A 72089-nucleotide genomic window follows, 5' to 3' on the forward strand; every position below is an offset into this window, starting at 1 on the left:
GTTCTATTCTCCCATCAATTATTTTAATTAGATCATGTCCAAAAACGGATCATTGCGTCTGAATAAATGATTGATATGATTAAAGGAGATGATGTGAATATTAAATCATTAGAATTTTAGGGTTTTGGTTTGTGCATGTGTTGTAGGCTCCTTAGGGACAAAATTCGGATTTAGATCGTCCCAAAATCGGATTAAATTTGGGAGATCGAAAGTCAGAATTTCAGACTTAGATGTAGTCAGAAACTAGGGAGGTCGCTTAGGGCGCTTGCCCAACCAACCACCCCAAGCGATCGGCTGGGTCACAGAACCCCATTCAGTTCAAGTGTTGCTCTGTTTTGACTCTTATCTTTAATGTAACTTTGTAACCCTATTTTAGGTAGTCTTTGAGGTCTTTGGACATTCTAATTATAAGGATCAACTACAATTACAGTAGTTTCTCCGACAGGTAAGGACACATTCTTATATATATGATCTATGATGAACTGTCTGATTAGTTGCATGCATCATTAATCTTATAACTTGTTGTAATAGTATGATGAAATGATTCTTACTTAAATATATATTGTGGTTCATGTTTGGATTTATTTCAATTACTTTATGTTGTTGAATGATTGATTATGTAATGATGAGTTATGATGTGTTGTAACTGCGATGGAGGGTATCTTGTTGGGTATCCATTACTTGGAATATCAGGGGTTGTGGTATGGGACACTGCCTACTGATGCCCCCAACATTATCATGGTTGTTGGATGACATACCTAGGAAGTCTAGAATGCATGGCTAAGTACCCATACATGCTACTACCCTTTCGGTAGGGGAATTGAAACCGAATGACCTGTGATGACGGTGATGTGACTCTGTCTCATCTTACAATAGTAGCTAGTTCATACGGAGATTCATTCGTCCACTGTTGATCATGCATACCATATGTTAGGGTTGGGCTCATGAACATCTATGGAGTGGCTGGGAGTCATGAGGGGTCATGACTCATGAGAGCATTCGCCACAACAAAATGTGGATGACCATAGGATTAGGGAATGGAATCCAACAAAGGTAGTCAGTCCATGAGGATTCTCATTCCTAGGTAGGGAAGGATACTGAACCGAGTTGGTTGGTGCTATAGGGGAAGTATATGGACTACATGTAGTATGTCACCGTATGACCTTGCATTGGATTATGAACCCCGACATGCGCCAGTACTCATGCCAATTGTCGTGGTGAGAGAGTGTGGACCTAAACCCAAGCCATGGTTGATTGACGAGGACTGAACCCCTTGCCCAGGATCCCAACAAAGGTAACCAATCCATGAGGGATCAGAATGACTAGACCTACCCAGAGGAGGGCTGGTGTTATAAAGCATGTCTGCCATTTAGAGACTTACATAATTAAATTCATAGCTGCATCCATATACTTGCATATCATTCTTTATATATGTGCTTACCTATGAGATGTGTTTCCTTACTGAGTTTGTCAGAACTCATTCCTGTTTGTATGTTGCATTATATTAAACAGATAGGTATATTGGATCAGGAGAAGTTCCATGTGACTGGATTGAGTCCTTTGAAGAGATTATGGAGGCTCCAATGGGAAATGGAGATGTATGTCATGAAGTGACTTGCAGATGCCTGGAGTGCACTTATAGCACCCATTGATGGCAGAAGGAAACAGGTAGCTTGGCACTGCTAGAAGTTAGTGGAGGAGAGTTGGATGACTCCCTTCATTGCTAAATTAAAAGAAAAAACCTTTGCCCTCGAGAGAACTAAAAGAATTAAACCAAGTTAGTTTTAACTTCTCTTCCACTAAACTCTACAAATTTTGGAACATGATTACTTTATTTCTTTTCTTTGATTCATCTTTTGAGTATTTGGACTCTTGTAATCCCCTCAATTTAATTAGTTGAATTTATTCTTGCTCTTGATTATTATTGCGTGCATTTATTATCATTGATGGTAAACCATGGATCTTGTGATGGATCGCACCCACAGGTTGGTGGGCAGGATTGATACCAACGGGTGGGGTATGACATCTTTGCTCCCTTCTTTTGTAGAATATTGTTGAGCTCCAATTATATAGATACTTTAGTTGTGTAAATAGCATAAATATGTTTATGTTTCTAGTATGCTTCCACTATATAGATATCATTTTCATTTTTGCTGGTTGTTTCCATTGATCTTTATTATACCAATCGAATTTGGTAAGTGCCCGTAGCAATAGGATCCTTGTTTGGTAGGAGTTTCCATGTGAGGATCTCAGTGTTGCATCCTATCTGGGGAGTCTGGATGGGGGTGTGACAATTAGTGGTATCAAAGCTAGGTTGCTCTAAACTATTCCAATGCACCCTATTTTTGATTTACTACTAGTACAATTAGTGGTTAGTTGGCAAGAGGAAGCAATAGGCTAGTGGTATAGTGGTATAGATAAGCAGAGAAGAGTTAGAAAAGTTTTTCATTAATGTACAATAGTAAGTACATCTGTAGTAGAGATAACAATAATTGTGTTCCCATGGCTCATTATAGGCTTCCCCAAACCTTAAAGTGAATCTCAGGTCTCTATCTAACACAATACTTACTGGCAACTGATGCAGTCTTACTATATAATCTATGTCTAACCTTGCCAGTTTATCCATTGAGTAGGTTATCTTCATGGGGATGAAATGCGTTGTCTTGGTGAGTCTGTGCATGGTTACCCAAATTTGTTTCATACTCCTACTGGTGTGGGACATCCATATGACAAAGTCCATGGTGATGACCTCCCATTTCTAGTTAGGTATTGGCAGTGGCTGAAATAGCCCTTGGGATGGTTGTCTGATGGCTTTGATCTACACACTTACTTTACTCCAGGCCATAAAGTTCTCCATCTTGTTCTTCATTCCACCCCACCAAGAGTGTTCTCTCAAGTCCTGGTACATTTTTGTGCACCCTGGGGTGTATTGAGAACTTTGTTTGGTGAGCCTCCTCCAAGATGTCCTTCTTTATATCCTCCAAACTCAATACATATAACCTACCTTTGAACCCCTTCCAAATTAGGGTATATTTTGAGGCCTTTGGGTCTTGTGAAGAGGTCTTAGCTATTTTGTATTGCAGTACAGGGTTTGACTTACGAAGGTCAATTACCCTAGTCCTAATGGTTGGTTGCACACTCAAAGCTAGTAGTATCTATCACACCCCGCCCACAAGTATCAATCCCACCTGACAACCAATGTGTGCCATCCGTCATAAGATCCACGGTTTTATTATCAATAATAATAAATGCAAGTAATAATATTCATAAGCAAGAATATATTCAAATAATCAAATTAAAAGTATTACAAGAGTCCAAATACTCCAAGGAGAAGAATCAAAGAAAAAGGAAATAAAGTAATCATGTTCCAAAATTTATCAAGTTCAGCAGAAGCAAAAATAAACTAGCTCAGTTTTATTCTTTTAGCTCGCTCCTGGGTGAGTGCTTTCTCTTCTAACTTAACAACGAGGGGAGCCATCCAACTCTCCTCCACTGACTTCTCGAAATGTCGAGCTATATGTCCCATTCTGCCATCAATGGGTGCTATAAGCGCACTCCAAGATTCCGCAAGAGGCTTTATGACATACGACTCCGTCTCCCACTGACGCCGCCACAACCTCTTCATAGGAGTCACTTCAATCATATGAAACTTCTCTTGATTCAGTAATCCCATCTGTATAATATAATTTAACACACAAAAAGGAATGAGCTCTGATGAACTCAGTAACGAAACACATCTCACATACATATTGACAGTGTATTAGCTAAGCACATACATGTAAGAATGATATGCAAGTATATGGATACAGCTAGGATCTAACTATGAAAGTCTCTAAATGGCGGGCATGCTTTAAGATATAACACCACCCCTCCTCTGGGAAGGTCTAGTCACTCTGATCCCTCACGGACTGGTTACCTCTATTGGGATCCCGACAAGGGGTTCAGTCCTTATCAATCAACCATGGCTGGGGTTTAGGTCCACACTCTCTTACCATGACTATTGGCATGAGTACTGGCGCATGTCGGGGTTTCTAATCCAATGCGAGGTCATATGGTGACACACTACATGTAGTCCATATACTTCCCATATGGCACCAACCAACTCAGTTCAGTATCCTTCCCTACCTAGGAATGAGAATCCTCACGAAGTAGTTACCACTGTTGGACTCCATTCCCTAACCCTATGGTCATCCACGTATTGTTGAGGCAGATGCTCTCATGACCCCTCACGACTCCCAACCGCTCCTTGGATGTCCGTGAGCCCAAACTCTGACATATGCAAGCCTACCAATGCATGATCAATAGTGCATCACTGAATTTCCGCACAGACTGGCTACAACTGTAGGATGAAATAGAGTCACGTCACTATTATCAAGGGTCATTTGGCTTCTATTCCCTTGCCAAAAGGGTAGTAGCATGTATGGGTACCTAGCCATGCAATCTAGACTCCCTAGGTATGTCATCTAGCAACTATGATAGTGTTGGGGGCATCAGTAAGTAGTGTCCATACCACAACCCTTGATATCCCAAGCAATGGATACCCAGTATGGATACCCTCCACCATAGTTACAACACATCATAACTCATCATTGCATAATTAGTCATTCAACATCATAAAGTAATTGAAATACATCTAAACATGATCCAAAGTATATATTTAACTATCAATCATTAAATCATACTATTACGACAAATTATAAGAACAATGATGCATGTAAAGATTTCATAGTTCATTATAAATCGTAACATAGCATATATATATAAGAGTGTGTCCTTACCTATAGAAGCATATAAACTACAGTAAATACAATTGAACCTCACAATTTGAAAGTCCAGAGAACCTCAGAGATTATGTAGAATAGAGTTGTAAAAATACATTGAAGACATGAGTCAAAACAGAGCAACAACCAACTTGATCTAGCTTCTGTGAACCAGCCAGTTGCTTGGGGCAGGTGGTTGGCCAAGCGACCACCTCAAATGACCGCCTTGTTCCAGACTACTTCTAAGTCCAAAATTTTGACTTTTGATATCCCAATTTTAACCCGATTCTTGGATGATCTAAATCCGAATTTTTGTCCTACAACACAAGCACAACCACCCAAGAATTCTAATAATTCAATATTCCCATCATCTCCTTCAATCATTTTTTCTTTATATGGTTGCAAGGATCCGTTCTTGGACATGATCTCATCAATATCATTAATGGAGAATAGAACCAACACAATTAACTCGCCACCAAAACAAGGAGGGTGGATCCACACCATTCAAAGAGATGAGGAAAGAATTTAGAGAGTGTGAGATCGACTTATCTCCAATTGATTAGCAAAACTAACGAGGGATTGGATCTACTTCACAAACCACGCTTCTCTCACCTTTCAGCACGTGTTCTCTACCTCCAAACCATCCTCCGCTGAAATTCCGAATATAATAATGAGTAAAAAGGTCGAGATTGGCTATATATAAAAGACTGGGCAAATTAGGGTTTAAACTCAGCAAGCAAACTTAGGTGGTCACTTAGGGCGGTTGATTGGCCAATCATTTGCCTTAAGCAACTACCCCCTAGTATTTTTCAATACTCAGGTGCTTTGCTCAAGGGTTGATCCCCAACTCAAACCTAACCCTTTACAACATGTCGGGGTATTCTTACCTTGATTTTGTAAATCTTCAAATGCATTATGACTCCGATTGATGATCCACTTTCCCAGTCCGTCAAGGTTTCTATGGGTTCTTCTTTGAATTCCTAGTAAAGCATGTTCTTCATCAACAGAATCCAGATCCATGGAATCAAGGTATGGATCATGGACTTCAATCCGGATACTCCACAACTTATTCTGGCTGGACATTCGGGTTATCAGACCTGCAATACGAATCCCAAGTTAGAATTATGGGGGTTGTTACAATATCCCTTACGAGTTCTTATGCACTTTCTCCAATCTCACCTCCAATACTGCATTTAGTAGGAGTTTGCTCATTGTAGAGAAGTCACTCATCCCTTAATGTCCCTTCCGATTGACTGCATTAGCTACCACATTTGCTTTGTTGGGTTGATACTATATGTCACAATCATGTCCTATCATTAAAACCCATGATAGGAGCAAGAAACTTATCATTAAAACCAAACCCACCAAGGAGACGCTTTAAGAAGTCCCACTCAACTCAGTCTTTCGCCCGTTTCATGTCCACCTTTATGATCATCAGTCTTTGTTGACCTTTCTTCCTTGCCTTGGTGTAATGGAAGAGCTCATGTGCAGTGAAAACATTCTTTGTTATGGTTCTTCTAGGTCCATAAACCAGATTGGGCAAGGTCAATAATTTCCAGCAATGGCTTCTTCAAACGAGTTGCAAGAATCTTGGTAACCACTTTAACTGAGACTCCACCTAGAATTATCGGTCTGTATTGATCACTCCAGGCAGGAGTTTTTGGGGATGAGTGAAAATTTTGATGAAGTTGGTAGTCTACCTGATTTAAAAAATCAATAACAAAATTTATTAGAACATCCTTAATTAACTTCCAATAGGTTTGGAAAATAGAGCAGGAAATCCATCCACCCCCGGAGCCTTTAGAGCTCCCCTAGCAAATAATGCCCCCTTCACTTCTTTCTCATCTGGGATTTAATGCAACAGTGAGTTGTCTTCTTCTGTGGCCTTCAATTGGATGACTTGGAGTACCTCCATTAGCACCTCATTGTCACATCCTCCAGAGGTGAAAGGTCTTTATAGCATTCCTCAAACTCATAAATTATGCTTTCCACCTGTTTCCACTCTCCATCTTTGAGTTTGATGGTACCCGATTCATTTGTCTCCTTTGTATCAGTTGCATAGCTCATGCATCAATTTGAAGTCTGGTGGACATCCTCCCCCCCTGGGTGAATCATGCTAGGAGAGGAAAAGGGAGTTTCCTGTGTACGGATTGTTTCTGCTTATCCCATCTTGCAATAGAATTTTCTGCTAAAACAACCTCTGAGAAATGACCTAGCTTTTCAAGTTTATCCCTATTATTGAATTGATACCAACCAAGCATGTTCTTCGAATCATTTTCAACTATTTTTACCAGCCACCCATTGGACTTAGCAATCTAAGGCCTTGAATTTAGGGCCTTATTTTGATGTGTAGGACCTTAAACCATGTGTTTGCTTCTACATTTAGCTTATCATGTTTAAAACCTTCTTGTGATATCCTTCTTGAGAAAAAAAACAGCTCTCCCTAAGTAAAAAGAGCATTGATTTGGCTGGTCTCTTTATTTGACTAGCTTGTTTAAACCCACATGATCAAATGAGATGCATTGAGGATGAGGTACCTCCCAGTTAATTTTGCTCAATCTATCTAGTATTTAGATTATAGACAGTGATTCACTGTTCTATTTGAAATTTTCCCATCACAACTTCTGGTCATTTCTATTAATATATTTTAATGACCACTGGGATGGAAGAGATACATGAACATCTTAAAAAATAAAAGCTAAGTTAGACCAGCTACAAGATGCAATTTATTTTTCGGCGGAGAGGAATCAAGATGTCGATCCAAACCTACAAAAAATCCCACACCCCACCTTGCCGGATCCGGTTATACCAGAATACCCATGGGGGTGATACACCACAAGACCTAGGTTAAGTGACAATTACATACAATGTCACATCCCGCCCAAATACACCAAGCCTATACCTTATCTGGGTTACCCAGGGGAGTGATCCACAGCCCAAAAGATCAAGTTTAGGAACGATCATATCCATTTAGCACAATAACATAATCAAAAGCAAGAACAAATCATTGTATTCTAATAAGTTAATAATAAAAGTCAAGAAAGGATCACAGAAGGATCACTAAAGAATATTAGAGTGCAGAATAACAAGATACCAAATCAAAAGACAACTGTAGAGTATAGAGGAAATATACCCCACAACATATGCGGAAGGTAGATCGAAATCTAAAGCAAGCTCTAAGCTAATACAAGTAAAATAAAAGTCTAGAAGAAACAAGAGAATTTAATCCACATCTTCAGTCGGATCTTCTTCTTCAGTCTTCATCTTCTTCACTTTAGGGTCATGCTCTTGAAGCTTCAGATCAGCATCTAGCGCACGATCCCATCGGCGAATAAGACGATGCCGGCTGCCATCAATAGGAGCCATCAATGCAGTCCAAATCCGAGTGTTGGCTGCCTCGCTGTTCATTACCTTGTCCAAGGACATCCGGAGCTGTACCATATAAGGAAAGCTTCTCCGTGCTGATGCACGGGTTCTCTTTCGTACCTGCAATGTCATCTAAAAACAAGTCCCCCGAAGGGTAAGCTCAAAAGAACTTAGCAAGTAAACCAAACACAATAAGCATCTTCACATGTATTCACAAGCAAACATATATGCAATGATATGAAACAATGTATGCAAATATGCTTCTAACTCTATGTATGTATGCTGGTCTCTATTGGCAGACATGCTTTAAGTCATTGCACCATACTTCTTTGGGAAGGTCTCAATCACAGATCATCGGTTGGCAAAGGGTCCTTCATCCATCTTGGACAATCCATGGCTGGGGGTTAAGTCACCGCTCTCTCACATAACCGTTTGACCTAAGTATTGGCGCATGTCAGGGTAAAGCCTAGCCCAATGCAAGTCTTCTACTTAGTCATATCAACTCAGATCCAGATACGTTCATTCCTCGCCCCTGGCGATCCTTTCCGGTATCCTTCACACTAGAGTCAGCGTATCCTATGGCTACAGCCAACTCGGACTACGGACTCATCAACCCTATAGGTCATCCACATATAGTAAACGGGAAGTTCTCATGTCTTCTCACGGGTTGGTTACCGGTCTTGAACGCCCATGAGCCCAAGTCTATCCATATGTAACCATACCCATAAATGGCCCCCACAATGTGATTCATGTCCCCTCACGGGTTGGTTACCAGTCTTGAGCGCCCATGAATCCCCATTGCTACCACGGGTCGTTCGATCTCAATACCCTTCCGAATCGGGTCTGATATAACAGGGAATATCCTAGCCAAACACTGCTAGACAAGTCCTAGGTATGACAACCAATAATCCGGGAAAGTGTCAAAGGGCAACATTGGAAATATCCCATACTATCCCCAATGATGTCCAAGGACTGAAATGTCAAAAGGACATTCCCTAATCCCAAATCATACCTAAACAATCACAATCACAATTCAGTCATATCATCCACGACAGATATCTCATCAAATAGAAGAGTATAATAAGACAAGATTAAAATGAATAAGAAACATACATGAATAAGTATTCATTCATGATCAAGTAAATAAGGAAATAAGATCCTACTGTACTTACAGCATTCATATCATAATGGAAACTAACATATCAGTAGCTAAATCATGCATTCATGTCATAATACATAAAGACATGTAAATAGGCATATTGTGAGTTGGAATACTCACCTCGAAATCCGAACTTATAGTCTTCAAATAAGAAATCAGAGAACAGATCCAAAATCACCTAAACAAGCTTGACAAAACATGTATAGGTCATAAGAAGTGATTCCAAAAGATTGGAGTCGAAACGGATCAAAAACAGAGTTGCTGACACTGCGGGTTGATTGGCTGGGTTGAGTGCTCCAGTCGACCCAGGCAATCTGCCCAAGAGCAAATCCGAAAATTAAAAGAGAATCTTGATCTGAAACCTATGCTACACAAACCAGAATGCGACGAAACTTGGAGAGATTGTCTAACACAATAGTCTAAGACTAAAAAGCATAAATTAGACATCAAACCACCATTAAAACCATTACTTACTAATTTAGAATCATAGTTTCTATTTTGGAAAACAAGACTTTCTAAGTTGGAAAACAACATGGTTTTCATTGAAAACAAGCTATGAATGAAAGAGATGAACTAGAGATGATGAGACCTCATTCTAGTATATGAACACAGTAAATCAAGAGTAAGAATGATCATAGAGATGCATCTAATATGCTAGAAGAAATCGAAATAAGAACATGATCATAGTTTAAGTAGAAATCATGAAAATCATGTAGAGAATGAATATGAAATCATAGCATATAGAATGAGAAGAGATTGTAGAAGATATGATTGCAGAGATGCAATATCTTCCTCATAATCTCAGATCAGAGAAGAGAATGATCCTAGTAAGAATGAATCAATAGCATAATAGATTGAATACTAACCTTTGATTGAAGAACAAGAGAGAGAAAGCTTGAGAGTTGAATGTAGATCTTCTTCTACACCAAAGGAGGCTTGGAGATGAGTTTCCTTCGTTCTCTAGGTGTTTTGGAGGCTAGGGATACTAAAAACACGAAGTTATGAGGTATATATAGCAATAAGGACCTAAACAGAAGATTCTGCTAGAATTCTATTTCTGCGAGTTAATTGGCTGGGTTGAATGGCCCACTCGACCCAGCCAGTCGACCCAGGCTGACAACAAAGCCTAAAACAGGGATTTGAGGGCCTTTCTCTTATCGGAATCAAACGAAACTTTCTACACAACAACTATAACTTACCTAGCATAGGAAAATGGCTTTAAATAATATCTAACCATGCTCTAAGGTCATCAACCAATCTTCTCTTCATCAAGGTGCATTATCTTTTCTAAATCAACCAAGCTCTTCAAGTAGGGAATTCCATCATCAATTTTCTATGGGTTTTCGAATCTACACTAAGGGAGAGGTCCGACTTGACTTCCTAGGACCTTCTAAACATATCAACACCATACTCAAGGTCCAACTTCAAGGTCAAACATCAAACAAGTTCTTCTTCATCCACAACAAATAGGGTGTCTAATTTAGGTTTTGGACTGGATTTCACATTCTCCCCCCCTTAAAATAATTTCGTCCTCGAAATTGGGAGAGTACTAGGCTTCTAAAGAGATGGTGGTACTTCGCTTCTAACTGGACTTCCTTCTCTCAAAATCTACGGAAACAAATAACGATAAGACTTTTGTAAGAAAACAGGGGAGTAAATCTAACATGCTTTGAAATCAAATCGAAAGTATGATCATGGCTTCATGAAGATTTCACAAGGATCATGGCGAAGATCAATATGAAGATAATAAAACCTTAAGAATGAAATGAGATTGTAGAAGAGATGGTTGTAAGGATGCAGCATTTTCTTCGTAATCTTAATCACAAAGAATAAATCATAGCAAGAGTAGATCAATACAACACAAGAGAGATTACTAATCTTTGATCGAAGAATAGGAGATGAAAAGTTTGAAGTCTTAAAACAATTAAAAGGAATAACAATTCATGGAGATCACATTTGATTCTCTTCGAAATCATCATGTGGAGAATTCACAAGGTTATAGAGTGTATGGAGGTCCACTCTAGAACAGAAGGGATAGAAGGATCAGTCATGGGAATGATTTAAGATCACCCTCCTATCAAAGGGAATGGGAGGCACAAGGAGAAATCGTAGAGGAAATAGATCAGCTTTGGGGTAAATTTCTACCAAACGAAACTAGGCAACTCATACGAAAGAGAATAAATTGAACAATGCATATGGTATGTATACATTCGGTACAACAGCAAGGTTAGGATTAGGTGGGTTTTCACGTACAACATGTGATATAGTAAAATTAAATGGACAAGAATAGATCGAGTTTCAAATATAAAGTGTCAATTTTAAAATAATGATTACACGCATCCATTACCTCAAATCAAAAGATAAACATCATAATTCTAAGAAAGAAAGAATGTTTAAAAATGCAGTGGAAAATCATCTAAGGAAACTCTAAGGAAAAGAAATTCCATAAGAGCAGTCCTGGCATGAACATGAAACATCATGAGCTGCCACTTCTTCTTCGACTACGCCCTCCTAGTAGCCCTTCATCAAAGGATCCTCAATGAAAGAGGGATCCTCATAACCTGTAGAACAGTCTAAAGAAAAAACAAAATAAAGGAATGAGTTCAGAACTTAGTGAGATAACTAACATTCATGTCAATACATTCATCCATATTCCATATCATAATTCATAAAACAATAATGTATTTAATAATATAAACAAACAAATGCATGGTGATGATATAAGATTCCTAATTCTATAATGTAGTCTCTAAAGTAAACATGCATTAAGTCATACACCAGTCTCCTTTGGGCGGTCTCATCATTTTTTCCTCACGGTACTAAAGCGCGTCTGTTGGGTTCTCCGCGGTTGGGTCAAGTCACATCAATCCATGGCTAGGGTATAAGTCACCACTCTCTCTCACATCACCGTTTGGCATGAGAACTGGCGCGTGTCAAGGATTACTCTAAGTCCAATGCAAATCATACGGTCTCATACTACATATGGTCTGAATACTTCCCTTATGGCTTATGGCACCAACCAATTCGGTTTAGTATCTTTTCCCACCTAGAGTCATCGTATCCTATGGCACCAATCAACGCGGACTACGTTGACCCCTAACCCTATGGTCATCCATATATAATAGACAGGATGCTCTCCATGTCCTCTCACGGGTTGGTTACTTGTCTTGAGCGCCTATGAGCCCTTATCTATTATATGCAACCCTACCATCTCATGATGGCAGTGAGCCTGCTTGATGCTCACAAGACCCAGCCACTGACATCACGGGTTAACCAGTTTCAATACTCCTACCGGAAGGGTAGTAGTACTCATGAGGTCACCTAGCCAAACGCTTCTAGACATGCCCTAGGTATATCAACCAGTAATCAGGGAAATTGCCAAGGGCACCATAGGAATGCATCCCATATCGCCTCCTCTGGTATCCTATGACAGAAATGCAAAAAGGGCATTCCCCATTCCCTAATCACAACCTAATCAATCTCATAGGTCACTAGGGCAATGGGTGAACCCACAACCCTAGTAGAAAATACAGAGAATAATATCGTTCCTCCTCTTTCATCTCATACATTGATATACCATATTCATATCAATAATATTGGATTCAACAACAAAGAGAAATACTCAAACAATAAATCTTATATTCCATTCGTGCAAAGTCACACACATGCATATATCATGGTAGATAGAAATTTACAGCAATTTATATTAATAAAAGAAATTAAAACAACAACAATTAATTATGTATAACATGGTTAGTTATTCCTCACCTTTCACTTTAATCCTTTCTCCAAAGTCCAAAATTCACTCTCACAAATTGGTGACTAAAGATATATAAACCTATTCATGCAAGATAATTAATAATCACAAATTAGAGTCAATTTGGGTTTCAAAGCATATCCCAAAATCTTCCCACAAAAACATAATCATGACCGCTAGTTTTAAAAATGGTAGTTCTCAACCTCATTAGTGAATGGTCTCTAATTCACCACCGATTCGAAGTCTAATTTGAAACCAAACTTTGGAAAAGTCTAATCAGCAACAAAAGGATCCTACGGGTACCTTCAATTTGATCCAATTTAATCTAGATAAAAAAAATCCCCAAATTGGCTCTCCTAAATCACCACATGGGCGATTTGGAGAATCAAAATGCAAAATCTTTCGCAAGGGGACGAACCACTACTCTCATACTAGAAAGGAAATATTAATACAAGAAAACAAATGCATCCAAAGAATCTAAAATGCTTCCCTTTAAGATCTCTCAAAAGAAGAGAAGAAAAAATAATCACAAAACTGTGTCTAAGAGAAGGATTAGAGAAATCTAACATTTTTTAATGTTTTCGCAAAGATCCAAATCACAAAACACCTTCGGAAGGATGGGAACTGCTCTTCTCCTTGGTTTCTCCTCTTTCTGCAGCCTCAGCCTCGTTCTAGCATAAAGAAATGCGGTTACGGGTGAGTTAAAACATAAAATAGCGCTTAAAAACCCGGAATTTTGTTTTTGCCCCGAAACAGAAAATGGGGTGGGGGGTTGGTTCACCTAACCAGCCCAACCGACTAGTCCATCCCCAAACGGACTCAAATTCCTGTGATTTTTGGCTTGTTGGAAAGGTCTTTCAACAATCTTCGATTTGCTACCTTATTTGCATCAATTGGATTCTCCATCGCCGATATATGGTCGTTCCAATATCACCTTTTTTACACCATCGTGATTAATCTTCTCTCTTCACTTAAACTCTAGGAGAGTTGATGAGTCATCACAAGGGTCATCCACCAACATTGGTTCCATTTCCAAACCTTCAGGCTCGACTTGAATGGCCCACTGTTGTCACCGACTTGAGTCCCGGCTGGGCCCCAAACTCCGGGGGAAGGGGGGGGAACCGGGGGGGAGAAAAAAAGGGGGGGGGGGGGGGGGGCCGCCCCCTTTAAAATTTCTACTTTTTTGGGGGGGGGGGGGGGGGGGGGGGGGGGGGGGGGGGGGGGTGGGGGGGGGGGGGGGGCTGTGCGCCAATTTGTGTTGTTTCTTTTTTTTTTGGGGGAAGAAAAAAAAAAGAGGAAGAGGAGGGGGGGAGGGGGGGCGGAGGGGGCGGGCGGGAGGGGGGTGTGGGGGACGGGGCTACCCCACCAAGGGCTTTTGCCACGGAAAATTACCGTGGCAAAAGACTAGATACCGTGGCAAATACATATACCCGACGGCAACTTTCCGTTGGGTTTCCGTCAGTTGGAAAGCCGTCGTAAGCATTTACGACGGAAATTGGTGGGGGTCGGTTCTGTTAGTATTTGCCACGGTAATTAGTTACTGTGGCAAATACTCAAGTATATGCGACGGTATTTACTTACCGTGGCAACTAGCTCAATATACGCTTTCGAACCTCAAATATCAAATAGTGGGTTGTCTTTTTTGCTACGGAAATTTACTACCGTCGCAAATACCTCTCTCTCTCTCTCTCTTTTTATTTTTTTTTATTTTTCTTTTTATTAATATAGTATTCTCATTTTCACATCCCCTCTCTCCCTACTCTATACCTAGTAAGATGAATAAATTAGCATTTTGATTTGAACAAACTTATAGTAACCAAATATCAGGATGTAAAAGGAATGATGAGAATTAATGTTATTTTGTATAAAGAATATTACATCATTGAATCCTCTGGGTTGTGCAGAATATTCAAACCAGTGGCACCATAAAAAACTAAAAGGATCTGTGGCAATATAGTGAATCCAAGACTAACAGTAACTTCCCGAGAGCAAGGTTTAAACTCTAAAAAGCACATTGTGATAACATGAAACAAGAAAAATTTGGAGCTACAAAACATAAAGCACCCTGAGAGAATCAGCGTTATACTTGAGCAGTTGAGCTACACAGCCTACCCAATTCTGTAATCCTCACGAACTTCAAGAACAGCAAGCAGATGTACATATGTGTTAACATCATCCTGTAACTGACCCTGTGCCTCGGCAGTTTAGCTTTGGTCCGTAGTAAATCTCCCTTATCCAACTCTCCAGTTTCATTCAAACCAGTATCTATGGCCGCTTCAGCATCCGTGTATCTCTTTTGAACAGAGAATAGTCGAGCCAATAAGATCCATCCTTTGATGTTAGAATTAGCTTCCAAATCCCGAAACTGCATTGCATAGAGAACAGCAGTATTGACCCTCCTCTGCTCAGCATTTACAAGGCTGAGGTGAAAAATAACTTTGGGATCTCTCTCTAGATCTGCTGTTGAGAAGAGATATATACAAAGGTAAGAAGAACCTGAATTGGTTACTTACAAGTATATTAGAGTGAAGAAGAACTTCCCTCGTTCATTACCTGTGTTGCTGTCTATATGTTAAACCTCTTTGTATTCTGATTATGGTCATTGTTGAGCTGACTATGCTGATGGAACCACAGTATCATGAATTGGCGGCCGAAGCCTTCTACTTGATGGCCATCGTCTTCGACAAACTTGGACAATTAGATGAAAGAGAAAATGCTGCTGCCTCCTTCAAAAATCACGTGGTTGCTCTTGAAATTCCGGATGCTGAAGATTCATTATTGAATGAGAAGTAAGGATGGATTCCATAACCCAGTGAACACATGAGTCAGCCCACTTGTGACCACAATAAAGAAAGGAAATGATAACTCTGCTTAATTCAAGACAGCTAATTGGCTTCGAGAATTCACAGGATCAAGGCCAAACATCTAATGCAGGTGATGACATGAAACCACATACTGAACCAAACCAACCACTCCTACCAACAAAAGACTTTTTTTTTTTTAATACACGCCCCTGTTCAAGAATGCTCAGGTATCATTCTTAGTTGATGTATCATAGAACCCACTCCTTTCTGAGGTTCTGCTTTATCAAAAACTACCACCCCAATGCAATGCAATTAAAGTTGCCTGCTCCATGGCCTCTGTTAAAATAAATAAAGTATTTTACAACTACTTAACCATTACAGTAACATTGCAAGTACACTCCAGTCCCAGATTTCTTTGCCAAGAAATTTGCAATTACAGTACAGCCTCAAATGAATGGTACCAATACCAACCTTAGCAGCAACTAAATAAATTTTACTGAGGAATCCCCCCTCCTTCAGACAAGATGATAGTCACTTCAGTACAAAAGAAAGATTTGCTTCCTGAATCCAAAGGGTTCCAGCTAATCTGGCTAAAATTTCTAATGAAATTTGGAAATTTCTAACCTAACATTTTCATGTTGAATAACTTGTCACCTTAAACAAGTTGGTAGGAAGGCAGGCAGTTAAACAAAGTACAACCCTCTGAATGGCAACAGAATGAGAAACATATTCGATTCCATAGATCTCTCAGGTGTATTGAACAGAGAGTACAAGAAAGAGGTCTCCAATTTGGATAGTTACTGGACCATGTCAATAGGGCAACACTACAACCAATAGTCAGAATCTCTAACTGATTGATGAAAATTAGAAATAAAGACAGAACATGCTATAACACTATTCAAACCCAGAATTGAAATCAATATAACAGAGAAGCATACCTTTGAATCTAACAAAGCCTTGCAATAATCAATATACGGAGTTCTTCAATCGCCTTCCCTCGAGCCGGCCCTCTTCCAAATTTCTTGCCACCTGAAAATATTCAATTCTAGTGAGATACACATATTAACTATTAGTTAAACAAACATAAATTTGCTAAAGATGTTTAGTCTCTTACATGTAGACCCTGAACTCGAAGATGGAGGAGAGAACTCATTGTCACTCATGTTTGGCAACAACCTGCATGAGGTGACTCTTGCTCTTATCAAACAGGGTAGGAAGTTCATCTCCTAGTCTATGACCAACATGGACTGACTGGAATGCCTTCACGAGGTCATTGACAGCAATTAATCTGTAAAGTTCATCTTTAGATATCCAGTACTTTTGTTGATCTTTCCTTGATGTAACCTATGATTCAAATCATCAAACTAATACAGTCCCAACCTCTCATGCTTACTCATTTAAGCAATAAAAACAAACAAACAAACAAACGACAAGGGAAGGCTTTGAAGGCTGGATGATAGAGACAAACTGACCTCTTCGTTCTTCTTAGCGGTTGCTTTTGATGACTTCTTATATCTCAATTTCTTGTCTCCAACACCAAGACCTTCAAGGATAAGGAAATAGAATGCAGCAGGGGATTTTGACACTAATGGGGTTGAAACTTGAAACCACATCTTCCAAAAACCTCAGCTTGATAATTCAATTTACTAGTTGCATTCTCAGCTCTAAATGGCACCAAGCAGTAGGAGAAACAGTTTCATGCCTCACACAAGAGAAGACCTCCCAATTACAGATTCAAGAGCACTGAAGCAATATTAGAAAAACACAGCAGCAGAGAAGCCACAAACTACAAATTAGAAAAACAAAATCAAATTCTCTGGGAGGGAAAATGAGACTCCAAGTTCTTTAGATTAGTTTCTGTTGACAAAAGAATAAAGCAACAAGCTAGTCAGATATATTAAAGACAGAGGAGCATATTGACCGACATTAACAGAAGGGGTTTTCCTCTTGAAGTACCTACAGCTAGCTTAGTCGATCTCTGTAACAGAGTAGATATACTCCTGCACGGCCAAAGAAATATATCACATTTGAGGTTCAAGTTAAGTTACTGGTGCAAGTATCACTGCAGTTTCTAATCAATAACCTAGTTCAACAAATAAAAGACAACAATCTAAATTAGCCTCCAAAAACGTCAACCAGAATCCCAACACCCATAAGCCAGTGTGACTTCATGAATAGATCGAGCACTAAGTTCAGATTGAGTTGAGTTTCAGATCGATCATAAATAATTAGAAATATTTCTGCACTTAGGCGCATAATTTCAGTTGCAAGCAAACCGAAAACGAAAAGCATTTCTAGAAGATTTCTGCACTTGACGCATACCTTGATGATCTCAAAAAATAGTTACAGATGAGAACAACAGAAAATATGGAGCAGAAAATTGATCAGATAAGAGAAATGACGAATGAGAGAGAGAGAGAGAGGCTTTCTTACCTAGTGATTTCTTCTCTTTGGGGTTTTGCAAAATTGCAGCAGACGAACTGAAGGAGAGAAAAACGATGTGAATCCTCGGATTAAAAACGCAAACCTAGCTTGGTTTTCTTCATCACTGACGCAATCACCGATGGAAGACGACAAGCTTCTCAGATCTGCAATCAGTTATACTCAGCTTCGCGCGCTTCTCAGAGATTGAAGGTCTTATCAGCTTTCGCGCAAGACTAAGTGGAAGGCGCGAAAAATACTTACAGTATATCTATTTGCCACGGTAAAAATATACCGTAGCGTATAATCTATGAGATTACCATTTACCCAATCTATTTGCTACGGTAATTATCGTAGCATTTACCGTATTTATTGCTATGGTCTTCTGTACCCGCAGAATATATCTTATTTTGCCACGGTTATTACTTACCGTGGCATATACTCTAATAAACAGAAGAGTTAGGCTAGTGCATACGTGCTTCAAACTATTGCTATGGGAAGTACCTACCGTGGCTTCCATTAATATAAATGGTAAATGCTAAATGCTAAATGCTTATTTGTGAAATTAAATCTGACTATTTGCCACGGTAACTTACTACCGTGGCAAAAAGACTAAGCGCATTTAGTCCTGAATCTATTCTACTAAACGGTTCGATTTAGTTAATCTCTTTTGCCACAGTACACGGTACTAAATTACCGAGGCAAATGGTCTGTGTATTATCAAAGCACTTTAGAAATGTCTTTACTTTTATGAAGGAAATGTCGATTTACCACGGCATTAAATTACCGTGGCAAATGGTTTAGGTATTCTACTCGCCCAGCAGGATTTTGAAATTGTCTATTTGCTACGGTTAATACCGTAGTATTTAATTGATCTATTATTACGTCGTATATTTCACGTTGTTGCCACGGTAGGGTTTACCGTGGCAAATAGTATAATTGATATGAACACTTGTGATGTATAATGAACGTTTGCCACGGAAATTTGTTTCCGTGGCATATAATCCCTTAAATATTACGGGGATTTTGAATGGGTGGTATATAATGAACTTTTGCCACGGAAATTTGTTTCCGTGGCCTATAATCCCTTAAATATTACGGTCGTCCTATTACTGTGGCAATAGATGGCCTTTTGCCACGGTTTATTTTTTCCGTGGCAATTGCCACTTTTTTTTGTGGGGCCCCTGGAATTCAAAATTTGGGGTGGTTAGTGGGGAGGGGGTTGGGGCCCAAAAGGGGTTGTTTTTTTTTTTTTTAAAACACCCCTTTCTTTTTTTTTTTTTTTTCCATTTTGAAGGATGAGCCTGGGAGGGCTATACAGTATATGAATTCAGTGACCACTTTGGGATCATTCCTCCAGATGGTCCTGTTCAGGTCAGAAACAAGAAAGAAGTTATCGTTATCTTGGCCATGAGAATTTTCACCAGGGCACTAATTCAAAGCTTGGTTAGTCACAGGTGGTTTTGTGAGGGCTAAATGATAATTAGCTATATACATGGTGTTGCTTACTTGCTTTCATCCAGTGTTGAAGAGATGGTTTTTGGAATGGAGGAATTCTTAAGTGAATGCTTTTGTGCTCAATGGCTTGGGTAATGTGGATTTTTAACTCGTGTCTAGGATTTGTCTCAGTGTACTGAGTCTTAAAGTGAAGTACTCCATTCATATCTCACAAGAAAAATAGTTGTGTTGTGTTTTATGGTTATGGGGCTTCGTGCAATGTTTTGGCTCTAATGGGGCTCAATTTGAAAACTGTTCTACTTGGTTTTTTACTATTCCTTAAATAAATTTTAAGAGGAGCTATGGAGGAAAGTAGGAAATCTTTCTTTATTTGAAAGGGAAAAATGTTGTCAAGAAAGTAACAATGGGGATTTGATCAAAGAAAGGACTTGACAGTGACAACGTTTATTTTTTCCCCCTGGGTAGACTGAAATATATCCAATAAGTGAAATTACTTTCTTGCGGTGTTTATGGGGAAACAAGAATTGAAATTGGACCAAATTTGATCGCAATGTCTGATGATAGGGTCCTCCTAGTAAAGGCACCAGCTTATATATGTAGCTTCTCTAGATGTATTTAAAAGAAACAAATTCATCAAGATAAGAAAAAGATGATTAACGAGAAAAAGAAAAGACAATGAAAATGATGCAAAGAAAAACAGAGAAGGCAGAGACAATGACGTGGCGAAATTTTTTACTATTTTGAAGATTGATATTTTTTAAGTCTTCATGACATAGGATTGGACTCTTTAGCCTGCCCTCTCGCTATAGTGAAAAGCTATGGTTTACGTGCTTGTCGTTAACTTCTTCATCTTTTATATATCACTAATTTCTATTTCATGTATTTGTTTAGGGTACAAGTTTGGTTTGACCAGGTTAAATGAGATTGAGTAGGGTTGGTTGAGAAATCTTAACCTAGTTTATGGTTGAAAGTTATGATCTTGAATTAGGGTCAGGCTTGGTTAGGGCATAGCTAGTTTGACCAAGTCTTGATGTTCCTATTCTTCTTCCCATTTTCTTCTTATAATTCCTAGCTTAGCCCCTCTGTCTCCTTTCTCCTCCCCATTGTTAGCGCCAGCTAGGGTCAGCCAAGTTTGGCCCTAAGAGCAGCTTATCTTGATCCTGGTTAAGGGCAAGCCTAGCCTTGGTTCAAGCAGACTTAGGGTTGGATGAGGTTTTGAAAAGCTTGGTCCAACTTGACCTAGTTACAACTTAGCACAAATGAATGTCACTTTTCCACTAGAAGTGTTTCACAAGGGTATGCTTTAATAACAAAATTTGTAGGAGAAGAAAATGCCCAATTATGTTGTATGAGGTGGAATATTGGTATTTAAAAAAAATATTATGTAGATAAAGTAAAATGTAATGGAATAAGGCTGGTGAGATTCATGTGTAGAAAAAACTAGTATAATGAAATAAAGAATGATTACATTAGAGTTAATGTAATGAAAGTTAAACTCTATGAAAATTATTTGAATTTTGAAGTGCATGGCCATATCCAACCAATAGCTTGGATACTAATACATTAATCACGTGTCTAAGAGGGGATCTATTTTTAGACCACTTTATTAATGCTTAGAAGTGGGTTGTTTTCCTCAATATGTAGTGGAGGTCCGGAAGAGCGTGTGGAGCACAGTTCCCAATCCACAAAGGCAAAGGATTCGGACTCAAGAGAAATTTAGGTGATGTACAAAAAAATAAAATTTTAAGTTTTTTGTTCGTGAATACAAAACGAATATATGAATATATTAATGTTTTTGGGGTAGAATATATGAATATATAATAATTTTGGGAAATGAATATGTGATTTATTGTTAATCAATTTGAGACTTTCCCGCTTTTTGCAGTTTTCCTTTCTCATATCAAGTTTCGACTTTCGAGTATTTCGACTTAGTAGTAGGTGAGTGTCACAACCTCTCATGCAAGTAAGGTGAATTGGGGCAGCTGGCACAAATGAGGCTCATGCTAGAACAGCAAGACACCGACTTCCGCCTGGGTAGTTGAGTGATTATATCACTTAAGGGAACATTCTAGACCGCACTACACTTATCTAGCATCTATTGTAATTAGTCTTATATACAAATAGAATAGTCTATTGTAACCATCTACTAACTCTAGCATCCTCTCTTCTCTCATCTCTGCATCTTCCCACCTAAAATTATGGATCTAAATCTACCGTCTCAAAGCCGTGACATTGGTTCGACCTGCCAGATGGCTGATGGAACTCGTTTGAATGTGATGGATGAAAATCCGAAACAACTTAACACAATCACTTTAGAGCACGAGGAGATTCTCACAACCCTGCAACTAGCAATGGAGGCACAAAAGGGGCATACGGATCAGCAAAAAGAAACAATGGCTCAATTGGTCACGCAAGTGATGGCACTGAGTGGGCAAATAGCACAAGTGCTAAGAGCTCCCATGAGTTAGGCACGACCACCTGCAATTACAGACCCTTCCTCTGCTTCAGGAAACTCATGGTCGTTTGGATCGAATTTTCCTTCAGCAATTCAAGCCAAGGGGGTTCGACTCGATTTTCCTCGCTTCAGTGGCCACAACCCTACCAGATGGATTTTTAAGGCTAAGAGGTTTTTTTTATTACCACTCGATTCAAGATGAGCAACGATTACTGGTTTCTTCCTTTCATATGGACAATATTGCTCTCGATTGGTTTCAGTGGATGTACAAAGACCAACGGTTACCCAGCTAAGAGATGTTCATTCGAGCGTTAGAGAAACGCTTTGGTCCATCGGCTTATGAAGATCATCAGGCAGCCCTATTCAAAATGACGCAAATAACTACTGTGGCCAATTATCAGAGTTGGTTTGAGTCGTTATCCAATCGCATAACTGGATTCCCTGCAACTGCATTGCTAAGTTGTTTCGTCTCTATCTTGCGATTGGACATTAAGAAAGAAATGTTGGCATTTCGTTCAAATTAAATGTACGAGCCAATTGATCTAGCCAAACTCCAGGAGGCTAAATTAGCAGAGAATTGAATTCCAGAATTAAAATGGAGTTACCTACGACCATTCCCATTTCCTCCAAACCTCCATTACTCCCTTGTCCACCATCACCTGCAACGAGTACCCTTCCCATAAAATGATTAACTCCAACTGAGATGCAACAAAGAAGGGAAAAGGGGGTTATGCTTTAACTGTGATGAGCGTTTGTTCTAGGACACAAATGCAAGGTGAAACAACTGCTACTATTGGAATGCGACGATGACAGCGATCCTCCACCAGAATCTGAGGATGAAAATGGTGAAAACGATGGTGAAAAAGTGGTGGAACTATCCTACCACTCTATGAATTGAATTCCAACACCAACAACAATTCATTTCATTGGGTATATTCAAGGGAAGCCTATCTAGATTTTAGTGGATGGAGGAGCCTCACACAGTTTTATCCAAAGCCGAGTAGCACAACGTTTGGAGTCAGTTGTAGAGGCTATTTCTCACACCACTGTCATCATCGGCAGCGGGAGCAGATTGACTTGTGAAGGTCTGGTAAGATAATTACCCTTACAAATTCAATAAGTTCAATGTGAGGTTGATGCTTATGTCCTTCTTATATTTGGGGTGGACCTAAATCTAGGGGTTCAGTGGATGGCCCATCTAGGGCCAGTCTTCTTTGATTATCAAAATCTCACTATCAGTTCCATCATATGGGGCAATGAGTGAAACTACAAAGGGAACCCCGAAACACTGCAACCCAAATCATGTATCATGGGCTAAGAACATTTGTTACAACCCAAACAGGAGTTTTTATTTTTTAAATTGGAATTGGACGAACCCACCAGACCACAAATGGAGCACATGGGCCTTGAATTGCAAGAGTTATTAAAGGCCCACTCCACGGTGTTTGATGAGCCCAAGGGACTTCCCTCACCTCAAGAACACGATCATGGTATTCACCTACAATCAAGTTCAGGCCCAATGAGCATACGACCATACCGCTATCCTCATTTTTAAAAAAATGAGATTGAGAAACATGTCACAGACATGTTGGCTTCGGGTATCATACGCCCAAGGACCAGTCCTTATTCATCCCGGTTCTTTTGGTAAAAAAAAAGATGGGACATGGCGATTTTGTGTCGACTATCGAGCATTAAATGCCGTGACGGTACCTTATCAATATCCTATTCCAACAATAGATGAGTTATTTGATAAGCTCCATGGGGCATGTTATTTCTCTAAATTGGATCTACGGTCCGGCTACCATCAAATTTGGGTACGGGTGGAAGACATTCCAAAAACTGCCTTTAGGACCCATGATGGGCACTACGAATTTCTAGTAAGGCCTTTCGGGCTTACTAACACCCTGGCTACATTCCAAGCCATGATGAATGAAATATTCCTGCCTTTTTTATGAAAATATGTTCTAAGATTCTTTGATGATTTATTAGTTTACAACACCACAAGGGTGGAACACATGCTACATTTGAAATCAGTATTGGAGATATTACAGGCCAATCAGTTGTATGCCTAACATTCAAAGTGTTCATTTGCACAGACGTTCACAGCATATCTGGGTCACATAATTTCGCCTCATGGACTCGCGGTGGATCCAACTAAATTAGACGCAATCAACGGCTGGCCTACTCCAAAAGGACTTCGAGATGTGCGGGTTTCTTGAGCCTTACAGGATATTACAGAAAATTTATACAAGGCTATGCCCACATTGCAAGCCCACTAACAGATTTACTCAAGAAAGGAGCTTACAAATGGTCCAGTTCAGCCCATGATGCTTTTTGCAAATTAAAAAAATGTTTTGTCCAAGCATCAATCCTAGCCCTACCAGATTTCACTAAACCATTCATTTTTGGAGACTAACGCCTCGGGGGTTGGAATTGGAGCAGTACTAACCTAGTTAGGCCACCCCATCGCCTTCTTCAACAAGAAGTTATTGGTGAGATTGCAGGTGGAATCCACCTATGTGCGGGAAATGCTCTCCATCACTCAGGTTGTGTGCAAATGGCATCAATATCTAATGGGAAGCAAGTTCTACTTCAGGACCAATCACCATAGCCTTAAGGAGTTAACCCCCCAAGTAATTCGGACACCGGAACAACAGTTTTGGATGGCCAAACTCATGGGATACAGTTTTGAAATAACCTACCAGCCAGGTAAGGAGAACTCTGCCGCAAACGCCTTATCACGAGTGCCTGAGTTCATGGCTATAATTCTAGCAGCACTAGCCTTTTTGGACTACATACAAGCTGTCGTTCATCAATATGATGAATTACAGAAAATTTGCAGTGGTTTACAACAAACTACTGACCTCTATATAGGTTATGTATGGCGAGATGGACTCTTGTACTTCAATCAACGAATTGTGTTGCCATCCGAATCGGACTTGCACACTCAGTTCATCCAAGAGTACCATTCCACGCCCAATGGTGGTCATGCTAGATATCACCGCACTTATAAACGATTGGCCAAGAACTTGCATTGGAAAGGGATGCGCAACGACACATGAAAATTTGTAGCATAGTTTCTTATATGTCAACAAGTTAAGACAATACAATCATCTCCAGCAGGACTCCTTCAACCTCTGCCAATTCCCCAGCGAGTCTAGGAAGAAATATCTATGGATTTTATAACAGGCCTACCACCGGCAATGGAGAAGACAACCATTATGGTCGTCATCAATTGTTTGACAAAATATGCACATTTTTCTGCCTTACCCTCCAATTTCACTAGCTTCAGAGTAGCAGAAACATTCATGATTGATGTTGTTAAGCTCCACGGTATTCCCCGTTCCTTGTCAGTGACAGAGACTCCTTGTTTCTAAGCAATTTTTGGCAAAATCTCTTCAAGCTACAGGGCACAACCCTCTCCATGAGCTCGGTGTACCATCCACAAAGTGACTGACAAACTGAAGCTCTGAATCGATGTCTCGAAAATTACCTTCGTTGTTTTGTGCATGAAGAACCACTAAAATGACCGAAACATCTCGCTTGGGCTGAAATTCTTACAATACATCCTGTCACTCTTCTCTACAGAGCACACCATATCAGGCTCTCTACGGACAACCCCCACCTACCTTGGTCAGGTACATCCCAAGTTCTTCCCAAAACGTAGTTGTAGATACTGCACTACAGACCAGAGATCAATTGCTTCAGACCTTAAAGGGAATCTTTGTTGTGCACAGAATCAAATTAAGTCCCAAGCTGATCGGAAAGGTGTCGATAGAGAATTCAAACCAGGGGACAGGGTCTTCATTAAGTTACATCCATACTGAATCACTGTTGCTCGCCGTTTGAATCATAAATTATCCAAGCACTAGTTTGGGCCTTACTTGGTTTTGCATCGAATTGGCAACGGTGCTTATGAATTATAGCTTCCACTTGACTCTCGCATCCATCCTGTTTTTCATATCTCCTTGTTGAATCCATGTCTTAGAGAATACACGACTCAAATAGCCATCCCTGAGGATCCTCTGATGCCTCTGCAATCCCTTGCACTGTTCAACAATTGCTTGGTTCACCGAGGCAAAAACACTATCTCTAAAGTCTTGATCCACTAGCAGGGGCCACTGCCTGAAGACGCAACTTGGGAAGATGCACAGAATGTGCGTGCACAATTTCTAGCTTTTAACCTCGTGGATGAGGTTAGTCTCCTTGGGAAAGGCAATGTCACAACCTCTCATGCAAGTAAGGTGAATTGGCTTCTTCAGTTCTTCTCTTCCACTAATGCAAAAAAGAAAAACTTTTGCCCCTTAGTCTCGCAGGAAGAAAGTATTGGAGGTACTGTTTTGAAAAAAAAGGTGTTTTTCGACCTTGCACTAGGGTTTTGAAAGGCTCTTTAGTGAGCAGTTTTATGTCTGCAACTTTCACCGGAAAGTATTGGAGGTACTGTTTCATCAGGAAAATTGACTGTTTTCCAGCGGTACTCAAGTAGGATCTCTTGGTTTTTTGTTTATGGCCAGATACCAATGAGATTTTCCCTCCCAGGAGGGGTGTTTTTAGACTTGCTTCTCAACCTCCTACCCCATCTTCCTTATTGTTCATTTACTCTTTTTTCTGATTTTTCTATGTATATCAGTAAGCTTTTCTTCTTAGTTTATTGTTACATTTACTTTCACAGTAGGACAAACTCCTCCATCTAGAACTTTGTCTCTTTTTCTTTCTATAACATGGATATTAGCAGGCGGTGGTGGTCTCCCTTAGTTTTTATTACTTGTTTATAGTTCTTCTCTCTTTCTTTGTTTATACTCTGCCATTTGCCTTTATTTTTGTTCTTTTCCGCTATCTCTGTGTATCCTTTTGGTTTTTGTGCAGGTTTCTACAGATTTCTTTACTTTCGTAAATGGCTTCTTCTTCTGCGGGACCATTAATGGACCCAGGTTCTCCTAATGAGATTTTTCTGGTTACTTTCCCATCAACAGCTGATTTTCAACAGTCCACTACAACTTTTCACTGGGAAACTATTGTAATCGGGAAAACTATCACCACTAAGAATATCACCGCTGCCTCTGTAGCACTTTCTCTTGCTTCAGTGTGGAAATTAGCTCGTGTCCTGGATGTTCAACAAATTGGAAGCCATTTATTTCTCATCCAACTCCTTGATGAAGATGAAATTACCATAGCAACTGAAGGAGGTCCCTGGTTAGTCAAAAATCATTTGATTGTTCTCCGGCCATGGAACCCTGACATACTGATAGAGGACATCGATTTCACCCAACTCAGCATATGGGTTCAAGCAAGCAACCTCCCTGCAAGCCATAAAAAAAGAGAAATCGTTGAAGCTATAGGAAATCGCTTGGGATCTTTCCAAAAGGTGAAGTTACCTCATTGTCTCAGAGACCTGGGTCGTCCATTGGCCATCCAAATTACTCGTAGTACTCAAATGCCTTTCAGACCAAGACTATGTTTTCTTCGTTTGGACAACAACCCTCTTTGGGTGGACTTATCCTATGACAAGATGCCGTCAATATGCTTCTATTGCGGTTTATTGGACCACAACTCTGGAAGGTGCTCCATTAGATTACAGATTGAGAGGCATGGTCCTCCCAGGTATTTAGGGGTTTCAGACCAAGCAATCCAACAAATGTGTGTTATACAATTTGGGGATTGGCTCCGCTTGGGAAGTGGACATGTCCGACCTCCATTCGGGGAAGTCCAGAGACTACAGGGGAAGGCGATGATGATTGGATTGAACCTGCTCCATCCAGTTCCTGCTGGGCAAAATCCAATTACCCTACATCCACATTTGTTGAGAAACTCATTGAATTAAAAGATCCCCCCCAAATCGAGCATCCATTCCTCTCCCAGCGCCCAATGGCCATGACCGGCAACTCTCGACACCAAGGTGCTAGTTCCAGTGGTACTGTTCTTGGGCAAGCCACGTCAGTCCTACCTGTTTCAAATGCTAACCTGCCATGCATCTCATCTTGCCAGGTCAGATCAAGACCTTCCCATGAATTTTCATCTTTTGAAGCAATTATTGGACCCTTACCTAGCCCGATTAGGATCCAACCTAAAGGCCATGGACTTGGTAAAGGCCCACTATCTATACCTGGCCCTTCCTCTATTACTACTTCTCCTTCACAGCACCCTGAAGCCCATTCTCTGATTCAATGCTTGATTACAATCTCAATCCAAGACCAATTCCCTGATTTGCCTCTTTCCAATCCACCTTCTAACCTCAATTCTCCAGATCATTCTAGCAATGCTCAACCCAATTTTCAGGATTCTCCAAAACCTGATACAACCTCCATTGCGATTCTACTAGCAAACCCAATTGTCATAACCATAGTTGATCCTGCTCTAAGTCCTTCTAATCTGTCTCGTGTCCAAATCATTGATATTACTCCATCAACAGAAGCACCTTTGTCTCATACAAATAACCAATTCAAAAGAAAGGCTTCCTCACCTTACCAAGTTACCCTAAAATTGAAGAAGCTACGATTAGCTGATGATACTCCATCTACATGTCCAATACAACCATCTAGGGTACAATTTGGTAGAGGTATAACTGCTGCAGCACATAGAGCTGGTGCTCGATCAACAAGACATTTTAGACAGATCACGAGAGCAAGAGGAGCTCCACTTTCTTTTACTCCAGATAGGGTGAGGCATGCTGCCCTGGACCAGCCTCCCCAATCACCATGAATCTTCTTTTCTGGAACTGTAGGGGCCTTGGCCAACCCCCAACTAAGCAGTACCTGCGTAGACTCAGCAGGAAAATTCGGCCTAGTATCCTTATGCTTCTTGAAACAAAACGACCTGATGATACCATTCAGAGAGTTAGCAAAGATTTGGATTTTGTAGATTACTACTACATTGATCCTGTATAGCAATACCAGGGTAATGTATCTGTCTCTATTTTTTCCTCTTCCCCTCATAATAATGATTTACTAATTCATGACAATTCCTCTGATGCAGATTTCAGACTCACTTTGGTCTATGGTCACCCACAGGTAGAAAATCGTGCCCCTATATGGAATGATTTAATGAACTTGGGAACATCTGTAAGTACCCCCTGGATCTTACTTGGTGATTTCAGTGAAATTTTATCTAATGATGAGAAATGGGGAGGGAGGCCAAAACCACAAACTCAATTAGACAAATTCAGAGAAGTGATTGATTTTTGCCATTTGTATGAGATTAAATACACAGGGGTTCAATGGTCCTGGTCAAACGAAAAAAGGGGTCCTGATCTTGTAAAAGAATGTCTCAACAGGGTTTTTGTGAGCATGGATTGTTTTAATATTTATGGAAATATCCTTGGCCATAGACATGCCATGGCTGGATCTGACCACACCCCCATTGAGGTCAATCTTCACCTACCTCGAAAGAGACCTGTTAGATTCTATTATGATACCAGGTGGGAGGACCACCCTAATTTATCACTACAAATTGACCATGGTGGCAGACCTCGAGCTTCAGGATCCCCAATTTATTTGCTTCACCAAAAAATTAAAAATGTTACAAGATCCCTGCGATCCTGGAGTAAAGTCAATTTCCAACCAGCCTCCAAAGAAATTGCTCATCTTACTCTCCTTTTAGAAGAATGCCAAAAACAACCTCCTTCTGACACCTTAGCTCAAGAAGAAAATCTTCTTCGAAATCAACTTGAAACCCAATTGCGAGCTGAGGAAAAATATTGGCATCAAAATTCTAGAATCCAATGGCTCTGTGAGGGTGACTGAAACACAAAATTTTTCCATGCCTCCACATCTCAACGTAAGCAAAAAAAATGCCATCCACAAGCTTAAGGCTATTTCGGGGGAATGGCTTCGTACCCCAGATTCAATAAAGGCTGAGATCTACTCTCATTTTTCCACTCTCTTCACTTCTTCCTCCCCTGCACCCCGTAGGATTTTCTTGAAAGCACCACTCCTTGCATAGATAGGCCCACCAATGACTATCTTTGTTCTCCTTTCTCTTTGGAGGAAATTAGGAAAGCCCTTTTTCCAAATGAAAGGTAGCAAGGCTCCAGGAATTGATGGCCTTACCGCCAGATTTTATCAAAAGAACTGGGAAACTGTGGGCCAAGACCTAGTCCAGGGAGTACTCCACTTTTTTTCTACGGGGCACATGCTCAAAAGTCTAAATAGAACATTTGTCTCCCTCATTCCCAAAAGGTCAAACCCCCAAGAGGTCTCACATCTTAGACCCATCAGTTTGTGCATGATACCCTACAAGATCATAGCCAAATGTCTAACTAATAGACTCAAACCCATCTTAGGGAACCTCATTAGTCAGACACAAAGTGCTTTTGTTCCTGGTAGGGCTATCACGGACAACATTTATTCGGCCCATGAATACCTTCATTTTCTAAAGAAGTCAGTTTCAAAGTCGGGGTACATGGCACTCAAATTAGACTTGTGCAAAGCATATGACAAACTTGAATGGTCTTTTATTGAGAACACCTTGAAACATTTGGGTTTTGCTGAAAAATGGACTAGATGGATTATGCAATGCCTCACCACTGTTACATACCAGATAAAGTTCAATGGTGACCTTACAGAACACATCACTCCTCATAGGGGAATTCGGCAGGGATGCCCTCTTAGCCCATACATCTTCATCCTTTGTCAAGAGACCCTCACACAATAGCTCACATCTAGTAGGGGTTTTCCCACTCTCCCTGGAATCAAATTAGTACCTCATGCACCATCTATTAATCATCTTTTTTTTGCTGATGATCGCATGCTCCTTTCCTTTGCTTAAATTCAAAATGCCTCTATAATCAACACACTTCTATAGGACTATGAATTGGTATCTGGTTTGCACATTAACACAGAGAAGTCATCAGTTTTGTTTAGTCCTAGGACCCCCATCCAGCATAAACAAAACATTGTTGCCACATTTGATATTAAAGAGGTGCCATCACATGGGGTATATCTTGGATTACCATCCACCATTGGTAGATCAAAGAATCAGATTTTTTCCTACATCCTTGACAGGCTGAGATCCAAATTAAAGGGATGGAGATCAAAAATGCTTTCGCCTGCCGGTAAGGAAACACTCATCAAGGTTGTTGCTTTGGCAATACCTATTTACACCATGTCCACTTTCCTCCTTCCAAAGGACCTTTGCAATAAGATGGAACAATTGATTAGATCCTTTTGGTGGAAAAATGATCAAAACAAAGGCATTCACTGGGTACGATGGGAAACTCTATGTGACAAGAAGGGTAAAGGAGGTTTAGGGTATCGTGATATGCATTGTTTCAATAGGGCCCTCCTAGCTAAGCAGTGTTGGAGACTTTTGACTCATCCAAATTGCCTATGGTCTCAAGTCATGACTTGCAAATATTTAAAGAATCATTCTATCCTATCGGTGGAGGCCACAAAAACATGTTCATGGGGCTGGCGTAGTGTTCTAGCTAGTAGAGACCTCATTTCTAGGAGCCTAATCAGAAAAATTGGTAATGGTGAACACTCCCTCATATATTCTGACCCATGGCTTCCTTCCTTTCCAGGAAACAAAATCATGAGTAGTCCAACCACTGCCGAGGTAACCCGAGTTAGTGAACTCATCTCATGGCCAGAAATGCAATGGAAAACAAACTTACTCCATTCTCTCTTTACTCCTCATGAAGTTGATGCAATTCTTGCACTACCCATTTTATCTCCAACAACTGACGATGATTGGATTTGGTACCAAACATCAAATGGAAAATTTTCTGTTAAATCTGCATACTCTTTATGCATTGAAATTGCTGATTGTCAGGGTAATATCTCTTCTTCCTCACAGGTATCTTCATATTGGAAAGCTATATGGAAGATACCTACCTTACCAAAAATTCAGCATTTTATCTGGAGATCTTGTCGTGAGGCCATAGCAGTTGGTGAATCACTTTGTGAGCGAAGAGTTACAGCTATACCTATCAGTTTGATTTGTGCATCCCACATTGAATCTATTTGCCAATCCCTTTTTCATTGTGATTTTGCAAAAACATGTTGGAAGTTATCTTCTCTTAGATTGGATACTTCAGATTTCAATGGCAATTCAGTTTTGGACTGGTTTTCTTTCATTCATAACAGGTTAAAAGAATTCCGTGATCAGAACCACCTTGATATTATATGGTCTACTTTCTGTTGGTGCATCTGGAAAGCTAGAAATGCAGCTTTGTTCAAAGGATATCCAATATTTATTTCACAAATTTTACATCATTGTGATTATTTGGTTGCAGAAATTTGTTCTTCTAGAAGACTTTTGCTTTCTAATCCTAAACCTGCTGTTCATGATTCTCATATGGTGCATGCTGATCCAGATGTCTTTAAAGCCTTTTCGGATGGAGCATGGAGTGCTGAAAGCAAAAAAAAGGGTCCGTGGTTGTATTCTCTGGGACCCAAATAATAGATTTCTTACAGCCCAAGCGGTGAATTGTTATGGTTTCTCAGCCCTTGCAATGGAGTTTGAAGGGATCTGAGATGTGATGGCTCTTGTCAAATCCTTGCATATCAGTCGACTACAAGTCTCCTCAGACTGCAAAACTATTGTTGATGCCCTCAATGGCTACCCTTGTTCACTTGATTGGGTGGCTTTTAGTTTATTTTCTGAAATTAAAAAACTTAATGTAGAGTTTCTGACTCTGATGTTCAAGTCTGTAAATAGGGTCGATAACCTATTTGCGATTACATTGCAAAAGGTGCAAAAAACTTTAATTTGCATCGAGTTTGGTGGCAGTCTCCACCTTTGTTTATGTCTAAAAAATTTTGTTTTGTCCCCAGCAGATTATGCTTGGAGGCTTTTCAATGAAGTTTATCATTTCCATTTGACAAAAAAATAAAAAAAAAGTAACGTGAATGGGGCAGCTGGCACAAATGGGGCACATACTAGAAGAGCAAGGCACCAACTTTCACCTAGGTATTTGAGTGATTATATCACTTAAAGGAACATTCTAGACCTCACTACACTCATCTAGGGGTGTAAATGGATAACCGAAATCCACTCCCGAATTCTCATCCGCATCCGTTTAGAGGTATCCGAATCCGTCCGATTACTAATAGGATGCGGATATGGTATACCCCTTTCTATCCAGTTATTATTCGTCTGATAAAATTATCCGATTAAGTTACTTATTTGGATTTGTTTTTCTTATTTTATATATTTTTTACTTGAAATATGTGAGTATTTTTCTAGATTTTTTTGCTAAAATAACTACTAAAGTTGTTAAATTCTTAAATTTTAAATCTAACCCTCACAAATAAAGTGGTAAAGATGTTACTAGGTAGACAAAAAACTTGTATTCAATTTATATTCATTGCCATTTAAAATAATTTATTCAAGAAAATAACTATCCGATTATCATCCGAATCCGAACGAATCCGTCTTGAAATCCGATAGGATATTATCCGAATTCGATCCGTTTACACCCCTACACTCATCTAGCATCTATTGTAATTAGTCTTATATAAACATTATAGTATATTGTAACCATCTACGAACTCTACAGCATAAGTGGAGGAGACATACGGAATACAAAGGAACAAGAATTTTTTGGAAATGAGGTTCATCCGGGCCAGCTTGCGCGCACCACGACTACATCCTCAAGGCGCTTTTTATATAATTAATATAGGCAAGGCTTCGCCCCTGGCCCCGAGGGGATTCGAACTTTGACCTCCTACGAGGAAGCGTTGGGCTTTGCCAACTGAGCCACCCCTCGGGGTTCAAAGGAACGAGAATTTCTCCAGCATCCTCTTATCTCTCTTCTCTGCATCTTCCCGCCTAAAATTCTGGATCCAGATCTACCGTCATTAAGCCGTGCCAGTGAGTCAGTCGGCTCTAAACAATCGTGAAAAGACATCTTTTCCGCTCTCTGTACTAATTGATTTCACAGTATTTTATTCTATAAATATAATAGGCATGGTGTTTCTGGAATCTTCGCCGATCGAGTAGGAAAATACCAGTGACGACAAATCCAAATCGGCAAAGAAAGGAAGACCATAGTCTCTTAGACGCCGTTTCCGATCATCTTTCTTTTTCACTTGGTAAGATTTTCTATCTCTTCTCCGTTCGATCCGTATGAGATTAAGTTTGGTTTCATCTGCGGTTCTGTTTGATGAGCGAAACCCTCAAATGCTATTCCCTTTGTACGTTCGTTCATATGGTTATTTGATTCATTCCTTTTCTTTTTTCATTTGTTAATTCCGCTTCTTTTTTTTTTTTTTTTTTTTTGAATCATCTAAACCTAGCATCTTTGTTAATAGATTCTGACATTTTTATGATCTTAAAATTTCTTGGTATTTGATTCGAGTAAAACATCACTTGTGTTGCAGACACAATTTGTCTATATTATTGATCAACCTTCTATGTACGGTGTTTGGTAACGATGTTACCGAATTCAAAACCCAATTTGGTGTTTTGGATTCACTGATGCGCTCGACCTCTTTGGACTATCTTTTCTTTTCTTGAGCAAAGCTTACGTCTGAGTGATTTGTATCGTGTACAGTTTTGGTAGAGACCTTTATTATTTATATGAATTAATAATTTTGATCTGCTTACCTTTTTCTTTATTTAACAGGGGGTTTAATACGTCCTTGAGCAAAAAACATGCTCAGGTCGAAATTTACCAGACGGCTTTGGTAGTGTATTTTGTAACTAGTATTACATAATTACAGATGACAGGAATTTAGCCTTGTTCAAATGAATAATTTGCCCTTATTGATAATTATTGATTTTTCTTGTCATATTTTTGCATGAAAGTTTGCATCTTAATCACTTTGCTGAAACCTATGTTCGAGTGGAAGAGATGAAATGAACACTGCCCGTGTGAAATGTCAATCTTCTTTGGATAGGCAAAATGATATCGGAGTACATTTTGAAAAATAATCACAGCCTTGATTCTTCCGTTACGGGCTCTCACTTCACTGGTTTATGCATCTGAAGAAACCAGTAGTAGTCGTAGATTTAAGTCTCCTGTTAGAAATGCAAAATGAGAAATCCACCTGATAAGGAAAGAATAAATAAGCTTAAACCAGTCCGGTTTAAGCCCAGTCCGACCAGAGCGGAATCAAACCAGGTCGGTTTGAGCCTAGTCCGACCAGCTCGGATCACGTTAGACCGACCAAGTCAAGGTCAGTCGAACAAGTACAAAGGCTGAATAACAAGGTAAATCTGAATAAGATTCTAGCCAAGGAAATAGTATTCAGTCACGACTCAACTACTCGTGTTTGAGTAGGACTCAATGACTAAGAGTCAGATCACAACCTAACTAGGGTTTGAGCCTCACTCAAACTCATACATAGAAAATCTATAAAAAGGTAAAGGAGCACAAGAGAAAGGTACGCTGAATAGAACTATCACTATTCGAATTCTTATTGTTCATTACTTTCTTGTCTTCCTTAGTCGGATCCCTAACTAGATCGTCGGAGGTGAAAACTCGACCTCCACTGTCGAGCTCATTCTTGCAGGTTCAACCGGCTGAAGGGATGAATAGGATTGTGCAGCAACAATTGGCGCCGTCTGTGGGAAACTTGATCAAAAGGCTATCGTGCAAATCAGATCGCTAAATCAACCCTTCAATAATAATAAGGTGATCAAATTCCCTTGTGAGGTAATACTACCTTCAAATTCTCTTTTTGAGTAATCTACTCATAAGGTACGTGTATACATGTACGTTCCTCTTCTCCTTCAAGTAATAATCTTTCATGAAGATTGAGGAACTATTTATCATTACTTTATTCTGAAATCGATATTTACCGAACGAATTATCCGAAATTCGGTGGGAACTCACTCAGTTTTCTTAAATCCGATCACATTGTTGAGTGCATTGGTTTTGCATGATTATTTTGCCAAACGATGCCATTTGATTCACAATAACGTGATTGAGGTTCATATAACTATTATTTATTTGTCTTTTAGCCAAAAGCCAAAGCATGTTATAAACTCTAAGTATGTTCAATAAAGTGATCTACTTTATTTGTCTTTTTGCCAAAGTATGGTAAGTTATCCGCTTCGCTTTACGGATCATCATCAATACTATCACTCTGTGTTTTCTTGAATTTTCCCTTGTGAGGTGGGAAAAACGGGAGAGATTGGAATCGGATCTACGCGATCTACGGTTTAGAAGAATGGACGGATCTGATTTTCCTGTTAATTCATGCGTTGTATTCATTGCTTTGGATTCACCGGTTCCCGTCACTGCAATCTTGGCTCTCGGTCTCTTTCGCGCCACAGGAGTAACCCTTCACTAGGAGATGGCACGGCGTATGATCAACGTCGTCGATGACTGGTCAACCGTAAAAATCGCCCTGGACTTTGGATGCGGCCGAGGAATCCTCCTCAATGCGGTGGCGCTACAGCTGAAAAAGGAAGCAGCTCCGCCACGTCGTTGGTCTTGATTGCAGAAAAAATCGCGGTTCGTTGCGTGCGACGGTGAAGATGGAACGCAAATCCGGAAAGCTGAAAGAAACTCACATTCAAGAATGGCAATGAAGAAGAAAGTAAAGCGAGACGCTCAACAAATTGAGCATCTCGAGTCGACTTCGTTCTTCGAGTCGGAAAGAAAGAAATCCAAAGCAATCGTATGGGTTTCACGTGGAGATGAAGACGAAGGACCTTTTTTCCAGGAGAGGTTGATCCCCCGGTGCTCCAAAGATATTCTCTCTCTTCTCCAAAAACTTTTATTCTTCTCGGATCCGAAGACAATGATGTCGTGTTGATCGGTAGAGGACCCGGTGACTATGTTGGATGCCATTAAAGTCGCTTAGTTGAATCTAAGATTATATGTGTCCATAAAAGTGGGACTCAAGTGATGATATATTAAAGTGGCAACAAAATATGGCATCTATTTTTCTCTATGGGTTTTCCTGAAGATCTATTTATCTATATGATCGTTACTATTCTTCTAATGGTGCATGATCTGGATTATTCACTATATATAATATTTTCAAAGTGGAGTTCTCGCTCGACAAAGAAAGATCCTTCAAGAGATGTTATCACCTTCTTCAGAGAAGATGACTCTATATCAGAGATTTCTTATTATTATTTCTTTTTCTGATCTTCAATCTGCAAAATTCTTTTTACATTTGATGCATGATCGAGATTATTTTCCATATACAACCTAGAGTTGGAAGTGGAATATCAAGCAATATTATTCTTTAAGTCAGCTAACACTGGAATTCAGCAGCAACAATATATTTAGCTTCAACAACAAAAGCCTTGTATACAATATTTTCAAAGCTTTTGAGTTCGTGGATAGCAAAATATCATCAAAATTATAAGTATGGAAGCTCGAGATATAATCGAGCATACATGATCGAGAGAAAGGAGTTCTACATACAAGCAAAAGTTCTCAATTTGGATGAAGCATAACACTCAAAAAATACTTGACCTATCATGCTCGGGGAGTAAAGAGAGATAAACATCTCACATCTCGACCTATACAAAAAGATTTCTTCGGTTCTCAACATTGAACTCCCCGGCTTATTACCCTGGGAAGTTCCCAGATTGAACTCCCTTGCTCATCAGCTTGGCCCGGTTCCCAAAATTGAACTCCCTTGCTTATCGGCTCGGCTAGTTCCCAGATTGAACTCCCTTGCTTATCGGCTCGGCCGGTTCCCATATTGAACTCCCTTGCTCATCAGCTTGGCCGGTTCCCAAAATTGAACTCCCTTGCTCATCGGCTTGGCCGGTTCCCGAATTGAACTCCCTTGCTTATCGCCTCGGCTAGTTCCCAGATTGAACTTCCTTGCTCATCAGCTCGGCCAGTTCCCAAAATTGAACTCCCTTGCTCATCAGCTTGGCCAGTTCCCAAAATTGAACTCCCTTGCTTATTAGCTTGGCCAGTTCCCAGATTGAACTCCCTTGCTTATTAGCTTGGCCAGTTCCCAAATTGAACTCCCTTGCTGTTAAGCTCGGCTAGTTCCCAGACTGAACTCCCTTGCTCATAAGCTCAGCTGTTCCCAGATTGAACTCCCTTGCTTATCAGCTCGGCCAGTTCCCAAATTGAACTCCGTTGCTCATTAGCTCGGCCAGTTCCCAGATTGAACTTCCTTGCTCATCAGCTCGGCCAGTTCCCAAAATTGAACTCCCTTGCTCATCAGCTTGGCCAGTTCCCAAAATTGAACTTCCTTGCTTATTAGCTTGGCCAGTTCCCAGATTGAACTCCCTTGCTTATTAGCTTGGCCAGTTCCCAAATTGAACTCCCTTGCTGTTAAGCTCGGCTAGTTCCCAGACTGAACTCCCTTGCTCATAAGCTCAGCTGTTCCCAAAATTGAACTCCCTAGCTGTTAAGCTCGGCCAGTTCCCAAAAATTGAACTTCCTTGCTATTAAGCACGGCCAGTTCCCAAATTGAACTCCCTTGCTCGGAAGCACGAGCATGGGCAGTTCCCAAATTGAACTCCCTTGCTCGGAAGCACGAGCATGGGCAGTTCCCAAGTGATATTGGTCGAAAGCTGATATGTGTCCGGTCACCGAATCTCTAAAGCCCGAACCAGAGAAAGCTCGAACTTCAGAGACTAGGGGGCTTATGATAAGGAAAGAATAAATAAGCTTAAACCAGTCCGGTTTAAGCCCAGTCCGACCAGAGCGGAATCAAACCAGGTCGGTTTGAGCCTAGTCCGACCAGCTCGGATCACGTTAGACCGACCAAGTCAAGGTCAGTCGAACAAGTACAAAGGCTGAATAACAAGGTAAATCTGAATAAGATTCTAGCCAAGGAAATAGTATTCAGTCACGACTCAACTACTCGTGTTTGAGTAGGACTCAATGACTAAGAGTCAGATCACAACCTAACTAGGGTTTGAGCCTCACTCAAACTCATACATAGAAAATCTATAAAAAGGTAAAGGAGCACAAGAGAAAGGTACGCTGAATAGAACTATCACTATTCGAATTCTTATTGTTCATTACTTTCTTGTCTTCCTTAGTCGGATCCCTAACTAGATCGTCGGAGGTGAAAACTCGACCTCCACTGTCGAGCTCATTCTTGCAGGTTCAACCGGCTGAAGGGATGAACAGGATTGTGCAGCAACACCACCAAAGAAGGAGAAGAATGATTCCAGGTGAGGAGACTAGAGATCTCAGACAAGAGTAAAGGCTTCATAGAGCTCCTGCAACAACTAAGCATCTGTGATTCTGTGTCCGATGAGGACTACACAGCACAATTTCAAGAACTCAAATCTTATGGCGACGATCATGTTATCTACGTCATTGAGGACAAACAATCAGGAAAGATCATCGCTACGGGCAGCGTCTTCGTGGAGAAGAAGTTTCTACGCAACTGTGGTAAAGTAGGGCACATTGAGGATGTGGTCGTCGATTCTAGTGCTCGAGGACTGAAATTGGGGCAGAAGATTGTTTCTTCTCTCACGGATCACGCTCGATCTGTGGGTTGCTATAAGGTGATTCTCGATTGTAGCGTCGAGAACATGGGGTTTTATGAGAAATGCTGGTTCCAACAGAAGTCGATTCAGATGGCAAGGTATTTTGATTAGTGAACTCGACTTCCTTCTTCCGATACAGTGTGCAGATTTAGTGGAAGTTCGTAATAATTGTTTTGATTAGTTGTTTGTTGTTGTTAGTATTTTATACCTTACACGATCATGTCATTGAAGATTATTGTTGACATGTTTCTATCTTTTCTTCTTGCATTCCCTGTCGCTTCCTATGCATAATCTCTTGCACTTCACTACTGAGTTTTTGTTTCTCGACATGCAATTGACCACAGTTAACCTGAGGGCTTTGTTAGTGTACTCTGCAACTAATATAACAATGAGGAGACTCTGAATGAAGAACATATAGCCACTTGAGCTTTGTTCCTTCTCATAAAGCTCCCAATTACTTTTACCTGGTTTATCATTGAAGAACATGGATGCATTGGATGCGTTCCTGGCTACTGAAACTTTGCATTTATTGTATACAACGCTTTAGAGGGAATGGCATGCAATACTTTCCAGTCAGCATAGGGCCACTAGCTGAAGGATCAGTGTCATACGTAGTTGAAATCTCAATTTGCATAATGCCTTATTTAGAAACTATGCTGAATTTGCCTCCCCACACACCCCAAAAGGGGGGGGGGGGGGGGGAGAAAAGTAAATGTTCTTGTGTGCATATGTAAATGGTGGATCCTACCTGTCTAGATGCATGAGCATATGTCACTGCAGGTGGGTAAGGCCTCATTGGTTTCACAGTGGTTTCAGTTGTGCAAACAACACCCCCCCCCCCCCCAACCCCAAAACACTAACACCAAAAAAAGAAAAAGAGGTGAAAATTTTGCAGTATTTGATAAGCTAGTAATAAGCCTCAATGTTTGAATACAGGCTTTAAGGATGTCAACTGTGAGTCTATCCTCTCGCTGCCTAATCAAAACTGCGGCCTCAAGGAACACAAGGTTCTTAATCAAGAGCCCAGCTTCTTTGAGTTCTGTGAAGAACATCTCCAAGGCATTTGGCCTGAAGGCTTCCTCAAACTTTAGAGCATCTGCAATGGCAGTATACAAGGTAAAGCAAGCTGATTGGACCAGATAGATGGAGATGAAAAGGAGATGGAGGCCCCAGATGATGCATATGTTCTGGATTCAGCTGAAATGCAGGCCTTGAGCTTCCCTATTCTTGTAGGGTTGGGGCGTGCTCTACTTGTGCAGAGCAGTTGCTTTTATGTTTGCATGGTGCACACCCTTCCCCCACACACCCAACCGTCCGATACAAGCTTCAGTAATAGGCTACTTGCAGCCTGAAGTACACTATTATGTCTAAAGAGGAAGGAAAAACAAAACTCAGAAAAGGTTTTTGCTATACTATTTGGTGTTAACATTGAAAGCGTCAAACTTGAATTTAAAACTTAATAAAATTGTTAAAAGTAGAGTAAAATTATACTATAAATCACTTGCTTGATCTTCTATTATAATGTGGCAAATAATGAAGATTAATAATTTTCTAGCCATGGTGACGGATAAGAAAACACATTCTCACAGAACTTACCACTAGTGGCATCAAAATTGGAAATGCGACCGGACAAGATTAGGTGATTCTATGGGTTATATTTTTACAGATGCCATTCAATGGACCAAATCATATATAATCTACCTGAAATTCACAAAAGAGAGACATATTCAGAGGAAAAGAGAAGAGCTTTTTCTTGTTCATATCATCCCGTTTGGGATTATGTTTGTAGATAATAGATTATTATTAAATTAGAAAATGATTAACAGAACGACCATGAAAGGTTCAGTTTGTCAATACACGCGAATATTTTTTTCACATAAAACATATTTCCCAACTTCATTCCATTTGCCCTATCATGAAATATTTCTGAGGCGTCTTCATCAAATGAAAATGAGTTGTGCTACCTCTCTATAGAATTCAAGGGTCATGGTGTCACAAGGCTTCAAAGTGATTGATTACCAAAAAACCAGAATGGGCAATGTGGCCTAATGACTTTCTGGTATACAAGAAAGACTCATCGTAAGTGTTTTGCTCTCCAATTGTATTTAGGAACTTCTCTTCTATCCCAAATTGTGATGGTAATGTGGTCTCTAATCACAGATCTAGTGCGGCTTCATAACAATTCATTGGAAAGTGCTTTGCTTTAAATATATACTGGCTATAATTTCATACAAATTCATCCTTGTTTTCTTCTCCTAAAGTATATGCTTTCATTTACCCAAATTCAAATGACAAGCAATGAGACATTGGAGAAAACTAGATAATTTGATTTTGATGGAAGATGAGCGAAGTGGTGAATAATGGAGACTTGCACGAATTTATAGTAGAATTTATTCAAGACTTTCATCTTATCACAGTTTGCTCATGCAAGATGAATCGTATGCATTTATTCGAGTATGGAGCATGAAATGTATTTAAGACTGTCTTGATAAAGACTGTCTTAAATACATGAGACTCGTTCAGGGAGATGGGGTGTTGTGAGGTTGGTTGCTGCTCTTTGAGATTTGGGTTTTTCTCAAATCAGAGTCGATTATTCTGAAACCCAACAACCCTTTCTCTTCTGCCCAAAAAATAAAAGACTCTCTTGATAAATCTCATCCCAACTTGTAACAGTTATTTTGTTTACAATCTCTGTATCACTTAATGATAAGACAATTTTTAGAGCAAATTTTGGGATCCAAATAACACGAGGTAATTCTAAAATGGATATCTAATTTCATAATGGAACCACAATTGAGAAATTACAACACAGGAATGGTTCAGAACCAGAGAATCATTTAAATATTGCAGAATATGAGTTCAATTACAATCATTTAGATTCATTTAAAAAAATTAAGAAGTATTGATTGTAAGTGTTGTGAGATACTGATCACATATTTTTTTGGAGAACAAATAATATTGAAAGAACTTCTTTCAATTCCCACCTTATTAGCCAACTCGATCTCAAAAATCAACGTATAAACTCCAAAAAATCAATATTATTAGCCAACTCTCAGATTATACTCTGGTTGACGTGGTATCTTTCGCTTAAGGCAAGGATCAAGATAGCGCAGACCACCTCCAAAAAAATCTGTTTGTTTGAGATTCCATTCATCAAAGTATTAAGTCCAGGGTGAGAGAATAAAGAAGCCAAATGAGAACATATACCCCTCTCTGCAAGTCACCCATTTTAGGAGCAAAGTAGTCATGACACCCAGGCGAGCTGAAGCGGCGGTGGCCCAACAACTTCTCGTGGCAGCAACATCTTATCGAACAAAGTAGTTCTAAAGAATGCAGGGATGAGAATAAAATTTGTTTTCTTCATTCTAAAAGAGAACAGAGTTAAAAAGTAAAAACCCATTTCCCGTTGATTTTACATGCAAAGACTAAATATGACTTCATAGTGAATAAGATATTTCAAGAGACAAAGAAGCCTCATGCATATAGAGATTTCTAAGGCTTCACTGGAGGACCAGTTGCAGTGAATCTGTTTTCTTCTTCCTCCATATCAGTGGCAGCAACCTTCCCACTGACTGATTTTCTTCTCCCAGCTTTTCCTTTTTAGGTTTCTTCTCCATCATCTCTCTGTTTCACGATCCCTTCAGATTCGTGGACCTCTGAAATGCAATCTTCAGATTCGTTTCACTCTCTCCCATTCGTAAAAATGTCCACAATTACCTTTCCATCAAGCTTACCGGCAACAACTATCTGGTCGGCATTTTGGTAGGCCAGCAAGAAGAAACTCTCATCCTCTAGTTTATTGTCAACTTTGTGATCGTCTAGGACATACATCTAAGAACTGTTTTCAAAAGAATTCGGGTAATTCTCTTGTTCCTGTATAGATGGTAAATTGAACGATACAACTGTCAAAGAAATCACTGTGTAGATGGTAAGGAAAGACCTGGGGGGCTTCGATCTCTTGTTCCTGCAGGTCTTCATTCTGAGTCTGAGGTACATGAGCAGGTATAGGGATAGTCATAAACTTTCATCTTATTTCTACTTACTCTGCATATATGCCAATCCTGTAACGCTGGAAAGTTTCCCAAGGTCGGGGACAAGAAGCAAGGACTGAATCTAAGGTAAGGTTGAGGGTTTCAACCGGATCAGAGTTCGTTGTTGTTTTGTCAGCTCTTCTTCTCTTTTTGTTTGCTATATTTTCATGAGTTTGGCTAGTCTCCAAGTTGGTGTGGGTAGTCTGTGGGTTTGTTGTGGCCGAGGTTTGCTTGGTTTGGTTTGATGCAGTAGATCCATGGGTACAGGAGCAGTAGAAGTTCACAGTTTGAGCCATGATTGAGTTGTTGAAGATCCCTCCCTGTTTTTCAAAGTTTTCCATGAGTTTTTTGAAATTTTCATCCTTGGCAGTATTCCCCCCTTTCACTTGTTCTCTTGTCATGGCCAAGAGTGTTTCGATATGTAGGCTTGTCATCTTGTCATTACGTTTTCGTTCTCCTTGTTTACCACATTTTTCCTTTTTTTCCTCTGTGTTTTGCCTTGGTTTTCTTGGATTTCATTCTGCTTCCCTACTTTTTCTTTTTGATTCTCAAATTCTTCTTGAATCTCATTTGCATTTGCATGGTGAAAACCTTTCCCTTCTTCTCCTTCTGCCGTATTGCTTTTATCTCCAGTAGTTCCTTCTTCAACTTCTTCTATCTCCCAATTGATTTGTTTGTATCGATTAAGAGATTCAAGCTCATTTCTTGTGCGGTTCCTGCTGTGCACATCAAGACCAGCATTACCATTTATTATGCTGTTTTTTCCCCCCAAATTGCTGGATAAGGATATAATCTTCAATTTCTTTTTTTCTTCTTTGAAGATCATCCTGCTTAGCATACACACTACCTCAGTTTTGCCTTTCTTTGTCCTGTAAAGGATTTAGAACAGGTAGGGAAAATGTGGCAATTTGGGGCTGAGCTTGTTCATCTAGAACCTCTTCTGCTTTATCAAGCAAATTAGTGCAAGGAGTGGTTGAAATTTTCCCTGTTTTGCATTGCATCAGATTGAGATTTTCACCAATTCCCTGATTTTCTTGAATGGGAATGGTGCTAGATGCAATAACCTTTGAAATCGAGCAAGGTTGATTCCCATGGTTAGTATCAGCTATCAAAAACACATCATCCATATTGAGGGGAGGGGAGGTATTGAAGTTCAAACTTAACATATCAATACCCTCCCCTCCAGTGATATCACGGTTTAAAGTAGGTTCAACCAAAGCATGAGTTTCCACAGGTTTAGAAGGGGGCTGGGTGGTCTCATCAATTTTTCTAATGAGATCAACTGTAGGGAGGGAGAGCATTTTTTCTAGAGCTTTGGTTGAGAGTACTCTAGACAGGCCTCCCTGAATTGGTTCAGCATTCAACCCTTTAAAGAAAGCATGGTTTCCCATATTAGGAGTTGTGGTTGAATCAGGACCTAGCATATCAGTACAATGTTTGGTAAGATGAGTAATTTTTTCACAATAGTAACAGATGATTCTTACCTCATATAACACGTGCAGTGGGACCCAAATTCCCTCACTATTACAGTAGGAAGCTTTGAAACCAACACTCTTGTTTATATCCAACATGATCTTCACCCTTGCTGTATTTCCAGTCAAGCCAAGCTCAATCGGATTAATGTTGTAACAACCCCCGTAATTCTAACCCGGAATCCGTATTGCAGGTCCGATAACCCGAAGGTCAAGTCAGATTAAGTTGTGGAGTGTCTAGATAGAAGTCCATGATCCATACCATGATCCCATGGATCCGGATTCTCTTGATGAAGAACCTGCCTTACTAGGAAGTTGAAATCTCTAGTAGAAGGCAAGTGGTATTTGGAGATGTTCGGAATGAAGGTAAGACCTCCCCCATGTGTTGTTTAGGGTAGGTTGAGGTTGGGTGTCAACCCCTTGAGCAAAGCACCCAAGTACAGCATTGTACTAGGGGGCAGTTGCTTAAGGCAGTTGATTGGTTCCCAAGCGACCGCCATGATCTGTTTGCAGGAAATTTCCCTAATTTGCCCATTTTCTCTATAAATAGCAACCATTGCCCTATTAACGTATTATTATATTCAGGATTGCTATTTTGGACGGTTAGGCGGCAGTGGAGACATGCTGGAAGGTGAGCAAAGTGTGGATTGAGATCTAGAACCATTCTCCCTCTTTTATGTGAATCTGGTTGAGGTATGTGAATCTCCATTTACCCTTTCTCTTTCTTCAACTTCTGAATGGTGTAGATCCATCCCCATTTTGTTGGTGGTTACCGATCTTGTTAGCTCTATCCCCTTTTCAATGTTCTTGATAGGATCTTGTCCGAAAATGAATCCCTGCATTCGAATAAAGTCTGGATCTAATCAAGGGAGATGATCTAGGTGATAGATCAATGTTAATTTTAGGGTTCTATTTTGCTCCTTTATTATAGACTTGTTAAATTTGGAATTTGAATTGAGATCATCCCAAAACCGGATTGAAATCGGATGATTAAAAGTCTGAGTTTCGGAGTTGGAAACAGTCTGTTTTTGGGGTGGTTGCTCAAGGCGGTCACTTGAGCCAAGCGACCGGCTGGGTCACAGTAGCTATGTGACTTTTGGCTTTTACTCGATTTGACTCATGTCTCTTATATAATCTTGTAACCCTATGTTTAGGTGTTCCCTGTCTTTGCTGAAAGTCTTATAATTGTAATTGGATTGCACTCGAGGAAGCTTTTACTTCTCTACAGGTAAGGACACACTATCTTATTTATATGCAATGACATGTATATGATGAATCTGATGTTTCTTATATTATTCATTAATCATGTACATTGCTGTAGTTGTTTAATTTACTTTAATATTGTTATAAACTTGTTGTTTGCATTATATTTATATACTTTGTTACTTCATGATAATGATTGAACGGTCATGTTATGATCTTGATTGATTTGATATAGTTGTGATGGAAAGGGTATTCGATTGGGTATCTTTGCTTGAGATATCAGAGGGCTGTGGTATGGGGCACATGCTCACTGATGCCTCCGGCACTATCATGACTGTCGGATGACATACTTAGGGAGTCTAGTATTGCATGGCTAGGTACCCTACATGCTATTACCCTTTCGGTAGGGGAATTGAACCGAATGATCCGTGACAATGGTGATGTGACTCTGTTTCATCCTACAGCGGTAACCAGTCCGTGCAGACATTCAGTGGTCCACTGTTGTTCATGCAATGGTAGGGTTGCATATGTTAGAGTTGGGCTCATGGACGTCTAAGGAGCGGCTCGGGTGTCTTGAGGAGTCATGAGAGCATCCGCCCCAATAATATGTGGATGACCATAGGGTTAGGGAGTGGAGTCCAACAGTGGTAGCCAGTCAGTCCATGAGGGTTCTCATTCCTAGGTTGCGAAGGATACGAAACCGAGTTGGTTGGTGCCATAGGGGAAGTATCTGGACTCTATATAGTGTGTTACCAGTATGACCTTGCATTGGATTAGAAACCCCGACATGCTTTAGTACTCATTACCAATGGTCGTGGTAAGAGAGTGTTGACTTAATCCCCAACCATGGATGCCTGATGAGGACTTTACCCCTTTACCCAGGATCCAACAGAGGTAGAAAGTCCCTGAGGGATCAAGTGACTAGACCTACCCAGAGGAGGACTGGTGTTATATCTTAAAGCATGCCAACTGTCTAGAGACGTGCATTGTTAGATCTTAGTAGCATTCATACTATTGCATATCATTCATATCATATATGCATTGCTAATTGTGTTGACATATGGATAAGAAATGTGTTATCCTTACTGAGTTCGTTAGAACTCATTCCTTTTTCTCTATATGCTATATTAAACTGCACAGATGGTTGCACATCGTCGAAAATTGGTGAGGACTCGTATGAAGAGGATGTGGCACTGTCAATGGGAGATGGAGATAGCTTGCATGAAGTCTCTTGTGGATGCTTGGAGTGCGCTTATAGCACCCATTGATGGTCAGAGGAGACAGATTGCCAGATATTTTGCTGATTGTCTAGAGAAGAACTGGAGAACCCCTTTTCTTGTTATTCATGAAAATTATTATTTTAGCTTTAGAGAAAGAAACTGGAAAGAAACTTATTTAGTTTATTTTGATTGCTTCCGCTAAACTCGTTATTCTTTTTTATCATTGATTCTTTATTTGATTATTTTATTGGAGTATTTGGACTCCTATAATCCTTGTTGTTAATTATTGAACTTGCTCTTGTTCTTGATTTATCTATACTAGCATTTATTATTATTGATGGGTAAGACCGTGGATCCTATGACGAATCGCACCTACGGGTTGTCTTGCAGGTAACTGAGACCGGCGGGTGGGGTGTGACAAATGTGAACTTCAATCACTTCCTAGTTCAGCAGCAGCTGTTTAGGGAGAAGACTTGGTTACATCTTTCCTGTGAAATAAAGGTTGCTTTGAAGGTGTCCATGCTTGCATAGAAGACCTGTGTAACTTCCAGAGGAGCCCAAAGGGTGGTCAACTTCTTTCCAATTGCTAGGATGGATTCTTGTTTAAATCCGATCGCATAGCCATATAGAAGTTGTCCCTCATCACAAACAGGAAGGGTGGGAATATTGCCAGTTCACAGCCCAATTTTTTTTTTTTGAGTGGTACTATATATATATATATATATATATATATATATATATATATATATACTCCCTTGAATAAAATCTCATATCCTTTACACTTCATTATTTATATTTCAAAAAATAGATTTCAATTTTTAAATCATAAGATAAAGATATCGAAAGTAGCCTTGTTTACTTTACAAACCATTAATTGCAACAATGCCTAATGATCAAAGACTATTAAGGATATTTGTGGCTCCACAAACAACCCTTGCCGGGTTGCCCTAGCTGCCACATCATCTCTAGCCATTAAGGGTATTTTTGAATAGACACATACATGCACAACAATCTTCGCGAAATCTTTATCCTCAGCAGCAAATAATATTCAGGGTTTTATCTTATCTAAAACACAAGCGAATCTTTAGAAGGCTACATTATCCTAGATATAGTTGGATCTTTAGAAGTTTACATTATCTCAAACACACAAGGGACTTCAGCATTCTACATTATCTGAGAGTCATCTCAAGGCATTAGTAAAGGCACTAAGATCCGTGCTTGCAAGAGCTAACCTGTCCCTTTTTAACAGCCCTTCACATTTTAGAAGCAAATTGTGAAATTAGTGAAATTAGGGGGTAAGAACTCTCTTAGATATGAAATTATTGATCCATAAAACTATAAAATATGTAAAATACAACCTATTTATCCCCAAAAAAGAAGTGCTACCTACTTAGCTATAGTTCAATCAAGGAACCCAATCAAGTGAGATGTTTAATCCACTTTGACTTATTGCCATCATTTCTTTGTTGATCTCTTAGTTAGTTGAGAAATGATAGCCACAAATAAAGCATTGGCTCATAACAAAAGATTATCCATTGGAAGAACAAAAGTTTAAGAAAGAATTTCCACCACTTACCCCCCCACCAGTTTACGGATTCACATCCTCTGTAATTCCCTTCCCTACAATTCCCTGTAATTCCTTCATAGGATTGTGCCATGTGGCATTTAAGTAATCCAAAGGTTACCCAACAAACTAGAGTTTAAATAAAATTTAAATTTATTTTAAATTAGATAACCGTTGGATTACTTGAATGCCACATGGTACAATCTTATGAGGGAATTACAGGGAATTGTAGGGAAGGGAATTACAGAGGATGTGAATCCCCGGCTTACATACTCTTATCTCAGGATTGTCATTTGTGATGAAAGCTTACCATGCATTCTTTGGCAAAGCATGAGCATGTCCACATGTCCTCCCCTTGGGAAAAACTATGATCCGGCTAATCAAAGACACAAAGTAGGTAGAATAAAAGAAGACAACTTCTAGAAACACCACCAAAGATGTATTTCCAAATAGACAACTTCTCTCTCTCTTCTGCCTTTGTCTTGCAATTTTTTCTCTCTTTTTTAAGGTCTTCTATTTTTGTCATTATGCAGTATCAAAGCCAGGTCTATTTGCTATCTTCTCATTAATTTCACTCTCTGGAGAGTCTTTTCTTTTTAGAAAGTGCAAGGATGGTGCTTCAAGTCTAGTCTTGTTAGAAAGATGCAAGGAAGATTCATCTATGTCAATTTAACTATTGGAGTCTAGTCTTTTGAGATTGCAGGAAGGTTTAAATCAATTTCACTTTTGTAATCTAGTCTCTTTTCAAGTTTCCAGTCTTCTTAGTGTTAGCTTATAGTCTTTTTCTTTTTCTCCATTTTTCTTTTTTTGGTGGGGGTGGGTGGGTGTGGAGAGAAGAAACTAAAGGGAGGTAGCTTGAAGTCTTATTATTATTATTATTTATTTTTATTATTTTTATTTTTTGTGAGGAGAAACTTCATTAAAATGGAAATAGCTAGGTTGAAGTCTTATTTTTTGTTTGTGCGATCTATGCAACCTTCATCAGTTTTCCGTAAATTAGGTGCTTTCTCTTCCCATAGTGGATTTAAGCCACTTGCTTTATGTAATCTCATTTATAATATGAAAATAATAACTAATATGATGTATTGTGTTCTTGGAGAGGTGGTTAGTGAAAGTAAACAAGGCTGCTTTATTAAGTGAAAGTTGATATTAGATACTAGGAATAATACTATTACCCCTTATACTTTAGTTTTATTACTAATCAAACCCCTTCTTTGTGAAATTACTATTGCCCCCCTCACTTCTAACGGTGTTAAGTTGCTGTTAGCATCAAATATGAAATGTCTATTTTGCCCTTAAAATTAAGAAGTCAAAAATATAGCATTACCCTCATTTATAGAAACTATATTGCATGTCAATTATATCCTTAAAATCTTATATTTTAGAATTAGTTTTGGATTTGGTGGGACCACATACTTATGATTGTTGAAACTTTCACATTCCACTTAAATTTTTTATAATCACTATGATGGAAGTTTTTCAAACAAATTAGCATATAAGATCTAATTGATAGAAAATTTGAAAGCATACATAATGGTCAACATATATTAGGTGATTTTCAATTTGCAGCTTTGAATTAAATTTGATATTTCTTAATATTTTAGTTTCTATTTTAAGTTTAATTTAATTACATCTTTCCTTTATTTGGTGATTTATTTTTAGAGAAAACAAATCACATCTTTCCTTTATTTGGTGGTTTCTTTTTAAAAAAGAAAAGTGAAATTAAAGTTATTTTTTTTCCTATTATGAGTAGTATTATAATTTAAAAAAAGAGCAAATAAGTAAAAAGATAATTACAGGGTTATTTTTTGGATTTTGAAAAAATTTATAAATGCCACATCATCAGTAAACTAACGGAGCTTAACGGTAGGGGGCATTAGTAATTATAGACAAAGTTAAAGGTTGGAATAGTAATTTAAAAAAGTACAGGGGATAAAGTAGAAATAAAATCAAAGTACAAGAGGACAATAGTAATTATCCCTAGATAATATTTTTGTTTGTTTGTTTGATAATAGATATACGAAAAGACTGTGCTTTTAGTCCTGAAAAGAGTTAAATTCTTGACTCTCTACTTGGAAGTATTGATTTTTTTTTTTTAATCAACTGAACCACCCTTGAGATTTGTTAGATAACATTCCAGGGTTAGATAACATTCCTTTTTGTCAAAATGGGATGAGAGGCCTGAGGAGAAAATTATAACTTCGACAGGAAGTTTGAAGTTTGATCTGCACAAGACCAAGTAGGAGATTGTTATTGAGGTTATGGAGAGAATACTAATTCCAACAGAGCTTGTATAAAGAAACTTTGTTTTTCATTCTATTAGTTAATAGAAACCCAACAAAAGGCAAGGAATCTGAGTTGGCATTACAGGAGAGGATTGCCATTAACCTAGCTTGTTAGACATGATAAACAAAAAAAATCAAGATTTGAAGTTGTGGATGATGGCATGTTGATATCTATATATCCACACACAGGTAGGACAGAGACTCAACCAATCCAAAATTGGTTAGTGTTGGTAATACATCAAAAGTAATTCAATTCAATTAATTGATGGAAAAAAAAATTCCTTACCTGGATTTGTTTTCCCTTACTTGAAGTATTCGCAGCGGAAGTCTAGATCCACGTCCTCGTTCCACCACCAAAGGTTTACCGGCGAGATTCCTTAATCACAGGGAAAGGGAATAATATCCACAACCCAAATGCCGTGGATTAATGGAATGAAGATCAAATACAAGCAAAGAAGAAAATCTAAGCCTGCAATTCTAAGAGAGAGGGAGAGAGAGATGGAGCCGCCGTTTCTCAGAGATTCGCTCGTGCGAATGAATCACTCCGTTTCTTACTCACTAATGCGGTGGTTACTAAAATATATAACCTATTTTGTAACCGCCTTAATAGTGAGTTTCCAATATTGCCCTTGGGCATTTAATTTATTAATCAAATCAATAAATTCCAACAGTTAGAACGACTCAATTATTCAGCAAGTGGAAAATGTATACTGCTGATTAAAGTGGTTGGAATAAAGTGGCAAAGGAAGCTTCATGTCATTTTCACTCTTGGATTGAAAGAGTCTAGTCTTCTTAAAAAGTGCAACGAAGGTGGTGATTCATATCTATTCTTGGTTTTTTCTTTATTAAACTGAAATATATCAAGAGAGAGATTGGATGAAAGAGTCAAGGTCAAGAGACTTGTAGAATCAAGATGAATCGTACTATGAACAAGGGTGGAATACCCCCACTAAGATTTAGTTAATGAGTATCTACATGCACCCTTAGCTAGATAATCTGCAAAACCATTTCCTTCCCTAAGAATGTAACTGAGAATTACCCTATTAAACGAAGAACGAAGTCTCAAAACATCCATAACTGAACTCATACTCAATCCAATTCAAAGATGATTGGACACCTTGTAGAGCAAGGACAGCAGGTAAATAATCCGAATGAATGTGCAAATTAATAGCTCCTAATGAAGATTCAGCAGCAATCCATATCTAATGGCTTCAAGTTCGATCTTGTTAGAAAGTTGCAAGGAAGATTCTTTTATGTCAAAATTACTCTTCGAGTCTATTACTTTTAAGAAATTAATTGTAAGAAAAATTCATACCAATTTTGCTTTTGTAATTTTCAGCCAAAAGAAAAAATTTACTGTTGTAACATAACTTTTTTTCAAGTTTCTAGTTTTCTTAGGGCTTACTTATAGTTTGTTATAAATAATGTTGACTATGGATGTCCATAACCCCCCCCCCCATAGATATAATGTCAAAAGGTATAACTTTTAATTGAAGATCTTAGCTACTTCATGATGCAATTAATCTTGGCAATCCACATTTTTATATCAATTGAAGATCATTGCCACCTCCAATCAATATTCTCATTCTATGCACCTTCTATCTTTTCATGTCAAGAGCATCCAATTATGCGCAAAAATCATATTTTTTATTTCCTTAGAGAGACTGATATTTCCATGTTGGAGAATATATTGTAATTTCTTTACTTCCACTATAAATGAAGGATGCACGCAACATAATGCAATTGAGTGATTACTTTCATCTTATCCTAATTCTCTTTCTTATCTTGACTATATAGTGTCTTTGAACATGTCTAGGATGCTAAAGCTCTGCTAACATTTCAGTTATGTCAGCAAGATTTTTGGTGGTATTTATTATGGTTGTTGACCATATTTGAACTTTATTGTCACACCAAACACATCAATGACTTGGAAAAAATATGCTCTAATCAAATAGGTCGTTAGAAGCTGGCAAGGCTGGTTTTATGGTTTTACATAGGACAATCATGCTTCTGCAAGAGGAAAAACAAGATCGTGCCACAAAGACCGCAACCTGTGTTCTTTCCCGTACAACGGCCTCTTGCTTTACAGGGGTACTTTCAATTGGGTCTCTAAGGTTCTTCCCCCAAGATTCTAGCTTCCTCAAATAGGTTAAGCTAGAGTTAGTTTCTCAACATAAGAAAGAAAGAATGCCACCCGTCACCAACAGCAGAGGCACGATTGTAACCATGCTCATAGGTTATGTGGTCTAATAGAAACAGAAAATAATATACAAAGAAAAAGAAAGTATTTTTATTGAGGGATCTACATACTAAAAAGTACTTAGGGGTTCCCTTCCCTTGAAGGAAAAATGAAGAGATGGGATAGAAAATAGTACCTTTATTAATATTGGTATGTATATACAGAGACTTGGATACTTCTTACATGGACTCACACACTAGGACCAAGGGAAACAAGAGAGAACTTCAAGAAGGCAGAGGGCTTCTACTCACTCTATACCTTAATTAATAGTGAACCTTCCTATTTATACAGGACTCTAGGAAGTGGACTTCGAATCTTTTTTCAATAAATTTACCGCCTTTTTAACTTGGACAAAATACCCTTATACTTTAAAGGATATAAATATCTTCTGAGATGTCTTCTTTCATCATCGCATGAGTGTGCTAGATAAAATTGTAGTCACTCAGTGCAATGACGAAAATATCCTTCCTCTTAGATTCTTAGAACTTAGTCAAAAGCATTCCACGTATTCAAAGGACACTAATTTCCTTATGGACTAATTTCATCCAAGCTTGTTTAAATTGTTTTCAATTCTCTGATAACTGGATATTTTTAGATGCTTCAAAGCGTATGTGGTATAATCGCCTTAGTGAATATTTATTAAAAGAAGGGTACAAAAATGACCCAATCTGCCCTTGTGTTTTTATTAAAATATATGGATCCAACTTTTTTTATAATAAATGTATATGTTGATGACTTGAATATCATTGGAACTCCTGAAGAGCTTTCAAAAGCAGTTGACTATTTGAAGAAAGAATTTGAAATGAAAGATCTTGGAGAGACAAAATATTGTCTTGGCTTACAGATTAGGCATTTAACAAATGGAATATTTGTTCATCAATTAACTTATACACAGAAGATTTTAAAGCGATTTTATATGGATAAAGTACATCCAATGGTTATAAGATCGCTTGACATAAAGAAAGATCCATTTCGACCCCATGAAAATAATGAAGAACTTCTTGGTCCTAAAGTACCATATCTTGTGCAATTGGGGCATTAATGTATCTTGCTAATAGTACAAGATCGGATATATCATTTTCTGTAAATTTATTAGCAAAATTTAGTTCTTCTCCAACATGAAGACACTGGAATGGTATTAAACATATATTTCGGTACCTTCGATGAACTATTGATTTGGGATTATTTTATTCAAATGAATGTGGACATCAACTTACTGGTTATGCAAATTCAGGATATTTATCTGATCCACACAAAGCTAGATCTCAAACAGGTTATTTATTCACAAGTGGAAGTACAGCTATTTCATAGCGTTCAACAAAACAAACTATAGCTGTCACTTCTTCAAATCATGTAGAGATAATAACAATTCATGAAGCAAGCCGAGAATGTGTTTGGTTAAGATCCATGACTCAACACATCCAAGAAACATGTGGTCTTCCATTGGATAAAGGGATTTCAACAGTATTATATGAAGATAATACCGCATGTATAGCTCATTTGAAGGGAGGATACATCAAAGGAGATAGAACGAAACATATTTCACCAAAATTCTTCTTCACTCATGATCTTCAACGAAATGGTGAAATCGATGTTCAACAAATTTGTTTTAAACAATAATTTGACAGATTTATTTACTAAGGCATTGCCTACTTCAAGTTTTGAAAAGCTAGTACATAAGATTGGGATGCCTAAACTCAAAGATATTCAATGATCTTATCATCAGGGGGAGTAAAATATGTGTTGCACTCTTTTTCCCTTCACCAAGATTTTACCCCACTGGGTTTTCCTGGTAATATTTTTTAATGAGGCAGCTAGTGATACGTATTATTTAGATATGTATACTCTTTTTCCTTCACTAAAATTTTTTCCCACTGGGTTTTTCTTAGTAAGGTTTTAATGAGGTACATTATCTATTGATGGACATCTAAGGGGGAGTGTTATAAATAATATTGATTGTGGATATCCATCAACCCCCAATAGACAATACTTCCAATTGAAGATCTCAACCACTTTAGCATATAATCTTGGTGATTCACATTCCCATCTTTATTGAAGATTACAGTGATCTCAACACGCAATGTTGGCAGTCAATATTTCCATTATATGCACCTTCTATCTTGGGCGGCAATCTATCTTTCCATATCAAGAATATCTTATTGTGTGCAAGAATCATATATTGTATTTCTATATCAGAGTAGATGCTCCTTCTACTATAAATATGTAATGCACTCAACTGAATGAATCACTTCTGATTGATCTTGTTCTAGTTTTCTTCTTTGTCTCTGATATATTCTCTTTATTTTATAACAGGGAATGTATATTGGATAGAATCTCCCTCTATAATTGTCACACCCCACTCGTCGGTATCGGTTCCGCCCGACAACCCGTAGGTGCAATCCATCACAAGATCCACGGTCTTACATCAATAATAATAAATGCAAAAAATAGAAATCAAGAGCAAGAGCAAGTTCAAATAACTAACCAGAAAGGATTATAGGAGTCCAAAAATACTCCAAGAATTAATCAAAGAAAATAATCAAATCAAAGTAATCGAGTTTCAAAAGTTATCGAGTTCAGCGGAAGCAATAAAATAAACTAAAACAGTTTCTCTCCAGTAATTTACTCTTGGGCTGTAGCCTTAGCTTCATTCTTAGCAATATAGGGAGCTATCCAACTCTACTCTATAGACTTCTCAAAATGTCGAGCGATCTGTCTCCGTCTACCATCAATGGGTGCTATAAGCGCACTCCAAGCATCCGTAGGAGGCTTCGTGGCATACATCTCCATCACCCACTGTCAGTGCCACATTCTCTTCACAGGAGTTGCTCCAGTCATACAGAACTTCTCCTGATTCGAGAACACCATCTGTACAATATATAATAACATACAAAAAAAGGAATGAGTTCTGATGAACTCAATAAGGATAACACATCTCACATACATATCGACAATATATCCGAGCATAAATGAAATGAATGGTATACAGTATATGAATGCTACTAAGGTCTAACTATGTAAGTGTTTAGATAGTTGACATGCTTTAAGATATAATACCAGCCCTCCTCTTGGTAGGTTTAGTCACCCTAATCCCTCACAAACTAGTTACCTCTATTGGAATCTCGAGCAAAGGAGTTCAGTCATTGTCAATCAACCATGGATGGGGTTTAAGTCAACACTCTCTTACCATGATCATTGGCATGAGTACTGGCGCATGTCGGAGTTTCTAATCCAATGCAAGGTCATATGGTAACATACTACATGAAGTCCAGATACTTCCCCTATGGCACCAACCAACTCGGTTCCGTTTCCTTCTCTGCCTAGGAATGAGAACTCTCATTGATTGGCTACCACTATTGGACTCCATTCCCTAACCCTATGGTCATCCACATATTGTTGGGGCGGATGCTCTCATGACCCCTCATGACTCCTTGGCCGCTCCTTGGATGTCCATGAGCCCAAACCCTAATATATGCAACCATACCATTGCATGATCAATAGTGTACCACTGAGTCTCCGAACTAACAGGTTACCGCTGTAGGATAAAACAGAGTCAAGTCACTATTATCACGGGTCATTCGACTTCAATTCCCCTACCAAAATGGTAGTAGCATGTAAGGGTACCTAGCCATGTAATCTAAACTCCTATGTCATCCAAAAGTCATGATAGTGCTGGGAGCATCAATGAGCATGTGTCCCATATCACAGCCCTCTGATATCCCAAGCAATGGATACCTTTCCATCACAACTATATCACATCATCCACAATCATAACACAGTCATTCATTCTATATCATAAAGTGATAAAGTATATAAAAACATCATTTACAGCATACATACTACTATAATTAAATGACTTATACAACTATAACAAGTTACATGATCAATGAATAATGTAAGGATTAAACAATTCATCATATAGCATATCATCATATATAAATAAGAAAGTGTGTCCTTACCTGTAATTATGTAAAAGCTTACTAGAATGCTAAAACTTCACTCACAACAATTTCAACAAACTCAGAGAACACCTAAACATAGAGTTGCAAAAATATATAAAAGACATGAGTCAAATCATAGCAAAGATCAACTTCACAGAGCTACTGTGACTTAGCCGGTCGCTTGGGCTGATCGGTTGGTCAAGCCACCGCCATAAGCGACCTCCCCTATTACAGACAGTCTGCAAGTCCGAAATTCTGACTTTCGATCATCCAATTTCAATCCGATTTCAGGGTGATTTAAGTCCAAATTTTATTCTTAAGAAGTCTATAACAAAGGTACGAAACAGCAACCCAAAAGTCTAAAGATTCATAACTCAACTCAACTCCTTTGGTTAAATCCGTCCTTTATTTGAATGCAATGATCCATTTTCAGATATGATCTTCTCAAAATCATTGATAGAGAATAGAACCAATACAATTAAGTTACCACCAACTAAAAGGAGAATAAATCCACACCACACAAAAGATGAGGAAAGAGAATGGAGAGTCTGGGAATCACTTACCTCTTCTAGATTCCCAAAACAGACAAAGGATTGGTTCTACTTCGCAATCCACGCTTCTCTCACCTTCCAACACATGTTCTTTGCCTCCTAACCGTCCACAGCAGCAATCCTGAGTAAAATAATGAGTAAAAAGGTCGAGGTTTGCTATATATTGAACAGAAAGCAAATTAGGGTAAAACTCTCGCAAGCATACCAGACAGTCGCTTGGGGCGGTTGATTGGACAATAAACCGCCTTAAGCAACCACCCCCTAGTACTTTTCTGTATTTGGGTGCTTTGCTCAAGAGATTTATCCCCTACTCCAACCTAACCCTATACAACATGTGGGGGAGGTCTTACCTTCAATCCGGACATCTTCAAACACCTCTTGACTCCTATTCGTGATCCACTTTCCCAGTAAGGCAAGTTCTTCATCAAGAGAATCCAGATCTATGGACTCAAGATATGGATCATGGAATTCAATCCGGATATTCAAAAACTTATTCTGGCTTGACCTTCAGGTTATCGGACCTACAATACGGATTCCGGGTTAAAATTATGGGGGTTGTTACTATAATCCAATATCTTGAACCAATGACTGGAGATTTATTTAAAGTAAGATTTGTTGATTATCATTTTGATGAATCAGTATTTCCAACATTGAGGGGAGAGAATAAACAGTTAAAAAAAGAAATTGATTGGAATGCATTATCTTTATCTCATTTAGATCCTCACACTAAGCAATTTGAACTTGAAGTTCAAAAGATAATTCATTTACAGAATATTACGAATCAGCTGCTAGATGCTTTTACTAAATTGCCAAGAATTACTAAATCTTATATTCTAGCAATAAATGCTCCAATTCGAATTGATGTTCTTACAGGACAATCTATTAGTGCAAATGAAACTAAAGCCACTTTTAAAACGTAGAAGACTGATCGGTTCTAAGGATAAAATCCTAGAAGAAAAAAAAGGGAGCAAATGATCAAGATGGTCATAATATGGAGACAATTGATCGTGAAAATCCTAAAGGCATAACATTCCATAAAACCCTAAAAGATGTTCAGGCACCTGAAAATAATGAAAAGATCTTGATTAGTTATGTCACTACAAGAAAAAGATGGAATCGAAAAGATATAGTTGACAACATTTTTGCATATAATGCTTCGGTTGAAATAATGAAACAAGATGAGGATCATGAACCTAAATCTATGGATGTATGAATGTAAGCAAAGAAATTATTAGCCAAAATGGACAAACGCAATTCAAGTGAAACTGGATTCACTTGAAAAACGTAAAGTTTTTGGACTTGTAGTCCAAACATTTGAATGTGTAAAGCCAGTGGGGTACAAATGGGTTTTTGTGCGAACAAGAAATGAGAAAAATGAAGTCGTAAGATATAAAGAACAACTTATAGTACAAGGATTTTCACAAAGACTTGGCATTGATTATATGGAAACATATTATCTTGTGGTGAATGCAATCACCTTCAGTTATCTTATTAGTCTGGCAGTACATAAAAAACTTGACATGTGTCTGATGGATGTTGTTACAGCCTATTTATATATCTCACTCGATAGTGAAATTTATATGAGAATCCGTGAAGGATTCAAAATGCCTAAAACATATAAAAATTATCGAAAAATTTGTTCAATAAGGCTTCAAATATCATTATATGGATTAAAGCAAATCAAAGCGTATGTGGTGTAATCACCTTAGTGAGTATTTATTAAAAGAATGGTACAAAAATGACCCAATTTGCCTTTGTGTCTTTATTAAAAGATATGGATCTAACTTTATTATAATATGTGTATATGTTGATGACTTAAATATCATTAGAACTCTTGAAGAGCTTTCAAAAGTAGTTACTATTTGACAAAAGAATTTAAAATGAAAGATCTTGGAGAAACAAAGTATTGTCTTAGCTTAAAGATTGAGCATTTGACAAATAAAATATTTGTTCATCAATCAACTTATACACAGAATATTTTAAAGCGATTTTATATGGATAAAGCACATCCATTGAGTACCCCCAATGGTTGTGAGATTGCTTGACAAAAAAAAAATCCATTTCGACCCCATGAAAACAATGAAGAACTTCTTAGTCCTGAAATATTATATCTCAGTGCAATTAGGACATTAATGTATCTTGCTAACAGTACAAAAACCAGATATAACATTTTCTGTAAGTTTATTAACAAGATTTAGCTCTTCTCCAACACGAAGACATTGGAATGGTATTAAGCATATATTTCAGTACCTTCAATGAACTATTGACATGGGATTATTTTATTCAAATGAATGTGGATGTCAACTTACTAGTTATGTAGATGCAGGATATTGATCTAATCCACATAAAACTAGATCTCAAATATATTATTTGTTCACAAGTGCAAGTACAGTTATTTCATGGCATTTAACAAAACAAATTATAGCTGCCACTTCTTCAAATCATGCAGAGATAATAGCGATTCATGAAACAAGTCGATAATGTATTTAGTTAAAATTAATGACTCAACACATCCAGGAAACATGCGGTCTTCCATTAGAAAAAAGGGTTACAACAGTATTATATGAAGATAATATTGTATATATAGCTCAATTAAAAGGAAGATACATCAAAGGAGATAGGACAAAACATATTTCACCAAAATTCTTCTTCATTCATGATCTTCAACGAAATGGTGAAATCCATGTTCAACAAATTCGTTCAAATGATAATTTGACTGATTAATTTACTAAGGTATTGCCTACCAAATTTTGAAAAGTTGGTACATAAAATTGGGATGCGCAAACTCAAAGATATTCATTGATGTTATTATCAGGAGAGTAAAATACATGCTACACTCTTTTTTCCCTTTACCAAGGTTTTATCGCACTGAATTTTCCTAATAAGGTTTTTAATGAGGCAGCTAGTGATATGTATTATTTAGATATGTATCACTAAAAATTTTTCTATCACTAAAATTTTTTCCCACAGGGTTTTTTCTTAGTAAGGTTTTAACGAGGTATATTATCTATTGATGGACATCCAAGGGGGAGTGTTATAAATAATATTGATTGTGGATGTCCATCATTCCCAAATAGATAATATTTCTAATTAAAGATCTCAACTACCTCAGCATGTAATCTTGGTGATTCACATTCCCATCTTAATTGAAGATCACAGTCATCTCAACACACAATTTTGGCAGTCAATATTTTCATTCCATGCAACTTCTACCTTGGGCGGCAACTATCATTCCATATCAAGAACATCTTATTATGTGTAAGAATCATATGTTGTATTTCCATATCAGAAATGATGCTACTTATATTATAAATATGTAATGCACTCAACTCAATGTTGAGTAAAGCCATTCAGGTTCGTTATCAATTAGGTATCAGCAGGAACATAAAAATAAGAGAGTTAACTAAGTTTCAGATCGACCAAATTGAACAAATGATAGGTCAAGATCATGTTGTTCATTGGGAATTGATTTATTGATCTCATTCTAAGTTTTCTTCTTTGTCTCTAATATATTTTTTTTATTCTATAACACTTTAATCATTCATTCTTTCATTTTCCCATCTAAAAAGTAAATCCCATTTAAGATTTTTGTCACTTTCATTCTTTTTCACAAAGAGTAAAACTTATTCAAGACTTTGGCCATTTTTATTCTTTTTCATCGGGAGAGAAGACCCCTTTAAAACTTTGTTGATTTAACTGAGGAAGACAGTAACCGAATACAAATAAATTACAATGATTCTTCAAGGAGACTAAGGTCGCACAAATGGTTTAATAGATCATGATTTATAGATCAAGATCAACACTTTGATTGGTTACTAAGTCTTATATTCTCTAATTTAATAATTTTAAAAATTAATTTAAGAAAGAATAATTTAATCAACAAGTGGGATTCATACCGTTATCTCCCTCCAATTTAAAATATAATTTGAATCATAAAACTATAAATTATTTACAAATATTATCCACAAAAAGAATATACTTGAACCATTTTGGGCACCAAAATTTGAAGTGGGAGGTTGAAATAATTATTATTTTCTGATATACAAGATGATTTGTAATTAATGTGTGTTTGAGTTTGAGATGAAAAAAAAGTCTCAATTATAGGTCAAGCTTTTGCAATGATGCTATATGCAAAAGTATTATTTTGCTTTGTAATTCAACAAAAAAAAAAAAAAAAAAAAGGGAAATAAAGGGGAACAACCACTATAGATATAACTCCTTCATGGGTTTGCTGGGTACTGGTTCAAACAGCTACTTGCGACAGAGAATGATACTAGTTTGGGTTTATGAAGAAAGGTACATATTAGATAATATTTTTATTCATCATGATAGGTTAAGAAGCATTGAGAGAAGAATGTAACCCTGCCAGCCATTTTGAAGATTGATCACACAAGATCTATGATTAACCAATTAGAGAAGATTCTTATCAAGGTTATAGAGAGAATGGTACTTCCAGGAAATTTTTTGGGTGGGTTAGAATTTATGTGGAGTTTGTGTTTTTTATCCTATCTAACAGAAGCCCAACAAGAGGTAAGGAACGGATAATCTAGTCTTCTTTTTAAGTTTTACTCTTAAAGCTCATCAGCATCTTGAAATTAAGGGACAAAACAAAAAGGGCTCGCTCGTAGTCTGCAAGGATCTAGTAAAGATTTCGGGTCCACACGGTATTTTTCTTTTTAAGAGTCAGTATGTAATGACAGCTACCATTATTGAGCAGTGACCATCCACTTCCTTTACATCCTCTTGACTTCGATTCTTGAGTTGATGATAGAGGCAAATGTTAAAAAGTTGTCATAAAAATTAATGGGACCAGATTGAATGTATCTAGAAAAGTGGATGTGAACAAGATGGGTGACTATATAATAAGTTGTCCTTATTTCGTGTGAACAATTACAATAATTGTCGTGATCAATAACTTCAAAATAGATAATGTTTGAGAAAAAGCATTCAAGTTAAGTGTCTAGATGAAGAAGATTACTTTCTAGCTAAATTAATTAAATTAATAATCAAATTCATTGATCATGAAAATGATATAGGAAAGTTGAAGGAAGCACATGATAGGGTATAAGGTAATGGTTTCATGGGATCGGATGTCTAGGGCAAAGGATAAAGGGGGATTGGGGTTCAAAGATCCATCTCTCCACAATAGAGCCATGTTGGGCAAGTTAGCTTGGAGGATTTGGTCCAATCCAGAGGGGTATTGGTCCAAACATTTTAAGGCTTTTTATTTCCCCCATTGTGACTTACTAGAAGCTTCCTTAGGGTCACAGCCCTCTTACGCTTGGAGAGGCATTTTATTTGGGAGAGACGTATTAAAAAAAGGGTTAATGTGGTAGATCGGTTCAAGTGAGCACATTCATATTTGGGAAGATTCTTGGTTGTGTTCTACATGGAATTTCGAGGTGCAACATCAGGAGTTTCGAGCAAGCTCAAATTTGACTAGGGTTGGGGAATTGATTGATCAAGAGACTAGAAAATGGAAGTCTCAGTTAGTACTTCAAACCTTTTATGTTGATGATGCAAAAGAAATCTTGAAAATATAATTAGGTCTTTCTCAATTGGAAGATAGACTTATTTGGGGTGCTAATAGAAATGGGGTATTCACTACCAAGAGTGCTTATCATCTCCTTACCAATGTCAGGGACCATTTGAATCAGGGTAATCAAACCTCTCAGTTACTAGATCGGATCTGGAAAAATGTTTGGAGTTGCAATGCTCCCCCGAAAGTGCATAATTTTATTTGGAGGGAATGTTCTAAAGCATTGAGCACAGGAATTAACCTAGGGAAGAGACAAATGGTGAAGGATATAACATGTCCAAGATGTGGATTGTCTGAAGAAATAGAAGATCATATACTTATGGATTGTGCATTTGCAAGAGCCATTTGGTTTGGGTCAGATTTCTCATATATACCTCCATCATTGAACCCTAAGTTTACTAAATTTGTGTCACATTGGTTAACATTGGATAGTGCAGGTCAAAAGAAGGGGTATCAAGCTAGTTTAGCAGCACTAATTTGCTAGAACTTGTGGCTTTCTTGAATGATCTCATCTTCAAAGAAGTTCACGAAGGCTCTCGCTCAATTTGAAGATCTTTGTAGTTCCTAGCTTCTCTCGGTTAAGCCTTCGATATTGGGTGATGAGAGAGGAAACAAGAAGGCAGTAAGGTGGTCTAAACCTTTGAGTAGTGTCATTAAACTGAATTCTAATGCAGTTAAGGTAGGTTTTTTAAAAGGGGGTCTGGGGTTCATTATCCGAGATTGAAGGCGGTGTCTATTTTAGCTGACTTCACCGAGCTGCTTGAAGGAGAAGCTCTAGTGCTAAGAGAAGGATTACTTCAGTGTTTGGCTGAGGGGTTCGAGGTAATTGAAGCTGAAATCGATTGTTTGCAACTTTACAATGCTCTTAAAGACAAGATTCAACCCCCTTTTCGTGTGGACATTGTGATATGGGATATTAAGTACTTGGCTGGAAAATTTGTAGGTTACAAATTTCTTTTTTCTCCAAGAGAGACTAACAGCGTAGCTGACTCTCTGGCTCGGAAGGCTGTCTCCTTACCGGGGAGGTTTGATTGGCCTATTTCCACTACCTGAATTTCTAGGCTTTGTATCTCAGATATTTCTTCTGTTGTTTCTATTGAATGAATTGTGGTTTACCAAAAAAAAACAAGTAGAAGATTCTTATCTAGGCTATAGAGAGAATGGTGCTTTTAGGAAAAATTTTAGGGTGAGTTAGAGATTATGTGGAAACCTTCTGTGTTTTTCATCTTATCTAACAAAAACTGAACAAGAGGTTGGGGAACTAGTAATCTAGTATTCTTTTCAAGTTTTACTCTTAAAGCTCGTCGGCATTTTGAAGTTAAAGGGACAAAACAAAGAGGGATGGCTTGTAGTTTGCAGAGATTTCATAAGGATTTAAGATTCACATGGTATTTTTTTTTTTTTTTTTAGTCAATATATATATAATGACACCCACTGGAGACAGCTCAGGTGGGGAGTCACATGCTTCCCAGTACCTCCTCTTTACTCTCATGATAGGACCAATGTTAAAAAGCTGTCAAAAAGTTGTCATAAAAAATAAAGGGACCAGATTAAACATATATATTGAAGAAGATGGGTGGCTGTATACAAGTTGCCTTATCCCTTGTGAATAATTACAATAATTATTAAATAGATGGTGTTTGAGTAAAAAATTGAATTTAGTGTCTAGATGAAGAGAATTAGTTTCTAATGAAATTATTACTCTAATAATCAAATGCATTGATCATAAAAATAATATAGGAAAGTAAAAGGAAGTACATAAATATGTAAAATGATGATTGATATAAATATGTAAAATGCAACCTATTTACCTCAAAAAAAAGAAAGAAATGCTACCTACTAGCTTATAGTTCAATCAAGGAACCCAATCAAGTGAGAGGTTTAATCCACTTTGACTTATTGCCATCATTTCATTGTTGATCTCTTATTCAGTTGAGCAATGATAGCCACAAATAAAGCATTGGCTCATAACAAAAGATTATCCATTGGAAGAACAAAAATTTAAGAAAGAATTTCAACCACTTACCCCCACCGGATTACATATGCTTATCTCTGGTTGCAATATATTTGGCAGCCATTTGTGTTTGAGAGCTTACCATTCTTTAGTAAAGAGCATATCCACATGTCCTCCTCTTGGGACAAATTTTCTTTGATCCTGCTAGTCTAAGACACACTAGGTAGAATAAAAGAAGACAACTTCTAAAGACACCACCACAGACGTATTACCAAAAAGATAGAACAGGATTAGGGCAGGTGGGTTATTATTAGCATTTTAGGGTTTTTCGTTATAATTGGTGAATTTTGTAATCCTAAATATGGGGATGTCAACAGTGTGATGTCAACAGTGTGATTTGGGGCGGTTTTTGCAGGAAAAGTTTATATCAATTTCACTCAGGAAAAGTTTATATCAATTTCACTTTTGTAATCTAAGTCTTCTTTTTAAGTTTCTAATCTTCTTAGGGTTAGCTTATGGTCTTCTTATTTTTTTCCTTTTTTTTGGTTGAGTTGGGGGGGGGGAGAAACTTCATTAAAGGGAGAATTTATTTAATCATAATTTGATTTTAAGATTAAAGAATTTGTCAGAGTTGATCAACTCTTGGTGGAGAGAGAAAATAGTGGAACAAACAATCAAACTTAGATCATTGGCTATTTTGATAGGGAAAGAATTTTTGGAATATCAAGGATGTGAGGTAGAAAGCATCAATTATGCTTTGCAAATGTAATTTTTTTGTTGATTTCTTTTTCTTCTTGTGATCAAATTTGTTTGACTAGCAAGTAATATATGTTAATTTTCACCAAGAAAGAAGTAGGTATATATGTAATGACTTCTAAAGGTAAAAGTCAAATTACACCTAATCTAGGGAAATGATACATAAGAAATCCCTTAATTTAAATAAAACATTCTAATAAAAGAGGGAAAAGAAAAATAAAAATTCCTTATCACTTGTTATGGATGGAGAAAAAGAAGAAAGAAATGAAAAAGAAAAAAGGGGTCAGCAAAAGTTGCTTTGATCCATTAAAGCACAAAATTTGCTTTAAACGTACGTTGTTTTCATTCTTTCTCATCTAGAGAGAAAATCCCAATTAAGATTTTTGTCATTTTTTTTTCTCGTCTACAGTGAAAACCCTATTCAAGACTTTGGCCATTTTTATTCTTTTCCGTCCAGACGGAAGACCCATTTAAGACTTGGTTGATTTAACTAAGAAAGACGGTAACCAAATACAGATAAATTACAATAATTCTTCAAGGAGATTAAGACTACACAAATCGTGTAATAGATCGTGATTTATAGATCAAAATCAACATTGCCATTGACTACTAAGTCTTAGATTCTATAATATAATAAAATTTTAAAAATGAATATAAAATATAATAATTTAACCAATAATTGGGACTTAGACCATGATCTCCCTCCAATTTAAAATCTAATTTGAACCATAAAACTATAAGCTATTTACAAAGAATATATTTGAACCATTTTAAGCACCAACATTTAAAGGGGGAGGTTGAGTAGTGTTTGTATGGAATGAACTTCTAATATTTATTTTCCTTAAATACATAAGAGATTTGCAATTAATAAGTGTTTGAGGTGAAAAATGAGCTTCCATTATAGGTATTTGGTCTGATTCCTACATGATTTAGCAACAAAGGGTTTGGGATCTTGAGAGTTCAAAAAATCTTTTCTTGGTAGATGAGAAAATATTATTTTAATCAACACCCACTGGAGAATGGAGACCATTCAGATGGAGCCACAAGCTTCACTTTATGTCTTCTTTATTCCTCTTCTTTAGCTGATAACAGGGACCGATGTCAAAAAGCTGTCAAAAAATAATAAAAAAAATTGGGGGGGCGGGTTTTAAGTGTAAGGGGGGGGGGGGGGAGAGGGGGGGGGGTAAAAAAAAAATTTTTGTTGGGTGTTGGGAGAAAAAAAAAAAAAAGTTGTTGAAAAAAAAAAAAAAAAAAAAAAGGGAAAAAAAAAAAAAAAAAAAAATTAAAAAAATTAAAAAAAGTAGGGGGTAGTAGTAGTTTTTTTTTAAGAGAAAAGAGAAAAAAAAAAAAAAAAAAAAAAAAAAAAAAAAAAAAAGATGAGAGTAAAAAAAAAAAAAAAAAAAAAAAAGGAAAGGGGAGAGGAGAGGAAAAAAAAAAAAAAAAAAACCCGCGGGAAGGGGGGAGGAAAAGAAAAAAAAAAAAAAAAAATTTGGGTGTATAAATAATATTTATTATGGATGTCCATTACCCCAAAGAGATTGTACTTCCAATTGAAGATCTCAATTACCTCAGGATGCAATATTGGTGAAGATCACAACCATCTCATTACACAATATTGGCAGTCAATATTTCCATTCTATGCACCTTCTATCTTGGGCGGCAATCTATCTTTCCATATCAAGAATATCTTATTGTGTGCAAGAATCATATATTGTATTTCCATATCAGAGTAGATGCTCCTTCTACTATAAATATGTAATGCACTCAACTGAATGAATTAGTTCTGATTGAACTCATCTTGTCTTTCTTCTTTGTATCTAATATATTTTCTCTTTATTTTATAACACGTTATCAAGCACGATTCCGCTCGAAGAACGAATCCGCTCGAAGTATTGCGTTTTGAGAAGAAAGACAGCAGACTATGTATCATTATGTTTTCTATTCCAAAGTGAAAAGAATGATCAACCTCCTCGCACGTTTTTGTAAACAATGGAGTTTACCTTGTCCATCTTGAAATGTAAGTACATCATGATAAAAAGGTATGTGTTTTATTGAATCTAAGAATCAATCAAATAATAAGATATTATGTTGCTTTAACGATTGTGGTTTTATTTATTGTGTATAGTGGGTGCTAGCTTTGCACCACAAATATTGTTAAATGCACAAAAAACAAGATTTGAAATTGTAAATGAATACAGTCTGCAGATGCACATGAAGTTGCAAGATTTGAAACTGTAAATGAATAGGCAAGGCCCAGAGTTGCAGATGCACATGAAGTTGCAAGATTTGAAACTGTAAATGAATACAGTTCTGCAGATGCACATGAAGTTGCAAGATTTGAAACTGTAAATAAATACAGTTCTGCAGATGCACATGAAGTTGCAAGATTTGAAACTGTAAATAAATACAGTTCTACAGATGCACATGAAGTTGCAAGATTTGAAACTGTAAATAAATACAGTTCTGTAGTTTTTGAAATTAATTCTCTTTTGAAATTATAAGGAAAAAATATTATTCATGAAAATATCCCAGCAAATTTTCAAGTTTCAGATTTATTGTTACAATAGTAATATTGTAAAAGGAGTTTTAAGAAATACTCTGAATGATATCATGCCTATTTGTGGCTGAGTAAAATAATGGACTATTAATGAAAAGTCATGAAGCTCGTCTTATTGGTTCTGTTCCATTCCCTGAAGTGAATGCAACAATTCATGATATGCCTGAAAGAAGGCAAAATTAAAATTATGGTCATGATTGTGGAAGAGGATGAGACAAAAGACGGAATAATTACCGTCATTATTATGGAAATAAATAAGAGAATAATAAGGATTCTCAATATAACAATTCAAGGAGTGAAGATAATATTTGTTACCAATGTGGTATGAAAGCCATTAGACATGTATCTGTCATACTCCACAATATTTAATTAAGCTTTGTCAAGCCTTAATTAAAGAAATAAAAATAATGTGGAGATAAATTAGATTTTCCAAAATCATGATACTTGAGCAATTTTTGCCTATAAAAGGAATGATTTTGATGGCCTCACAGATACTACATATCTAGATGCTGCAAACTTCTTTGAAGATAATAGTTGAAGATTTGATTATGTAATTATTTTCTCTTCAAATCTCATCTCATATGTTAGTTTATCTTAAATTTAATCTTTTTCTTCTATAATTTTTTTTATTGACTTTCTATATATCTTTTAATATATTTTGTTTCATTTTGATGAAGAATGTGAATATTCTCTTATATATCTTGTGACGCATATTATACTGAGAGAAAAATATACATATTTCTCTTATTTGATGATGCGGAAGCCAATGTTCATATAAAATCGGTAGTACAACATTGATTGGAAGCTCCGGAAGAGCTAATCTATTATTATCTGGGAGATAAAATTGGTTATAAATAATTCATTATTTTGTAGTAAGTCTCAAAGAAACTTATTAAGTTTCAAAGCTATTTGCCAAAATTATTATCAGATTGAGACTACAAATAATGGTATAAGTAAATATCTATACAAAGGTATTAGATATTTCTCCCAATTTGTACTACGAGAATATCGCATGGTTGAAACACATGCTTGGGTAAATCAAATGAACATTGATTCCAATAATTTTATTATTTGGCATGACCGGTTGGACCATCCCGGATCAAGTATGATGCGAAAAATTATTGAAAATTCAATTGTCATCCATTGAAGAACTAGAAGATTCTTCAATTAAGTGAATTTTCTTGTATTGTTTGTTCTCAAGAAATATTTATTATTAAATATTCACCAGCTAAAGTTGAGATTGAACATTCTACGTTTTTGAAACGTATAGAGGGTGAAATGTATGGGCCCATTCACTCATCATGTGGACCATTCAGATAATATATGATTTTAATAGATGCATCTATAAAGTGGTCACATGTATGTTCATTATGAACTCGCAATTTGGTGTTTGCGAGATTGTTTGCTCAAATAATGAGATTAAGAGCATAATTTATGAATTATAAGATAAAGACAGTTTGTCTTGATAATGCTGGTGAATTTACATCTCAGGCTTTATGATTATTATATAACAACTGAGATCACAGTTGAATAGCCTGTTGTTTATGTTTATATCCAAAATGGTTTAGCAAAATCATTTATTAAATGTCTCCAATTAATAGCTAAACCATTGGTTATGAGAACAAAGCATCATTTGTACGCATCGGGCCAAAAGGTTGTCATAAATTCTCCCTATTACAATTGGCTTATGGTCAGAAGCCAAATATTTCTCATCTTAAAATTTTTGGATGTGCGGCTTATGTTCTAATTGCTCCACCACAGCGCACAAAGATGAGTTCCCAAAATAAAGTTGGGAATATATGTTGGATATAAATCTCCTTATATAATTCAATATATTGCTAAGGATAGGAGATTTATTTAATGCAAACTGCAAAACTGAGGAGTATTATTTTGATGAATTAGTTTTTCCAACATGAGGGGGAGAGAATAAACAGTTGGAAAAAGAGATTGATTGTATGCATTATCATTATCTCATTAGATCCTCGGATCGAGCAACCCGTGAACTTGAAGTTCAAAGGATAATGCAATAAATATTATAAATCAACTGCCAGATTTGCTGACCTGCTAAGAGTTACTAAATCTCATATTCCAGCTGTAAATGCTCCAATTAGAATTGATGTCCCAGCATGACAATCTATCAGTGCAAATGAAATTAAACCACGTTTTAAATGTGGAAGATCAATCGGTTCTAAGGATAAAATCCTAGAAAAAAAGAAAGGAGCAAATGATCAAAATGATCATAAAATGGAGACAATTGATTATGAAAATCCTGAAGACATAACTTTCTATGAAACCCGAGTAAGAGGTTCAAAAATTGAAAATAATGAAAAGATCTCGATTAGTTATGTCATTGCAGGAAAAAGATGGAACCGAAAAGATAAAGTTGTCGATAACATTTTTGCATATTATGTTATTGTTGAAATAATACATCAAGACGAGGATCTTGAATATAAATTTGTTGATGAATATAAATCAAGAAATGATTGGCCAAAATGTAGAGACGCAATTCAAGCAGAATTGAATTCGCTTGAAAATTAAAGTTTTTGGACCTGTAGTCCAACATCTGAATGTATAAAGCCAGTGTGGTACAATTGAGTTTTCTGCGAAAAATGAAATGAGAAAAATAATAAAATCGTGATATATAAATCATGAATTATGGCACAAGAATTTTCGCAGATGCCTGGCATTGATTGCATGGAAACATGTTCTCTTGTGGTGGATGCAATCACCTTCAGATATCTTATTAATCTGGCAGTATATGAAAATTTTGACATGCGTCTAATGGATATTATTACAGCCTATTTATATGGCTCACTCGAGTGTGAAATATATATGAAAATCCCTGAAGGATTCAAAATGACTGAAGCATATAAAAATTCCTAGGAAGTTTGTTCAATAATGCTTCAAAGATTATCAAGGCATATATGGTAATCTCCTTAGTGGATATTTACTAAATGAAAAGCATAAAAATGATCCAATTTATTATTGTGCCTTTATTAAAGGATATGGATCTAATTTTAGTAAGTATATATGATGATGATTTAAATATCATCAAAACTCCTGAAGAGTTTCCAAAAGTAGTAGATTATTTTAAAAAAGTTGAAATGAAAATCTTGAAAAGACAATGTTTTGTCTTGATTTATAAATTGAGCATTTGACGAATGAAATATTCGTTCATCAATCAACTTATATAGAGAATATTTTGAAGAGATTTTATCTAGATAAAA

The 72089-nt window shown here is 37.7% G+C and overlaps 2 long non-coding RNA genes and 1 pseudogene across 12 annotated transcripts; 2 read left to right on the forward strand and 1 right to left on the reverse strand.

Annotated features, from left to right (window-relative positions):
• Positions 1-14935: 14935 nt before the first annotated feature.
• On the reverse strand, positions 14936-18493 carry LOC149010911 (uncharacterized). Of its 10 annotated transcripts, none has more exons than XR_016174813.1 (7): positions 18280-18493; positions 17807-17846; positions 17319-17632; positions 16961-17190; positions 16785-16875; positions 15596-15806; positions 14936-15502 (listed from the first exon to the last, which is right to left on the reverse strand). It is a non-coding gene; the product is annotated as an uncharacterized LOC149010911 (long non-coding RNA). The 10 variants fall into 10 exon arrangements; XR_016174808.1 differs by having other exon boundaries at positions 17803-17846; XR_016174811.1 differs by having other exon boundaries at positions 17319-17703; positions 17803-17846.
• Positions 18494-36420: 17927 nt separating this feature from the next.
• On the forward strand, positions 36421-40221 carry LOC149010912 (glucosamine 6-phosphate N-acetyltransferase pseudogene; annotated as a pseudogene).
• Positions 40222-44547: 4326 nt separating this feature from the next.
• On the forward strand, positions 44548-47667 carry LOC149010913 (uncharacterized). Of its 2 annotated transcripts, XR_016174530.1 has the most exons (4): positions 44548-45419; positions 45639-45684; positions 46208-46281; positions 47397-47667. It is a non-coding gene; the product is annotated as an uncharacterized LOC149010913 (long non-coding RNA). The 2 variants fall into 2 exon arrangements; XR_016174529.1 differs by having other exon boundaries at positions 44548-45684.
• Positions 47668-72089: the final 24422 nt, after the last annotated feature.

The sequence above is a fragment of the Hakea prostrata genome, chromosome 7 (genome assembly GCF_041222555.1).
Source record: "Hakea prostrata isolate BN-2017 chromosome 7, UWA_Hpros_2, whole genome shotgun sequence".
Lineage (NCBI taxonomy): Eukaryota > Viridiplantae > Streptophyta > Magnoliopsida > Proteales > Proteaceae > Hakea > Hakea prostrata.